General features: G+C 38.9%; 3 protein-coding genes across 4 annotated transcripts; 2 read left to right on the plus strand and 1 right to left on the minus strand.

The window, feature by feature from the left end:
- Window positions 1-4,581: 4,581 nt before the first annotated feature.
- LOC114049065 (zinc finger protein 260-like) lies at window positions 4,582-16,062 on the plus strand. Of its 2 annotated transcripts, none has more exons than XM_027870254.1 (4): window positions 4,582-4,977; window positions 9,029-9,190; window positions 12,788-12,883; window positions 13,368-16,062. In XM_027870254.1, the coding sequence occupies exons 2-4, from the start codon at window positions 9,049-9,051 to the stop codon at window positions 15,272-15,274; spliced, it is 2,145 nt and encodes a 714-aa protein (XP_027726055.1). In that variant the 5' UTR covers window positions 4,582-4,977; window positions 9,029-9,048; the 3' UTR covers window positions 15,275-16,062. The 2 variants fall into 2 exon arrangements, with proteins under 2 accessions (XP_027726055.1, XP_027726054.1); XM_027870253.1 differs by having other exon boundaries at window positions 4,584-4,977; window positions 9,064-9,190; window positions 13,368-16,061.
- Window positions 16,063-23,716: 7,654 nt separating this feature from the next.
- NLRP1 (NLR family pyrin domain containing 1) lies at window positions 23,717-58,825 on the minus strand. The gene is made up of 13 exons (XM_027870252.1): window positions 58,581-58,825; window positions 52,999-53,530; window positions 48,470-50,102; window positions 45,226-45,396; window positions 39,581-39,652; window positions 38,770-38,855; window positions 34,389-34,551; window positions 33,697-33,917; window positions 28,748-29,010; window positions 28,409-28,534; window positions 27,935-28,073; window positions 26,075-26,119; window positions 23,717-25,039 (listed from the first exon to the last, which is right to left on the minus strand). The coding sequence occupies exons 2-13, from the start codon at window positions 53,279-53,281 to the stop codon at window positions 24,717-24,719; spliced, it is 3,525 nt and encodes a 1,174-aa protein (XP_027726053.1). The 5' UTR covers window positions 53,282-53,530; window positions 58,581-58,825; the 3' UTR covers window positions 23,717-24,716.
- An 8,635-nt stretch (window positions 58,826-67,460) lies between these two features.
- On the plus strand, window positions 67,461-68,918 carry LOC114049062 (olfactory receptor 52D1-like). The gene is made up of 2 exons (XM_027870250.1): window positions 67,461-67,516; window positions 67,920-68,918. The coding sequence occupies exon 2, from the start codon at window positions 67,953-67,955 to the stop codon at window positions 68,916-68,918; it is 966 nt and encodes a 321-aa protein (XP_027726051.1). The 5' UTR covers window positions 67,461-67,516; window positions 67,920-67,952.
- Window positions 68,919-72,089: the final 3,171 nt, after the last annotated feature.

The raw sequence follows: 72,089 nt of genomic DNA on the forward strand, positions 1-72,089 counted from the left end.
CAGTGTTCTTTCTATTCATTCATTCATTCATTTTTCAATTAAAAAGCATTTACTTTTTCTTCCTCTCACATCCTCTATTGCAAAATCAAACCAAACCAAACATAACTTGTAAGAAATGCATAGTCATACAAAACAAATTCCCAAATTGGCCACATCCAAAAATGGATGTCTCATTCTTCATATTTAGCCCATCACTTGTCTGTCAGGATGTTGGTTAGCTTTCATTATTATAGGTCCTCTGAAATCAAGGCTGATCATAGCATTGAACAAAGTTCTGAAGACTGAATTTTTTTTCATTTTACAGTGTTGATATAAATTATTTTCCTTATTCTGCTCACTTCACTTCAAATCAGTTCATACAAATCTTCCCAGGTTTTCCTGTAATCATTCCCTTGACCATTTCTTACTGCATGTTAGTATTGTATCACATTAACACAACATAATTTTTTCTGTCATTCCCCAACTGAGGGGACACAACTTAGTTTTCAGTTCATTGCCACCACAAAAAGAACTGGTATAATTTTTTGTGCAAGTAAATGTATGACTTCATCAGTGGAAATGACATTAAAGAGGAAGCATTGCCCTTCTCTTTGCCAGTGTATCCTAAAAACCGTGAGACCTTTCCATCTGACTTGCAGCTTAAACCTTCCATAAGTGTTGTCTCTCCTATTAGAATGGGGGCTCCTTGAGAGCAAGGATTTACTTTTCTTTTTTTATCTCCAGTGCTTTGTAGATAGTAAGTGCCTGATAAATATTTTCTTCATTCATTCATCCATTCATTCACATAGGACCAGAATTCTTTCCCCTGAACTACTCTGCCTGCCATATGGACCAGGTGGCCTCAGAGATGGTTCTTGCCCAACTTTATTGTGATAGTATAGATTAGCATTCTACTGGAATCACCTTATCTCCTAAAACTACTCCATTCTTGCCTTAACAACTCCCCTTAAAAACTGCCCCTTTAAGATGATCAACAGCCTAATTCCTTTTGAATGAGAAATGAGATACTGCTCTTATGTGGACATCCCTTTAAAGAATAGAGAAGACAATTATTTTCATTAGACATGAGTTATCTTTTTCCCCAAATTTGATAACCACTCAGTCTGTCTTCTGAACTTTAGCTTTTGTTTTTGACTTTTATGTACTTTTCTAAAGGGAAAAGTCTAGGGGGAAAAAACTTTAGGTAAATATTTCTCAATGTTTTCTCTTGCTACACACATACACACATACCTTATAATTCTAGTATAGTAAAATGGGATATGATTAAAAATCATTTAGAGGGAATTTGGCATAATAGTAGCTTTTCTGCTGATTTATCTCTTTTGACTAATGTCACTCAGGCAATTTCTGACAATCATTTCCCAGGGATTTGTCCTCAGAGTTTAGCACAAGAGATCTTAGAAAAATTGGGCTCGATAAATATATTCAAAAATATCTCTTCTTTATTACTTCATCTTTTTACTTGGGGAATTTTATTAAGTCTAGCTTGCCTTGTTCTCCCGTGTGCAACTGCATTGATAAAGTCATGGTTCAAATCGATAGGTACAGATGTTCATTGCCTCAAGTTACAACAAAAACAAAAAGGGGGAAATGTAGAGGGCCAGCTATGATAAGTCCAGATAGGGTTAAAAGAATTCAGGTTGGAGTTTAACTCCTGCCTCTTCTTGCCCTCGGGGGCTCACGTGATCAGGATGTTGGTTTAGCATTCTCCCATGAATTAAGGGGCTCCTGGAATACACTATCCAACCGTGGCACAATAGATGTTATGCAGAAGGGATAACACATGGCAAACACTTTAAGATAAGAGTCTGGGACAGCCTTGGGAGAATGACTTTTCAGGCCTGTTAATCTCTGTCTTGTAACCATTTGTTTAAGATGTATGTAATCTTTTCTTCTTGATACTTTTATTGTATGCTCGTTTGATGTATGTCCTGAAAGCATTTTTTACTGAGCTCTGAACCTTGAAAGTAATCAGTAAACAGTCACAGGATATGCTTAGTTTTCCACACAAAGGATCCTTTGAAGTTCAAAACTTTTTCCAGCAGGATGCTTTCAAATTAACCTGGGAAGACTTATATGAACTAATGGAAAGTCAGGAAAACAAGGAGAACATTGTAGACAGCAAAAGAGATAATCAACTATGAATGGCTTAGCTATTCTCAGCAATGCAATGATACAAGACAATTCCAAAAGACTCACAATGAAAAATGCTATCCAAGGCAGGTAGGTGGCGCAGTGGATAGAGTACTGGCCCTGGATTCAGGAGGACCTAAATTCAAATCCGTCCTCAGGCACATAACACTTACCAGCTGTGTGACCTTGGGTAAGTCACTTAACCCCATTGCCTAACCAAATAAAAAAACAAACAAACAAAAAAAGAAATGCTATTCACCTCCAGAGGAAAAAAAATGATGGAGTCTGAATGCAGATTATTTTCTATTTTTTTTTTTCAGGATGGGTAGTTGTGGTGGTGGTAGTGGTGATTTGTGTTTTCTTTTGCAGCGTGGCTAACGTGGAAATGTTCTGCATGACTGCACATGTATAATCTATATCAAATTGTTTACCTTCTCAGTGAGGGGGCAGGGGAAGGAGGAATGGAGGGAGATAATTTGAAGCTCAAAATAAAAAAAAATGTTAAAAAATTTTACATGTAATTGGAAAAAATATAGAAATTTTTAAAAATAAAGAAAAATTAAAATTTATAAGGGGTACCTAGTATACAGTGTCACAGATGTACAATTTGAAGGGTGACCCTAAGGTCATCTTGTCCAACCTCCACAATCAACAGATGAAGAAACTGAGGCCCAAGATGTAAAAATGGCTTGGTCAAAGTCACAGTAGTATCAACAGGATTTGACCCCAAAAGTGGATTCTGGGAATGAAGGAGGGAGACAGAGGGGGTGTGTGTGTGTGTGTGTGTGTGTGTGTGTGTGTGTGTGTGTGTGTGTGTGTGTGTGTGTGAAGAGTAAGTTTTTATTTGGCCTACCACCCCCTTTAAAAAAAAAATTACTCTGTCCCTCTTCCTCCCCCCAATCCACTTTCTTTAACCCTTTAATGTTTTTTGTGAAATTTGCATCATTTCAAAAAATACTTTTTTTAAAATGACTCATCTTAAACTTAATAATTTATTGTAAATGTTTTTTTCCTAGATTGAAATGTTGATGATACAATATTGCATCATGTAACCTACGGTATTGTAACATAAACAAATCATTACACGCACATATTCCTACTCATGCATGCTGGACTTCCCCACAATGCACTTTACCTTGGTCAGTGAACTTGACCACTGCTCCATCATAACTTGCATTTTGTGTGTTTATTTGGAAAATAATATAATCACTATGACTTTGTTACACAACAGATGAAACATGTACAAATGACTTTTCAAAATTGTGTTCTCTTCTTTCCTTATGCTTCCACGCCCCCCCCACCTTTCTTATTTTTATTCAATGCCTTCCACCCCCGTGGATCAGTCCAGGTGGTATCCTATGCAGGATAGGAAGGGGCCACGTTGTGAAACGTTTCAAAAGCCAAACAAGATTTTATAAAGTTTTATTTGATCCTTCAGGTAATAGGGAGCAACCCCTGGAGTTTATTAAATGTGTGTGAGGGGTGGTGGTGATATGGTCTGATTTGTGCTTTGGAAAAATCCTTTTGGCAACTGAGTGGTTGATAGAATGAAGTAGGGGGAGATCTCAGGCAAAGAGACCAAGTTGCCAACTGCAATATTCCAGGTATGTGGTGATAGAGGCCGATACCAGATGGCTGTTGTGTGATTGGAGCAAGGGTGACATATAGATCTTCTGAAGGTAAAAATAACTAGATAACAAGACAACAAAAAACTGAACATATAGTGTAAACAGCAGGGAGCTGAGGATGACACATTTCAATTTTGGGTGAGTGGGAGAATGGTGTCTTCAACAGTTACAGGTAAGTCAGAAAGAGGTAAAAATTTAGGAATAAAAATCTGTTCTGGCCATGTTGAGTTTGACATGTCCAAAGGATATCCAGTTCAAAACATCCAAGAAACAACTGGTTATTGGAGACTGGAGTTCAGGAGAAAGTTAAGCCTTACTGTAACAAATTAAACAAGCATTCACCCTTAACTTGAAAGACTTCAATGAAAGGAAACCAGCTGCCCATTCCAACTCAGTACAAATCTAAACTGTTAGGGAGTTTTCCCTAAGATCAAACTGAAATCTGCTTCCCTAAAAGTTCCATGCATTACTCCTAGATCTGCCTTTAGAAAGTTCTCCTCTTTCTCATAACAATCCATTGATTTTATGGAGACAGCTATTATGTCCCCCTACGTCAGCTCTTCTCCAGGCTAAATAGCTCTAGTTTCTTCAGCTGATCCTTGTATTGCATTGTGTCCAATCCTTTCCTCTTCTTGATGGCTCTCCTCTGGATGCCCTCCAACTTGGTAGTGTCCATCCCCAAACAGAAAGCCCAGGCCAGAACGAGACATTCCAGATGCTTGACTGGGTGGCCTCGGCCTACAGAGTGGTGCTCCCCGCCTTCTTCCCAGGGATACACCGGAACCAGGGAGGTGTGGCCTTGCGCAGCCTCGGTGAAGGCCCGGATGTTCCCCATCCCGACCGTGTCCCTCACCTTGCCATCTTCTATTGCAGGTCCTCCGCCTTTCATCACGCGTGCCTGGGTTTCCGGAAGTTAGGAGCTGAGGGGGTGACGACATTTCCGGTCCCTAAGGAGGGTGGGGTAGTTTGGAGTACTAGATTCCGCCTTTTCCGCCTGTTTCTTCCGTGTGGAGCGGCCCCTCTGGTCCCTGCTGCGCCTGCGCCATCTTGCCAGCACAACTACTTAGGACCTGGTCTCCATGCGGGGCGGGGCGGAGCGAGGAGGTCACGACGTGGGCGGGCAGTCTGACCCTGAGGCGATGAGAAGACGTCATCTAACGTGGACGAGATCCTTGAGGTCTGGACTGGGCAATTCTTGGAGATGAAGGCGGGAAAGGTGAGGCACGGGGCGGTACGGGGTTTGGGGGTGTGGGGGACAGGGCGGCTCGGGGGTGGTGGCCTAGGGTCCTTCACTCTTCCTCCCCGTCCCCTTCCGCCAAGCACATTCCCCCCCCCCCCCGCCTCCCCTTCTCCATTCTACCCTCCACTGGAGGAGAGTTTCGCAGAAGCGCTGCTGCTGCGGGGCGGGGGGATGGGAGGGGCGGGGCATGTTGTTGCCTGCGCTGGCGTCGCTGACTGATGGAAGCTAAGTATGTGAATGTGGGCCAGGCCCGGACTTGAGAAACGGGCTCCTCCTACGTATAAGATAGTTTAAATATTCTATTCCTCAAAAATTCGATTCGCAAATTCATTTCATTAAGCGTATTAAATATCTGGTATGTGCAAGGGGCGGTGGCTCAGTGGATAGAGTTTGGGACCTGGAATCAGGAAAATTCACCTTCCTGAATTCAAATCCAGCCTCAGGCACTTACTAGCAGTGTGATCCTGGGCAAGTGACTTAACCCTCTTTACTGGAGTTTCCTCGTCTGTAAAATACGCTGGTGAAGGAAATAGCGAAGCATTCTGGTATCTTTGCCAAGAAAACTCCAAATGGGGTCACCAAAAATTGGAACAGCAACACGTGCAAGATAACTGGGAATACAAAGATAGGAATGAAACTTCCATTCTCAAGTTGTATTACATTGTATCTGGGCACAAAAGCTGTGCCCAGATGAAAGAAGAGAATGTGTAAGACAGAGGGGCAGAGAACACACACAAAGTAGGAGAAAGGGAAGGAAGGTATGAAGGAGGAAAATTTAGTTTGCTGGAGATTAGTTTTCATTCTTTAGTGACCAGAAAGAGCAAAACCGCTTGAAGTATTGAGTTCATTTGTGACCTCACAGTTTAGGAAGACTATTGATAAAGCAGGAATGTCCAGAGGCCATTCAGGATGGTAAAGAGATCTGGGTTTAAGTCATAATTTGTACCAGATGAAAGTCACTTCCAATACTGATTTTGTGTTGATGAACAATATCAATTTAGGAAACAGCAGTGAATAGTAGAGGGAGAAGGAGATTTGTGGAAAGCTTGGCATGAGATCCAGTGAAGCCAGATCATAGAGAGAATATTTATGGATAAAACTGGAGGGAGAACAAGGAACAAGAAAGGGAATGTTTATCAAGATTTCTGTCACAGTTTCTTTTGTCTTTCGGTGCCATCGTAGCCATAATATTTGCCCACTTAACATTATACCTTTCATGCAGAAATAGAAATTATATTAAAGCAAAGACAAAAAAAAGATCAATTTTTTAGTAAATTTTCTTTGTGACCTTAATTATTAAAAAATAGAAATTTGAGTATAAAAAGAGACCCCTATTTGAGATAAACTGCTGGAAAAACAAAAACAATCTGTCAAAAGTTAGTTTTAGACCAGTACCTTATACCGTATTCCACAATAAACTACAAATGAAGCAATGGCTTAAGTATAAAAGTTCTTGTAATTTAAAAAAAAAATTAGAGAAAGGATGATGATACCTTTCAAGGCTTTGGGTAGGAGGAGAATTCTTACCTGAACAGAGGATAGAGATGATCAGTAAAGATAAAATTGACATTTTGAAATAGTCAAATTGAAAACCTTCCTATCAACAAAATAAATGCATTTAGAATGAGAAAGAATTTTGGGAAGAAATTTTACCAGACCATCATCATTATCATTATTAATAATAACAATTAGCATTTTTATGACGTTTTAAGGTTTGTAAAACACTTTATCCCATTTTATCCTAGTTACAACCTTGGAAGAAAAATGCTATTATTACTCCCATTGTTTTTCAGTTGAGGAAATTAAGTCAGACAAGTTAAGTAACTTGCCCGTGGTCACATGGCTAGTGAGTGCTTAAGGTTGGATTTGAACTCAGATTTTCCTGACTCCCAGTCCACATTATCCACCTACCTGCATGCTGGAGGCTCTACAATATTGAGAATATTAGAAGATTGATTTCCCAGATATCAATGGGAGCATTTTATAGCTGTTTGGGAAAAGTTATTACTACTTCAGAAAAAGTCCTTAGAAGACATCTCAGTACTGAACCATGAAACCAGTTCTCTACACCTATAAAATCTTTAATAGAAAAATGAACACATGTATACATGTTTTCTTGAAGAAAATATGAGAGGGAAACATGGAGTCTTTACAAATAGTATTGTATAATGTACCACAGCTTTACAATCAGACAGTTGGTTGAAAAGTCCAGAGAATGGAAGATCCCACTGAGTTAATTTATTGACTGTGTGAAAAAACATATGATTTGGTAGAGAAAAATGTGACCTTGAGGCAGATATGTGGCTTAATGTTTACTTTGAATGGACTTGGAGTCAAGAAGATTTAAATTCAAATCCTACCTAGACTCTTACTATCTGTGTCACCCAGGGCAAGTTACTTAACCTCTTTTAGCCCTTGTTTCTTTATCTGTAAAAGAGGTATAATAATAGTATTACTTTATGGAGTTGTTGTTAGGATCAAATGATACAACCTAAAAATACTAGCTATTATTATTCAGGCATTTAAGGGTCTCCATCAGTGTGTTTTCCATGTCTTTGTAAAGGACACACAAAATTTCCTGATGGGTGCAATACCAGATATATTTTTTTCCTCTGATTATGTCAGTTATGTCAAGCAAGTTATATTTAAAAGTTATGTTTAAAACAGGGAGATAATGTTTGCCACCATGATGGAAGATGGCCTACTCTTTAGCAGGTTTTCCAAATATCCCTGTTTAAGGATATTACTGTATTGGTTCCATGTTATCTAGCCATAGAAGTGTGCATGTACTATGTACATTAATTTTAGAAAGACTGTATAGATGGGAAATGAACTGTTCTCAGAATTGAATAGTATCAGGCTGCATAGATATGGGAAATGGTACATTGCTGTTAGTGGCCCCAAGCTTTTATGTGAAGCAAAAGCCAATCTTTTAAACAGTCATTTTTTTAGTTGTCCTTTATTGTTATGAATCACAGAGTACCATCATCTCTGAAGAATTGAAATTATAAGCCAACCAAGTAACAATGGTGGAAGGGAGGCATATGGTAGGTATAGATAGACTATAGCATATTACCTGTGAAGACTTGTGCACAAGAACAAGCATAAAAGAGATAACCAAAAAAGGTGTGACCATAAAATAAAGTCATTGGTCATGTAAGGAGGGAGAGGAATAACTAATGGGATTCCGCCTAGACTGTACTTATATCCTTGTCTGATAAGAAATCTAGAAGGCCCCTAGCGTTTTTCTTAAAACTTCTCTGGGAAATTTTATGGAAGGATATGGACAGGTGGAGAAGGCCTGAATAAGTTATGGTTTTCACTATTGCAGAGAAACTTAATGCAGTGCTGTGCACATAGTAAGTAGGTAGTAAATATTTACTATAATTTGGGGGAAGATTTTTATTCCAGATTTCCACAGTTCCAAAAAAGAACCAGTGCCCTTAGAGAGACAGAGGGAATACTGTCTCTGATACTTAACTCCCTGTGTGACCTTAGTCAAATCATCTAATTTCCCTGAGCCTCAGTTTCCTCATCTATAAAATCAGCAAGGTAACTCCATTTGGCCTCTGATGTATCTTTTAGTTCTAGCTCTGATCCTGTGATGATTTTTTGTTTGGAAATCATGAGAATTCTTAGTGTAATTAACCACTTATGATTTACAATCTCCTGTTTAAGTGTAGTCAGACAATGTTTATCAGTAATGGAAAATGATTGCTGTAACATAGTTATTTAGAAATTAATACGTTTAATGTGCTTGCTAATGGTAGTATATCTAATTGTAAGATGTATGCTGATTATATTGTATAATTTGGAGTGTTAGCACTCAAGTACTTGAATTTTAGGGGTTTAGTTGATAGGATTTGTTGGGGTGAATTTGAGCAGTAAAACTATCCACATGCTACCGTGTGTAGTACACAGTGAGGAACATAATCTGTAAATATTTGACAAGAAACACTCAAAATTCTGAATCCTGTGAGAACCTTTCCCTTTATTATCCTGCCATCTCCCTGACTCATGAGAGTAGTGGAGCTTGAGTAAGCAGGAATGTGCTTGATTCAGGAATCCATGACATTCAAAGATGTGACTGTGGAATTCACTTGGGAGGAGTGGAGACAGCTGGACCATGCACAGAGGGACTTGTACAGGAATGTGATGATGGAGAACTATGAGAACCTCATCTCAGTGGGTAAGCATAGTACTCTGTGATTTGCCATTTGTCCATTGTGGGGTGCATTTTCACTTCTTCACTTTACCACTCTCCAGCTATTGTGTATTTGAAGTACTTCCTTAAGTTTTGGCTTATTGTGCAGTAATATTTAAGACTTCCCAACATAAGAGGGATTCAAATATTGTTAATAGCCAATAGGCAGAATATTTGTTGTCTTTTCGCTGATAAAGTTCTTTGTTTAGTAGAAAGAGAAATCCCATAGCTTTCTTGAGCTAATCCTGAGAGTATATTTTCCTTACTTCTGTACCTTCAAGCCAAAGATTCTTGCCTAAGCTCCAAGGAAATTATAAAACTACTTCCTTCTGAAAGCTTTTTCTGTCTTCCCCAATGTATTTCTCCCTCCCAGAATTTCTCTTGACGTTCTGCCTGAATTTCATCCTGGAAGTTCTATGAGGACAAGAAGGGACTATATCTTAGCTAAACCTGTATCTTCCCCAGTGTAATTTTCTGCATACAGTGAGCACTTAAATGCTAAATGAATTGGAGCAAAATTAGTAAAGGCCCAGGGAAGGTCAAAGGTCATAGTTCTGATCATGTCACTCCCTTATTCTAAAATCCACAGGGACTTCCTATTTTCTGTATATCAGAAGTTCAGCCCTTGGCTTACTGTATTCTTCCCCTTCCCTAACTTTATTCCCAATAACTTCAGCATCTATATTGGTACTCCCTCAGATTTGCCTAACTTTTGAATTTCTCAGTCTTTTTAAATCCTAGGACTTCTTTTTTCTGTCTCATTCACATATAGGGGTGACATTATTCTAAATTTCTCCATTACCCACAAATATACTAACTGAACCACTCCTCTAATCCAATTATTATTCCATCTTTCCCTAAGCCTCACCCTTTCTAAATCAATTTTCTTCCTCATTGAGTGTTCTTCAGTCTTTTCTTCAGACTATTATTTTTCTTACTTCATTTGCCTTCCTTCTTAGTTCTGACCTTGTCTTTAGCCAATTCAACTCTACACTGATTTCTGCTCTAGAATTTTCCCATTTACCATTTTAAAGCCCTAAATTAGTCCTTTTATCCATCTCCTCTACTTATATTCATTTGCTAATGAGCATCTCTAGAAGTCACTCACTTTTGCTGACTGAGTACATTGTAAGTTCATATTATCCAACTCAACTTAACTCACTACTATGAGGCAATCTTTTGATTTCTTCCTAAGTGATTCCGTATCACACTCCCCACAGAAACTGACATTTTTGAGGGCATTTGACATGGGATCCTCTTCATCTTAAAACCCCTTGATGACATCTCCCAGTCTCTTGTGAAGTGGCCCTTCTTGCCAAAGCCAAACCCCTCTGTAATTAGCCCTGATCTGAGCTCTCCAGATGAATGCAACCTCAATTACTCCCTCTCTCATCTTTAGATTCCCACTCTACTGATTCTTTCCCACCAGCCTTCAAACATGCCTATCTCCCTCATCCTTTAAAAACCTTCATTGGATCATGACACCCACTCAGACTTTCATCCTATCTCTCTTTCTTAGTCAAACTTCTGGAAAAAGCTATCTGTATTCATTGCTTCCACTTCTCTCATTGATTAGTCCTTTATGGTGTGGCTTGTAATTTTATCATTCAACTCAGTCTAATCTTAAAAATTACCAATGAGCAGTTGCCAAATCTGATGGTCTTTTTTTTTTTTAAAGTTCTCATTTTCTTGACCTATCAGCTGTATCTGACACTGTTGACCACTCTCGCCTCCTGGATACTTTCTTCTTTTGGGTTTTTGTGACACTACTCTCCTAATTCTCATCCTATTTATCTGATTACTCCTTTTCAGAGTTCTTTGCTGGCACATCATTCATAGCACACTCACTGATTTGGTATTCCCTAAACCTCTGTATTGTATTCTCTCTCTCTCTCTCTCCCTACTTTCTGTCTTTATAATCTCCTCTCCCATGGTTTTCATTATCCCCTTTTTGCAGGTGACTTACAGATCTATATATACACAGCCTAGTCTCCCTTGAGCTTTCAGTTGTGCATCACCAGGTACCTGTTGGATATTTCAAGTTGGATGTTTTGGAGACATCTTGAACTGAACATATTAAAAACTGAACTTGTTATCTTCCCTCGCCCTACCAACTCACTCCGCTCTTAAACTTCTCTATTTCTATTAAAGGTTTCTCCATTCTTTCAGTTTCTCAGGTTTGTAATCTCAGCATCATTCTTGACTCTTTACTCTCCCTCACCCCACTTATTCAGTCAGCTGTCAAATCTTTTTGTTTTCTACCTCCACAACATCTCTGGAATCTGACCTCTTCTTTCCTTTCTACTGACTGCTGCAACCTTAGTTTAGGTCATCATCACCTTTAGCTTAGGTTATTGCAGTTGTCTCCTAAATTGATCTTCCTGTATGCAGTCTCTTCTCACTATGGTTCATTATCCACATTGCTGCCAAAGTGATGTGCCTTAATGTAAATCTGATCATATCACTCCCTTACTTAGCCAACTCCAGTAGCTACCTGTTGCTTCTAAGATAAAAAAAAATAATAAATTCCTGTTTAGGTTTTAAAACCTTTCCAATCTAGCACCAACCAGTTTTTCTAGCATCACTCGACATAACATTGTACATGATCTGATGGCTAATGAGGTTTTCTCTCTCAAAAAAGACTTTTCCATGTTTATTATATCATAAAGGGCTTATGTCCAGTGTGAATTAACTTACATTTTACTCAGACTTTGATTTTGTCTGAAGGTACCCCTTTCTCTCTTCTGCCCCCCTGGTGCCCTTCCCCCTACCGTCACAAACACTTTGTGATCTTGTCCAAGTGGCTATCTCTTTGCTCCTCATTCAACACTCTACTTCCTGTCTCCGTGCTTCTTGTATGGCTGGATGTTCTTCCTCTTTATCTCCACCTTATAGAATCCCTCTCTTCATTTAGGATACAACTTAAGCTACCACCTTCTGCATGAAGAGTCTCCTGATCCCTCTGACTGCTAGTGCCTCTCAAACTAGTTTGTATTTAATTATATTCTCTGTATATTTATTGTGCATACACTTATACATGCACCTGTTTTCTTCCCCATTAAAGTGTAAGCTCCTTGACAGTCAAGATTATTTCATTCTTTGTATTTGTATTTCTTATGTGTAGTGTGGTGCTTGTATAGTATGTCTTTAAAGAGCTTACCAACTGATTTGGATACCAGAGCTGTAACCCTACCATGAATTAGGGTCAAATTAGCTAATTTTCTTTATTATTCTAAGTTGTATTTGTGACCAATTCTCCCTTGAAATACAGTAGAGCAGAGGTATCAAACATGTGACTCACATCATGAGGTAGCACAGATTAAAGTATAATTCAGAAGTATATAACAAAATAAATTAAAATACAATAGGACATGGATAATGTTAACATGTGGTTTTCTAAGTCAGTAAATGGCCCATAATCCTTATGTATGATTTAGTGGCCCCATTTCTATTTAATTTAAGTTTGATACCACTGCAGTACAGTATGCTTCAGCTGTCTTTCATACTGTCTTCTATATGCTTTCTTAACTGTGCTTTTTTTCATGTAGAGAATTTAGTTCTTAGATGCATTTTTATCCCCAGGGATTTTTGTTTCCAAACTGGATGTGATTTCCCTATTGGAAAGAGGAGAAGCCTCATGGGTATCAGAGGGAGAAGTCCCAAGAAGCACTTATTCAGGTGAGTAAGGAAAAAGCAAACAAATGAGAGTCATTGCAAGCAGTAGCTAGATGAAATATATTTGTCAGATCCTTCATTCCTTCATAACCTGGGAGAAGTACAAAAATTCTTCAACTTTCTCTTATAGCTTAATTTTCCAGGTCTATCATTTTAGTTTGCATAAATCCAAAGTTATTTGCTACTTAAGTAATTTTGTAGGTTTTTCTCTTCCTCTGATATTGTACTGTTCTGTCCTCCAGAAGGAAATCCTGTTTGTTATTGTGTGTATTGCTTTAATGACTGTTTCATGACCTGAGACATACTTTGTTTTGCTTGGGCAATTACATTCTCTTGTTTCTATCTCTTCTCCTATCTTTGACTTTAATTCTGATGAAACTGTTCTCTACATACAAATTAAATAAAAGATAGAACTTGTTATAAAGCAGTTTCTTTTGTCCTGGAACAGGGTACAGATATTAGTGACATTTTATAAAATTTTTTTCAGATTCTCTTAATCTGGACAGTTGGAGTGAAACCAAAAACTGGAGTTTAATACAGAGTATTTGCCACATACCATCACTTAAGAAAAGACTACCAGTGGATATTCTGCAAAATGCCAAGATGGGAGAATCTGTGGCACATGATGTCGTTTTACAGAAACAACTGGGCAACCAGGAGACACACTCTAGAAATGTAACCATCATTCACAGAACAATTCTTAATAAAGTGAGTGTACCTCAACACAATTCATTTGGGAGTAGTTTTAGTCCAGGGTCAGTCTTTGTTCCAGTGAAATCTTTCAGATACTACTCAGGAAACAAACTTCATAGCATATATTCTGGAAGAAAGTTACATGAACACAATGAATGTGGCAAAGTTTCTGAGAGAAAATCCAGTCTTACTCTGTATGAGAGAATTTGTACTGGAGAGAAACCCCTTACATGTAATGAATGTGGCAAAATCTTGGGTTCCAGGGGAAGCCTTATTAGACACCAGAGAACTCATGCTGGAGTGAAATCCTTTGCATGTGATGAATGTGGGAAGGCCTTTAGTAGCAGGGGGAATCTTAATCGCCATGAGAGAACTCATGCTGGAGTGAAACCCTTTGAATGTAACAGATGTGGGAAAGCCTTTGCTGAAAGGGGAAAGTTGAATAAACATGAGAGGATTCATACTGGAGAAAAACCCTTTGAGTGTAATAAATGTGGAAAAACTTTTAGCCACAGAGAAAGTTTAACTAAACATGAGAGAATTCATACTGGAGAGAGATCTTTTGAATGTGATAGATGTGGGAAAGCATTCTTTGAGAGAGGAAACCTTATTAGACATCAGATAATTCATACTGGAATGAAACCTTTTGAATGTGATGAATGTGGGAAAGCCTTTCGCAATAAGGGAAGCCTAACTGATCACCTGAGAGTTCATACTGGAATGAAACCCTTTGAATGTGATGAATGTGGGAAAGCCTTTAGTCACCGTGGAAGCTTGACAACACATAAGATAATTCATACTGGAGAAAAACCCTTTCAGTGTAATGAATGTGGGAAAGCTTTTAGTAATAGGGGAACCCTTATTAGACATCAGAGAACTCATACTGGAGTGAAGCCCTTTGAATGTAATGAGTGTGGGAGAAGCTTCAGCCGAAAGGTGCTTCTTGATAATCACCAGAGTATTCATACTGGTGTGAAACCTTTTGAATGCAGTGAATGTGGGAAATCCTTCTTTGAGAGGGGAAACCTTTTTATGCACTGGAGAAGTCATACTGGAGTGAAGCCTTTTGAATGTAGTCAATGCGGGAAAACCTTTGGTAATAAGGGAAACCTCACTGATCATCAAAGAATTCATACTGGAGTGAAACCCTTTGAATGTAGTGAATGTGGGAAAGCCTTCCGTCACAGGGGAAATTTGGCAACACACAAGAGAACTCATACTGGAGAGAAACCCTTCATATGTAATCAGTGTGGAAAAGCTTTTAGTGGGAGTGGAGCTTTGATTATACATTGGAGAACTCATACTGGAGAGAAACCTTTTGAATGTAAAGAATGTGGAAAAGCCTTCAGTGAAAGGGGATCCCTTATTAGACATCAGAGAATTCATACTGGAATGAAACCCTTTGAATGTAATAGATGTGGGAAAAGCTTCAGCCGAAAGGTACTTCTTACTGATCACCAGAGTGTTCATACTGGAGTGAAACCTTTTGAATGTAATAAATGTGGAAAAGCCTTTGGTGAGAGAGGAACTTTAAAGAAACATGAGAAAATTCATAGTGGAGAGAAGCCCTTTGAATGTAATAAATGTGGAAGAGCCTTCTTTGAGAAGGGAAATCTTAATCGACATGAGAGAATTCATATGAAAAAGTTACCTTTAATTGTAATGAATGCAGAGAAGCCTTTGACCTCTGTAAAAGTTTGATGAAACATAACAAAATTCATAGCAGAGAGAAAACATGCATAATGAATGTGGAAAGGCCTTTAGCAATTTATTATTCTTGATTTATCATCAGAGACTTCATAATGGAAGGAAATTATATAAAAGCAATGAACAGAAATGTTTTAGCCACTTCAGTCCCACCCACCATAAAGTATATGCCCCTTCAAGACAGGGATGCTTTTCTTTTCTTTCTATCCTCATCACTCATTATGATACTTAGCATGTAGAATGCCCTTAATAAATGTTAAGTATAGTTAAGCTGTCAGAGGACCCCCTGCTATAAATCAGATAATTTATACTGGTAAGTAAGGCTATACATTTTATGTGAGAAACATCAGCAAATGAATGGGAAGAAAAAGAATCTGAATTATATTGACTATGGAAACAATTTTGCTATAAATGTTATACATAAGGCTAATTTCGTGTGATAACATGGGAAAAGCTTCACAAAAAAATAATCTTTTGTTAAAATACCAGAGTGTCAAGATTACAGAGTACGTTACTAGTTACTATTTTCTTCTTTTATTATACTCTTAATTGTAGAATACCTTAGACACCATTAAGAAGAGTTAGTCTGCAGCAAGTGTGCCTGATAGATTTTCTTTTTTAAATTGACCATTTTATCAAAACCACAGAATTTTTAAGTCACCAAGCAAATTCACATTTCATTTTCTTTTTCTTTCTTAATAACTGATTAAAAATGAACATTCTAATTCCAAAACAGATAAAATTAAGCACATTTTAAAAAATAATCTCCTTTATTTACAATACCCTAAAGTGTGTGTACATTTACTTCCACAAGATGGCAACAAAGAAAGTTTGCTCCTTTTTCAACTCTTTTCTGTGCATTTTTTTCTGGATGATAAAATATTAATGTGTATATTCTAACTTCATTTCATATAAATCTTCCAATTAGAAAAATTCGCATATCCCTAGTTGTACATCCACATTCCATCACCTTGATAAATCAGTTTGTTTATTCTCCCATCACAGAACATATGAAATGTGTTTAGGTTTTTTGAGTTTTTAGTTTTCTATTTTGAATAGAATCTCAGGGTACAATAGCAAGAAAAAAAAGACAGGTAGTAATTAGTATAAAAATAGTGAGAACCTGGGATAACTGATGCATAGGTATGAGTTATCTTGGCATACGTATAATATCAAGAAATGACCATTTGGTTATGATGTAGAGGGAATTCTCTTCTGGTGTGGGTTGGAGTATGTAGCCTAAAAAGGCGTTTTCCAACTCAGAAAACTTGTCATTCTGTAATTTATGAATTCTTTATCAAAATAGCCAAAGTCTTCTACAGAAGACTTGAATAACTCAGGTCCCAAATGGACTTGGGTGAGCCAAGACCATTAGAGAAATACAGTGGTGTTTCAGTAGAGTTAGCATTATCTCACTGGGAACCTGTATGTTACTAGCCCAGAAATCATCCCTTTCCTGAGAATGTCCCTTTCCTGGGAAAGGGCAGAGTATTTAGAAGATGAAGCTGTGAAAGGAGAAAGAATTCATTAATTTTAAAAATATTTTATTAGACTTTCCTCTTTTTATTGCCTAGATTCCCCCTGAGTTTCCCCCATCCCTACATAAGAGCCATCCCTTATAACATTTTTTAAAGGAAGAGAAAAAGATTAATCAATCAGTAAACACAGAAAAAAAAAATTACATGCAGTACTCCCCATCTGTTCATCTCAACCTCTGTAAAGTAGGGAGGTGGAGGAGATGTCCTCATCTTATTTGGATCAAGCTGGTGTTTTATAATTTCACAACATTCAGCTTCAGTTATTTTGTGATAGAGGGTCTTTCCATTTACATTGTTGTGGACATGATTTATATTACTTTCCTGGCTCTGCTGACTTCACTTTGTATCAGCAATTCATGTACATCTTTTAGAGCTTGTTTCTCTTCATGTTTATAATTTTTTTTAAAGCCTAATAACCTTCTGTTACGTACATGTGCTACTATTTGTTTATCCATTCTCCAAATTGGTGGACATCGGTTCTTTTCTGCTTTGAAAAATGCTGCTATATTTTGGTGTCTATGGATCCTTTTTTGTTTTTTGTTTTTTAAACTCTTCAGGATATATGCTTCCCAATCAATCACTGGGTCAAAGGGTATGAATATTTTATATAATTACATATTGGTTTCCAGAATAATTGTACCAATTCACACCTCCACCAACAATACATTAGTGTATCTATATTTGCACAACCCACCCAACATATACTAATTATTCCTGTCTTTTGTATATTTGTAGATTTGCTGAATATGAGGTAAAAGGTTGTTTTCATTTGAATCTCTCTTATTGTTTGCAGTTTGGAGCATTCTTTCATGTAGTTGTTAATAGTTTGGAAATTGTTTAAGAACTGTTTGAAACCTGTCTAAGCCCTAAGCCCTTCTGTCATATTCTCCATGAGCTCCCTTTTCTCCCTTCTTCATCTCATAGCACTCACATAGCTTCTGCCATTATCTCCTCCTTTACCCTTGTCTTACATGAAAAGTGGCCTTACTCCCTCTACCCTCACAAGTGATCCTCCTCTGTCATCTTCCTTCTCTTACTTATTTTCAGTCTTTCTCTGTCCATTGGTTCCTTCTCTACCACCTACAAATATGCCTATGTCACTTCTGTCCTGAAGCAACCCTCACTTGATCCTTCCATGTCCACCAACTGTCATCCTATGTTACCTCTTCTGTCCTTTGTGGCTAAAGTCCTCGAAAAAACTATCTACAATAGATGTCTCCACTTTCTCTCCTCTTACTCTGTTCTTAACCCCTTACAATCTGACTTCCAACCTTATTGCACCCAAACTGCTGTCTTCAAAGTTAATAGTTATCTCTTAATTGCCAGATTCAGTGGCCTTTCTGAATCCTTATTCTCCTTGACCTCTCTGCAGCCTTTGACACTGTTGATCATCTTCTTCTTAATGATCTTTCTCTCAGTTTTCACAGTAACACACTCTTCTGGTTCTCCTATCTCTCAGAGTGCTCCTTTTCAATGTCATTTGCTGGATCCTCATCCATATCATGCCTTTTTACTATAGGTTTCCCACAGGGTTCTGTCCTGGGAACTCTCCTCCTTCTACCTCTCTACTACTTCACTTGGTGATCTCATCAACTCCCGTGGATTTAATTACCACCTCCATGCTGATAATTCTCTGATGTACCTTTACTGCCCTAACCTTTCTGCTGACCTCCAGTCTTGCATCTGTAACTGCCTTTCAAACATCTCGAACTGGATTCCAGGAGACATCTTAAATGAATCATGTCCAAAAGGGAGCTATATTTTCTCCCCAATCCTCCCGCCTCTTAAATTCTCAGGTATTTGTAAAGGGCGACACCATCCTCAGTCTCTCAGTTTTGCAACCTAAGTGTCATCTTCAACTCCTCACTATTTCTTATCCTCCATATCCAGTCTGTTACCAAGGCCTATTGATTTTACCTTAGCAACATCTCTCAAATCCTCTCTCTTCTCTCCTCTGATACTCCCACCTCTGTAGTGCAGACCCTTACTACCTCACACCTTGATTTCTGCCATAGCCTGCTGTTGGGTCTGCCTGCCTCTAGTCTCTCTCCACTGCAATCCATCCTTCATTCAACCACCAAAGTGCTTTCCTGAAGCACAGGTCCAACCATCACACACACACCCACCCACAAACTGCATTGGCTCCCTCTGTCTTCCAGTTTCAAATACAAAAGCCTCTGGCATTCAAAGCCCTTGATAACCTGGCTTTCTCCTACCTTCCAAGTCATCTTATACCTTATTCTCTGCCGTATATTCTTTGATCCAGAGTTTGGCCTCCTTGTTGTTCCATAAATAAAATACTCTGTCTCTCCACTCTGGGTATTTTCTCTGGCTGTGACCTTTGCCTGGAGTAATCTCCCTTCTCATCTCTTATTCTCCTGACTTCCTTTAAGTCCTAACTAAATTCCTATCTCCTTTAAGAAAACTTTCTCAGCTCTTTTTAATTGTAGTGCCTTCTCTCTTATAATTATTATCATTGAACCTATGCTTGTCTATGTTTGTTGGCTTGTCATCCCCTATTAGATTGTGAGCTCCTTGAGGGCAGGGACTGTACTTTGCTTCTTTACATATCCCTAGAGTTCAACATAGTGCCTTGCACATAGTAGGTGCTTAATATTTACTGACTGACTGATATGTGTGTATGTATATATAGCAAGTTCAAGAAGTGCAAAGGATGGTACTTCAAGAACAATAGCTCCCTACACCTGACCCTTTGCATTTTGTAATTTGCATAGAGTAGTGGCCTCTTGGATAATTTAATTGATTAATTAGGCAAATGGTGGTAGTGGTTTGTGGATAATTTGGTTACCATTTAGAGGTATTAACTGCATAGGGGTACCCTGCTCCTTTCCATTAACCTGTTCTTTTTTTAGTGGGGCCCTCAGGTTCTGTATGATTAGGGATATAACCCTAAACTGAAATTTGCTAAAATTTGCTAAAAATTACCAAAATAGGAAACCCACTTTATTTCAGCACTGAGCTTCCTTTCCCATTCATTCCTGCTCTTAAGATTTACCATTTTTTTTCTTAACATCCATGTGATTTATTGAAACATTATTAGGTAACCAAAAAATGTTATAATAGCAAGATGACAAAAAAACTTTTAAAAAATATTTTAATAGTAAGCTGTATGATTTGTTGAAGCTTCACTCCCTCTTCCATATCTCTAGTTGTTAGAAAGGGGGAAGGAAAAGTAATGAATTTGGCAGGTTTTAAAACTTGCTAAAGTTTTCTCAGTAAGTACTCAGAGGGAACAAGCAGGAGGGAGAAGTCACCAGAATTAGCTCCACTTGATCTCATTGTGACTGTGGTTTACACTTTAGGCATACTTATATGGTCCTGTCAGTCACAGACTGGATGCAGTTTGTTTCTCTTCTCTCTGCTCTTAGTTTGCAGTGCCCTAAGTATACATGGGGAAACTTCCAAGTATTCACTCTTATAAGAGTGTATGGCTGATCTGTTATTAGATACAAATGCTTTTCACAAAATACAACAGTAAAACCACTAAAAAGCATACAGATAAATACCTTTTTTTCTTTAATATGATTGACACCAATCGAAAAATAAGAGTTAACTTCTATAATGGAGAAACAATAGAAACCTTTTAAATAAGGTCCCTACGTCCTTTCTATTAATGTAGTTCTAGAAATGTTAGCAATATCAATAAGAAAAAACTAATTTGAGAGAATAAACAGGCAAAATTGTCTCTGTTTACAAATGATAACAAATGTTTATAAACCTAGAGATTTAATGATAAAATAATTGAAACAATAACTAATAAAGCAGCAAGGTATAAAATAAACCTGTGAAAATCTCGAGCCCTCATTTCATGACTTAATGTATGTTACTCTTCTTCATATACCCTTTGTTTCAGCCAGAGCATCCTGCTTGCTGTTTCTTTCACATGGTAGCCATGTGAATAGAGAGAAAGTGCAGATATAAGAGATGTGGATATAAAAATGGCAAGATTTGGCAACTGATATGTGGGGTAAGAAAGAGTGGCAGTGAGGATTACACCAAAGTGAAGAACCTGGGAGACTAGAAGAATAGTGATACTTTTGATATAAATAGGGATGTTGGGAGAGGAATGGATTTGGGGAAAAACATGAGTTCAGTTTTCAGTATTAAGTTTTCAGATTTCAGTATGAGATGCTTATGTAACATCTGGTGTGAAATGTCCAAATGACAATTGATGACACAAGGGTGAAGCTCAGAGACACTGGAGCTTTATGTATAGAACTATGAATCATTAGTGTACGGATAATTTAAATGAATATCACGTTGGTTATGTCACCAGAAGAAAATACAGTTTTCAGCCTACTTGCCAGGGAGAGGTTCTAGTCACTGTACCTGTAAGAATGGAGAAAACATAGCCTGAAGTTGGTAGCAGAGAGCAGCACCTAGAATTTACTAGAAGCCTTGGGACTATCAAGACAGTTAGAACAATGCTGAGAAGAGACTACCCTACCTAACATACCAGGAAAGTGGAATTCTTAGTGGAAACATCGGACCATAGTCATATGTATGGGCAGTTAGACTAGTGTGGTGACATTACCAGAAGAAGTAGATGGTACTGGATTGGATAAATGACTTATCCTTCCATATTCTTTAATTTTTCTTCCCTACATGTAAGTCCCTAATGTATGATCCTTACGAATTCCCAATTTCTTCACTGATGGTGTGTTGGAGAGTGTGCCTTATATTTTTAAGTGAGAATGTTCCATAATGAATTTTGTTATTTTACTGTTTCATTACGTCTTTGCTTTAAACCAGTTGTGACTTCTGACAAGAAAAAAGTAAAAGCATTATTTGGGAGTTTATGAGCTATAGGGTTTATTTTTGTTTTTTTTATTGTGTGTTTGTGTGTTTAACGAATATCAACCCACAGTGAAAATGTTCTAAAACAAATATTTCTGGGTTCCCACTTATGATAAGAGGGTGCCCCAAATGCTAAAAGTAGATTCATCACTGCATAGAAGTTTGAACTAAGTGACCTTGAAGTCCTTTACCACTCTCAAAGTCTGTGAATTTCCATAATTTTGATGGTCTTTTATAAGCCATACCCTAAATCCACCAGAAGGGGAGAAACTTTAAACCTTAACTGAGGTTTACATGCATATGGGTGTGCATTTTCACAGTATGTTAGACTTCATAGTCAAGTCTCATTTTCTTTTTAAGAGTGTTTCAAGCACCTCTTTATTATTAAACATCTATCTTTTTTTTTCATTTGTGGTCAAGCTTAGATTTGCAAATTGCTTTTCAGAATATACTGTTCCATTGTGCATTTTCTAGTGGGTTTGAATAGTCTTGTGTATTTGAATTTCTTTTCCTTTGAATTTGAAGGTTTTTCTCCTGGTTACTTGCAGAACTTGTTTCTGAATTGAATTATTAAATTTAACCACTATATATCTTGGAATCAGCAGCCATGAGTTTTTTTGTTTTATTTTGGTAGGAAATCTATGAATTCTTTCAATTGGTATTTTGTTTTCTGTGCTAAGACCTGAGCAGTTTTCTTGTATTTCTTGCATTATGATGTTTAGGTTTTTGCCTGATCTTCTAGTAGACTCAATCTTAAGTTGTCTCTGTATATCCTGTCTTTGAGATCATTATGTTTTGTTTGGATAGGGAACATATTTTCTTTCTATATTATCATTTTTTGTTTCTCTCCTTCTAGATTGTGCTTAACTTCTGTGCATTGTAATTCCCAATCTATTATTCTCTCTTTTGTTTCTTTGTGACTTGCCCTTACAGATTCTAGTGTTTCTATTCTGCCAGTTATTTTTGCTGTACAAAATTCTGCTGTCATAATTCTCAATTTTTTTTAAACCATTCAGGAGCAATGTTTTGTAGTTCCATGTTCCCCCAAATTTCACAGGGTCTTCTGCCTCATTAAATGTTATCTTAGTTTGCTTTGTTTTGAATATTTATTCATAGATACTTAAACTAGTTTGCTAGATCTGGAAGCCATATTTCCTTCTGCTAAGGTTTTCCTTGTTGATTTATCTGCTTATAGTCAAGGCTTTTGTTTCCTCTTGATTCTTTGTTAATATCACTACCATCTCCCTGTTAGTTACTTTCTGACCCCCTCCCTCTGATGGTGGTTTCCCTGAGGGATATATTTCAAAGCATCTCAGCCTCCTTCCACATTGGGCAGTCACAGTTCACCAGCCTAGGTCTTTGCCCATACTAACTTTTGAGTGGAAGGCTTAGTGGAGTGCCTTAATCTCCCCCACCCCAATACTATGCACCTCTTCTTCCTTTTCCTTTTTCTCTGCTCTCATTTCTCTAGCCTGGCAGCTCTAAGTACTGCCAGACTGACATCACTATAGCCAGAATTGTTTCTGTCATTTGGAGTTTGGGTCCTTAAGGCTCTAGGAGGAAAGAAGGAAAGAATGTGGAGTTGAATAGTTTTTCAAGTCTAGAGATGTGTCCTGTCCCTTACCCTCTGTTTCTCTACTCTTTGGCAAAAATCATTTTCAGCACAGAATGCTATCATGGCACTGGTCATCAAGCAAACTTCTGCAACGTGGAGCTCTTTTCTCCATGGCACGTGAAAGATGGAGGGAAGTAAGGGTGTGGGGTAGGGTTTTGTTGCAGGTTTGTGGGTCAGACCTTTGGATTCACTGGTGCATTCTCACTACCAGTAGTGTGGTGGGTAATGGGGGAAAGTGTGCTTCCTGAGTTCAGCGTAGATGTCAGTTCATTGCTTTGTTTTGTTTTTTTATCCTTTTGGGTGTGGGTATCATAGACCATGCAGACTGCTGAAGTTGTTTTACCTTTGGCATATACTTTCTCTTTTGGAGAGGTTTAAGAGCTCATGGGAATCAGAAAATGTCTAGTCTGCCATCTTGTTGCTCACATGACCAAGGATTCTATTAGACATCATTTGCAATAGAGATGAATTTCTACATCAGTTGCTTTTTATTTTGCATTTTGAATTAGCTCTCCTGTAGACATTTCAAATTCAGCATGTACAAAAAGTACTCATTATGTCTGCCCTCCCCACCTCAAATTCAAGCTTTTAATAAACTTATTACTGTTGATGGGATGACCATCTTTCCAGTTACCCAATTTCTTAACTTTAGTTTCATTCTTGGCTCCTCTTTCTTCCTGCACATGTGCAATAGATTGCTGAATCTCATTTTTGTCCCTATAAAACTCTTATATATGTCCCCTTCACTCCACTCACCTATCACCCTAGTTAAAACCCTTGTCACCTCTCACCTGGCCTATTGAAATATTTTCCTACTAGTCTTTCTGCTTCACATTTCTCCCCAATCCAATTCGTTCTTCATGCAGCAGCCAAAATGATTTTCATAAACTGTAGATTTGACCACACAGCTGCTGTACTTAAACTCCAGTAGATCCCTGCTACCTTTAGGATCAAATATAAAATCCTCATTTTGGCATTTAAAGGTCTTCACAACCTGACCACATCCTACCTTTCCAACCTACTTATGTATTGCTCCTCTTCACATTAAAGTTCAGCTATGTGACCTATTTGCTGTTCCCCCACACATTGTGTCACCCTCCTTGTCTTTGTACTGACTGTCCCCCACCCTATGCCTGAATTGCTATATCTTCTCACCTTTAAGATTCAGCTCATTAGGATTTTCATGCTTCCCCAACTGCTAGTGTATTCCTTTCCAAAGTTGTCTTGTATCTGCTTTATATACAGAATGTCCCAAAAGTTTTAGCACAGTTTTAAACTTTAAAACCTTTAGTATAAATGCTACAAACTTACTGAAAAATTTGAAAGATTATTTAAAATGTGAAAATATTGATATTTCTAATTAAATTTCAACATAAACCACAGTCTTGTGCTCTACATTACTCTAGTCAATTTTTGAACTTTGTAAAAATTTTCATCAGCTGCTGCTCAGTAACTGGACATTAGCCTAATTTAGCTTATAAGGAGAGGTGGCAATGTTATTAGCCCCCAGTGGCCTTTTCACTGATGCCTTGTCAGTATTGTGTATTTCATTTATTAGGTGAGGATGTGTCTCTTTTAGGACCTTATACAAGTGGTCTCTGTAATTCCTGTCCCAAGATGTGCTAAAACTAAACAGTCTTCTCATTTTATCAGGGTTAGTTTTCTCTGCCCGGATGTGTTCATACTCCTCATTACTGAGGAACTGGCTGTAAAGTTTGTCGAGGATCATGTCCACCGCTGTTACCCGTGAAATTATCTGATCCCTGTGTTGGTCAACAAAGTGAAGTCCTGGAGGAAGAGAATAAGGGAGAGACTGATGGAGCTTCTGGTGCTGGCAGAAAGGTAGAAATAATGTAGTAATGAATAGTTCCAGTCACGACCATGGCCTCCTACCTCTTATTTCCATTAACTTTAGAACCACTCCTCCCTATCTCCTGTTTCTTCATCCATCCTACTCACTATGTGGAGCAACCACTATCTATCCTTAAGGCTTATGCTCATTCAGGCCCTAGAGCAGTTTTTGTAGTAAGTAGGGTCAACTTAGAATGTGAACATCTACACAATCTCTGAAGACCACCAGGCCTTTTCACTGTGATGTGCCTGAATCTGAATTCTCCCTCAACCCCAGTCAACCTAGCTAATGATACATGGCCTGTCAGTACATTCCCTTTTTCATCACTCTGGACCCAGGAACTTGACATTACTAAACCACTTTGTTTTTTTTCTGAATGCTTGCGATATCAGAGTATCACAAAAGTCTAATTGCAATTTTAAGCTACAGAAGCTTAATTCTGCCCCAAGACTTTTTTTGACACTCTATGCCCTCTCTGGATAAATGATCTTTCCCCCAACTCCTCTGTGGTCAAATTGTTGCACAAGAAGATCCACATCTGGGTGTCTATAAGAATGTTGTTTGTCCTTCATTTTCAAAGAGGACCATGACATCAGGAAGGTGATGCCATGACTTGCAGTGAATCGAATTTAAGTGAGGAAGGGCTGTACAAAGTCACCAGCCTCACTTTCTCCTCCAGAGCCATCAGGGCCCAGGGGCAGGATATAGATCAGGACAACTGGAGGTGGCCTCAGATGCAGTGGGAGACCTTGGCCTTTTTAAGCTAAGGTCTTCGCAGGTCTCAATTTGACAAAGCAACACTCTTTCAGTGATTAAAGTTAGGTAAGAAACCAGGCAGAGAATGGCCTCTTTTACCTAGTCAAAAGTGGGGCAAATTATTTAATATAAAGAAGCATGAAAGACCTATTACAGTGGAGGGATGATGGGAGGGTGTGTGATGGGCATTGCTTGAACCTTACTCTATTACTGACCTGTGGGACCTGAAGAGACTGGGGCACAAGCAAGTCCAAGATCTCCTGGGAAAGAGAAAAGTGCAATGAGTTATAAATCAAATTTTTGACTGATGTCTGATGCTCCCAGGGCCCCTTGTCTTGCCATGGTAAGGTGATATTGACTCTGCAATGGGTCTGGAGGAATGGGAAAAGGAGAAAAGGCCCAAATGAAATCAGTCAGAGGTCACTGTAGGGTGGCAATGGAACCTTCTATCATTCTTAACTTACAGTGAATAAAAGTAAAAAGTAAAGGCCATGGTAGCTAGGACCCCAAGTTCCATAAATGGTGCTCTTTATCACGGGCCTCATAAATCAGGAAAACATTTCTAGAGTGAAAGACTTTTATCTCTTGGTTGGTGGTCTCAATAGCACTCAGAGAATCACCATGTTATGTATGCATTAGTCGTATTAAAATTAATCTGATGCTCTCTGTGTATTACTGTAAGAGGTAAGGTGAAGTTATTTTTGTGCTTGATGCTTCTGCTGACCTTAAAAGCATTAGAATGGGCTGAATGAGAAACACAAGAACTATTCTTAGATAGTAAAATTCATTCCCAAGTTAATGATCAGTAAGGGTGACTTCAGTAACTTCACACCTCACCTTCTTTCCTTGTAGCCAGTCAATAAACATTTATTAAATACCTACTATGTGCCAAGCACTGTGCTAAGAACTGGGGATACAAAAAAAAAGAAGCAAAAGATAGTCCTTGCCCTTCAAGTATCTCATAATCTAATGGAGGAAACAATAAGCAAACAACTGTGTACAAACAAGCTATGTATAGGATAAATAAGAAATAACCCACAGAGGAAACTAGAATTAAGGGGGATTGGGAAAGCCTTCCTATAGAAAGTGGGATTCTAGTCAGGACTTGAAGGAGCCAAGGAAGCCAGGAGGTAGAAATGAGGAGGGAGAAGATTCCAGGAATGGATCACAGTCAAAGAAAATGCCCAGAGCTAAGAAATGGAGTATCTCATTCAAGGAACCACAAGGATGCCAGTGTCACTAGATTAAGGAGTACATGGAAAATAAGGTGTAAGGAGACTGGAAATATGTGGTAAGGGGCAGGGGAAGAGGGGTGGCATTGGTTAGATTATGAAGGGCTTTGAGTACCAGAGGATTTTGTATGTTATCCTGGATGCAATAAGGAGCCCATAAAGTTTATAGAGTTAGGAAGGTGACATGATCAGACGTCGGCTTTAGGAAAATCACTTTAGTGGCTGAATAGAGGTTGGATTGGAATGGGGAGAGATGAGGCAGGCAGACCCACCAGTAGGCTTTTGGGGTAGTCTGAGTGTGAGGTGGGGATGACTTGCACCATAGTGGTGGCAGTATCAGAGAGAAGAGGGTATATTTGAGAGAAGTTACAAAGGTGAAATCAATAGGCCTTGGCAGCAGATTGGATGTGGGGTGAGGGATATTGAGGATTACATCTAGGTCATGAACCTGAAGGACTGGAGGACGATGTTGCCTCTGCAATAATAGGAAAGTTTGGAAGTGGGGAGTGTTTAGGGGAAAGATAATCAGTTCAGTTTTGGGCGTGCTGAGTTTAAAATGTCTATCAGACACGCAGTCTGAGGTTTCTGAAAGGCAGTTGGACATGTGAGATTGGAAGTCAACAGAGGGGTTAGGATAGGAAAAACATTGTAAAATGATAAACAAAGAAATAATAATTAAGTCTGTGGGAGCTGATTGAGATTCCAAAGTAAAGTAATAATGCACAGATACCTATGCTTATGCATACATCTACACACACACACACACACACACACACACACACACACACATTCTTGCCTGACAGCTTCAGCAGTGTCTTACCCATTCATAATTGAGTGTCTTACCTGATCTCACCAGTGTCTCCCACACCAGTGTCCCATTTGGGTGTCTCAGATCCAAACTGATTTTCTCCTTCACATTGCTGGAGTAAATCTCAGAGAAAAACTGACACTCCCCAGCACTCTGGTAGCAGAGTTCCAGTTCCTGGAGGGAAAAAACACCAATGGTAGGTATACTTTATAGGCTCTCAGAAAAGAACCAAGTTAAACCAATTATGGGAGGGCAAGGTCATGCCCTTAAAATAAGGGATTGCATTAAAAAAAAAATCAAGTTAGATATTTACTTCAAAGTTATTTTAAAGTAACTCAAATCCTCATTTGAAGTTACTTAACAAAAATAAGATATATATCACTAAGAAGCTTGGGAACCATGACAGGGATGCATACTGAGCCAGAGGATTTTGCTGAGATTTGCTGAATTTGGTGAGAATGAAAAAGAGGTGCTTTTACCATAGGATGTGATCAACCAGTATCACTTACTGCAGGCATTATTTCCAAGTGTTTTGATCCAGATACTAAGAAACGAGAGCCAATGTAGAGTGGGGTTACTGGAGATGGCTTATGCAAGCGTGAAAAACGGAACTTTGCCTCTTCTTCATCTATAGCCTGAAAAAAGAGAAAGAAAAATTTTCAACATGAGAAGTCCCTATTTTCCCAGGAGAGCACACAGGAAAGCCACAATCATTTGCTATATATATCAATGGCCTTCACCATAGAACTGATGTCAAACTGAGAGTTGTAAGGGGAGGATGGGGTTGTCAGCTTCTTTAAGCTCTAAGAATTTTTTGCTGATTCATACTTAGGAACATCTAAGCTTACCTTCCTTATCGTACAGTCACTGGGGATCAGATACAGGTGGAGTGTAATGTCTTCATCCCTGAGATGGCAGTATACCAGAGTAGTGGAATAAATGGGAATGAATTTAAAGGTAGAATGCATAATTCTCAGCAGAACTCCCATGGAAGAGAAGCTTGGGTTTTCCAGGATAGCATGGGATGACTCCACTCTTGTTGGATTCTCCAGGACCATACCCTCCTCTTTAAAGTGAGCAATTTTGAACAAGGAGACATCAAATTTTCCTCCTGTCAGAGAATTTCAATAAAAATTACTTCCCATTTCTTCTTTTTTATTTCTTCTTATATTTCTTCTAGTAGTCAAGGGCCACTTTCTTTGTGTGACCTCGGTTGGAGCTGAGGGTCTGTACTATGGATACAGATAGATCTCTTAGGTCAGGTCTCTCATTTGAAAAGAGGAAATTAACTAAAACTATGAGTTAAAAGAAAATTCCTTGGACAATTTTTGAGATCAAATTAAAGAAAATGAGTAGAAAGAGAAATTAAGACTGAAAGCCACAAACTGGCTAAGAAAGAAAAGTGTATGTATTAATAAATACTTGATTAATGATTGCTAAGTGCTGAGAACTCTACATATTTTATAAAATTACTAAGTTAATGTGTTTGAATTTAATGTTTCCTTAGGTTTTGATTTTGTGTTCTGTGGAGTTGACTCTGGGTCCTTAAAGGTTATGCCAGAAGAATGTAAGCTCTGTCAATTTCTATGATACTGATCAAGTGTGGTCTCAGCAATAGACTGTACCTTCTTTTTGACAATTACCGTAGTTAAGTGGGGAGAGGCTAATTACCGGTTAGCTGGCTAATTGATGATGAGTTCTTTGGCCATGGTAATTTATCAAATAAAAATACAAAATGCCTTTCATTCTATGCAATTTCCTTTACTTCTTCAATGGTGGTGATAGATTAGTGGAAAAGCAGATGGTGCTAAGAATCTGCAGTGCTACTAGAGGAGGCTCGGGTTAATGAATCATTTGAGTTTGAGAGTTCTGAGATGCAGGATGTCAGCACTAAGTCTGACACCAATATGGTGAGCCCCCAGGAATGGAAGGCAAAGGAGATGAACTGGCCCAAATTGGAAAAACCAAGTAGGTTGAAAGTTTTGTGCCAATCAGCATTGGGAGTGGACCTATCTTTCTCTGCTGTACTTCCAGCTTGGATAAGATAGGGAGATCCAATCTCAAAAACAAGACAAAATGAAACTAAAAAATTATGATTCCTTGAAATATATAACAATGGGTATAATGTTGTTATTCTGACTAATATTACTGAATGAGGCACAAACAGGGAATGAACATTTGCTGCAATCATGGAGGCAATCTGGCATAGAATTCATGCCAAATAGGGATTTCGTATAGATTATGAGGTCCTCTAGATACTCCTATTGGCAAATGACACTGTTTTGATTTCACTAATGCAGACTCCTAAATGAAATCCATGATTGCTTAAAAGAGTTTCACCTAACTGTATACTCAAGAAAAATCAAGTAAAGAATACCTATTGCCAAGACAATTATAGTCCTCCCTTCTTCCTTCTTTCCTAAATTTGCTCAATTGGGCTTAGGGGTGGGGCAGGTAGTGAGAATGAAAGATTAAAAAAAGTTACTTGAAGAATAAAAATAAATTTTAAAAAAGAGTTTACTACCTAGTTATTGTTGTGAAAAATGCCTGATTTTATTCTCATCTAATTGTTTTTTGCTATGACCTTTTATATTCAATTTGCATATCCATTTTGAGCTTAGTATAGTATATGGGGGTAGGATGTTGTTCTAAATCTCATTTCTACCAAGTCAATTTTTAGTTTTCCCAGTATTTCTCTCAAGTAGGAATTTATTACCAAAATAATTTATATTCTCAGAATTACGGAACAATTGGATTTATGGAACAAATGAGTTCAATAGTTTATTTTTCTGCCTTATCTTTTCTTCCTTATCTTCTTCCCAGTCTGTTTTTTTTTCTTTTAAATTAGCACAAAATAGATTAGCTGATTACTCCTTACAAAGGAGTACTATAAATATGATATGAGATTAGGAATTGCTGTTCCCTGGTCCTTCATATTTCTTAAAAATTACTGTTTCCTTTAACTTTTTGTTCTTTCAAATATAATTTGTTTTCTAACTCTATAAAGAATCCACTTGGTGGTTTTATTGGCGTAACACTAAATCTGTATATTAACTTAGGTAACCATGATTTTTATTGTTAGCTTGGCTCAGCCATGAGCATGCACATATCTCCTATATTTTTTAATTATATCTATACAATTGTATCTTATATCTGTACAAGTTTTGAATATGCCTTGGTAGATTGATTGGAAGATAATTTTTATATTTTCTAGGTATTTTGAATAGAACTTCCCTTACTCATGCTGCCTCCTGGGTTTCATTATTACTATATAGAAATACTATTGATTTTAGGGATTTATTTTGTATCATGGTACTTTATGGAAGCTATTGTCTCAGATAGTTTCTTTTTTGATTCTTCTGGAGTTTTTTAAATCATCATTCCATCAGGTAGGAACAGTTTTGTTTCCTATTTGCAGGACATGCTACTTTGGAATGAAACGAGTTCTTTTGCCTCTAGGGATATACTATTCCATCCTCTTCTCCAGTTCTCAGAATTATAAAATAACTATGTCTTATTCAAATTGATTTTTGTGCATATTTGAAGGTCTGTTCTCTGGCTTCTTACAAAAATTTTTGTTTCTCCTTGAAATTATTAAATTTGGCTACCAGATGTTTTGGAGTTTGAAGTACATGCAAGTTCCATGCTTATCCACTTCCTGTCCTATACCCCTTAAAATGATCTGTGGATTCTCTAAATCATTGTTTTGTTGTTTGTGTTCAAAATTTCTTTACAATTCTAGTGAGTTATTTCCTGCAGGTGACTGAAGGTTTTTTGATTTGTCAGGCTCTTTGGGGAAACCCAAAGGTTACTTCTGATTATCCTGTCACTTTGGATTTGCAGAAAATCAGTCACTTTGGATTTGTAGAAAACTCATGTGTTCTTTTAACATTATTGCTTTTTATATCTCTTCTGCTGTTTTCCTTTAGTTTTGTATTTTTAAGTTCTAAATCTCTTATTCTTTCTCATAGCTTCTACTTCAGTTTTTCCTTCCTTGCTAATTCTTTTTAAATTTAGCACTCATAACTAATAGCTGACCTATATTCATTTCTAATTACTTATTTTTTTAATTTTGTTTTTCTTTTTTACCATATTGGAATTTTTTGGCTTTGTTCCTCAGTCTCTGGGAAGTTCATAACATTTTATCTTTCATGAGGCAATACTGGTTTATTTTCCTTTTCTATATTTCTTTAATATCCTTTGTTTTCTCTGCGGTTTTATTCATTTTTCTGTTTACAGGGCCTTCTCTACTGGCTTACCTGCTTATGTGCTAGGTTTATATTCAACCTTTATCTTTTAATGATTTTGTATTTTAATGGTTCTCTAATAAAAGAGAAGATCTTTTTTATTGTCTTTTTTGTTACTCATTTTGGCTTCTCTTCTTCCAGTTGTACAGACCCTTGAAACTATGTTGTTTGAATCTCTTAGCTTTATCACACTGTGAACATGTGGGAGTTATTATTATTATTATTTGTTATCGGTCCACAGAAATATCAAAGAATTCTGCTTTAATCTTGATGATTGCTTTCCAAAAGGGAACTACTCTTCTATATCACAGGAACTGCACTTCTTAATGTCTTAGTGAAAAAGGCCTTTATCTCATCTATGAGGATAAATCATAAAAGCTAATTTACATTGAAAAAGAATAGGTGTCTTGGTCACAGTTTGCCACATTAGAGGAATGTCTACTATGATATTAAGAGTGAGCTATAACTCTAGTTGTATCCTTTACTAAACTTGCTCTGTAAGCCTGTGGAACTGTTGCTACCATGAGCTCCACTTGCATCTGGGAAAGCAGAGGCAGTATCCCTGTTTTGACAATAGAACGTTTATATCTGACCTTTCAAAATAGGCCCTTTGTTTGATGGGACGGACACCTTGGTAATATAGGCCTGCCACCCTGCATGCTATAGTAACAAAATATCACTCATATGCTAATAGTTCATTGCCACACACTGCCAAAGTATTGCGTTAACTAGGTAACCACTCTTAGCTTCACTGTAATCTCTAGCCATGTTGCTGACAAATGGTCTTAGAGATGAGTCTTGAAAATACCATGTAACAGAAGCTAAGCAAGGAGATATTATCCAGAAACAGTGTCAAATGATATTGATCTTGAAGTCCATTAATACTGAGCTTTCAGTCTACTAAGGCCCAACATCTTTTTCACAGGAAATCACGTGTCCACATTTTCTTCATTCTGTACTTGAGCAGTTAATTTTTTTTAACCTGAGTTGAGGACTTTATACTTATTCCTATTATCATTTTCTTAGATTCAGTCTAGGGGAAGATGATAGAACAATGATGATGATGATGATGTTGATAAAGATGATGACAACAATAACTCATTTAAGCAGGTCAAGAAAATAAATCTCATAAAAGAATCTTGTCTATGCTCACTGAAATAAGTTTCAATTATCATCCATTTGGATACACATATTATCTATGAAACCACAACAATGATTATTGTCATTATCATGACCACCACCGCATCTTCCATCATTACTATCTTCATCATTTTCATCATCATCATCACTTCAGTCATTACCACTGCCATCTCCATCATGATTAGCACCAAATATTTAGAACAAAATGTGGAGTAAGATAATAAGGCTTTATATTCTGCAATCTGGATGGTTCTCTCAGTTTTTGTTTTTCTTAAAATCTAGTGATGTTCTCAACTAGATATAATTCTAAAGACTAGTCATATATTCCTTTACCAGCCCATTAAAACTGTAGCTGCACGTATTATTGTGCCTTGCTATCACAATAAGATTTTCACCTCGTGTCTCTTTACCTTGGAGATATACAAAATGAGGGAGATGCACGGAAGTCACAACCTCAGGATCAACTCTGATATGAAATAGAGGACCAGCAATCATCCAGCTTTGCTTCTGAGTCCAATCCAGGTGCCGATTCCAGGTACCAAATTCAATGTCAACAGTCACCTCACTTTTCACAGAAAAACCAAGTCCAGCATCAGGCCAGTGGTAGAAGCCAGCCATGGGTAAATGAACTCTGGGAAGCACAAAGAGAGACAGTCACAGTAGAAGAGAAGAAGCTTCAAAGGATTCTCAGTTTGCACAGTAGGCCATGTGTCATACAATTTCTACACACATCAATTACCTCTTTTATCTCTTATCAAAAAGGAATGACTGGGGAGAGACTGATTCTCATGTTTGCATAACAGTAAGACAGTACAAAAGCCTAAGACAAGTCGGATGATGAAACATCATTAAATATTTGTGGTAAGCAGGAACATTGCTAAGATGAAACATCACTAAATATTTATTTAGAAGAGGATAGAGGGGACAAAGGAAAGGAAGGAGAAAGGAACTAAAGAAAATGGAGGGGAGTAGAGGGAAGAAAATAAAAAGGGAGCTCCATCTAGATTGAGAGAGGACCATTATATCCTCTTTCTGGGAGTCACATACACCATGCATGACTCCCCTTAGGACAGAAGTAAGTGAAGAGACCACTGGCTCTCACCTGTATATGTTTCTGTTCTTATCTATCAGTTCAAGATTTACTGGTCCATTTGGTCCCAGGAACTTATTGTGGCACCTCTCCAGATCTAACTGTTTATCTTTTGAAGAGTCAAAAGGGGATAGTGAGGGAGTCACTTCTGGCTTTGTTTGTGGGGTTCCTTCTCCTGGAAATAAATGTTAAATATGTAAAAAATTCAGGAAAAGAAAAAAAAACTGATTCAGATTCACATCAAGGCATAATAGCTTGCTACATTGCTACAGTCTCTAGTCACTATGTCAATCTCAAAAGAGGCATAAAGTGTTCAGTGCTCTCTCAAGTAGTATGAGCAAATGGTGTGATCATGACTACATAAGTTTTATGTCTTCATCCTAATTAAGGAACTGTATTCCGGGATCATGAAGCATAAAAAAGAAGTCTTGCCTCCTATGCATTCACTTTGGACCAGGACTTCTATTCCTCTCCATGATATACTGATGACCACAGCCAGTGGCCATCATGGCACCTTATTCCTGAAAGCTTGAAGACAGTACCAAAAAAAGATGCAGGGAAGGAGAAACAATGTGAAGGTAAGGGAGAAGTTTTTGGGGGAGATCTTAGCCATCTCCACTCTTTTATAACACAGTTCCCAAGCCAGGCTGTAAAGCAGCCATCAACAACACTGATCTATTTACAACAATAACATTTTTTAAGTTCATCACAGAGGGATTATCTTAAATATTTGTACGATTCTTTCCTCTAAGCTTTCCTTGAATTTGGAGAACCAGGCTTAGAGAGGAGTGATTTGGCCACATTGACTGTATTTCATCTAGTCATTTAGATCACCACAGATTCCTAAGGAATTTGGGTCACTGTGAGTGACTTAAGACAATGGCTCACATATCATTACACCCAAATCCATATTGTCGTGTTGTCTTTGATGTTTAGGATAGTTCTCAAGTAGCCCTGAAAGTGAAGAGACAAGAAGCATTATCCAGATGAACACATTTGGACTACTCTATCCATTCAAAGAGATAAATACAAAAAACAAGTAACAAAATAATCAAAAAACAAGAAACAAAGAATTTTTTTCAGTCCTGTCTAACTCTTGGTGACCCTATTTGGAGTTTTCTTGGCAAAGATACTGGAGTGACTTGCCATTTCCTTCTCCAGCTCATTTCACAGTTGAGGAAACTGAAGCAAACAGGGTTAAGTGCCTTGCCCAGGATCACACAGCTACTAAGTGTCTGAGGCCAGATTTGAACTCAGGAAGATGAGTCTTCTTGATTCCAGGCCCAGCACACTCTCCACTATGCCACCTAGCTACCCCTAAACAAAGAACAAACTTTGGTGAATATTTCCCTTTTGAATATACTGCTTCAGAGACAAAGGGTATTTGTTTATAAAGATTATTTGAAATTGGATAAAATACAAGTCATCTGTCCTAAACAGTTTAATCTAAATCCTATTTACAATGAAACAGAGTAGGGGCCATGATCTTTGAAAGGCTTGTCCATGTATAGGATTCCAAGACTGGAATCTTTCCCTGTTTTGTATTTTTCCTAGAATTGTGAAGATTCCCAAGAGATCCTAGAGAATGAAACGGATGAGTTGAGACTATGGAAAAACAGGACTAAGGGGAAGATTACTTAGGAAGATTACTTATTATTGCTGAGGCCACTGGGAAGAGTTGTATATTGAAATAGACAGGAAAAGAAAGAATAGTGAGATGTGTGGTAGGAGAAAGGGGAGATCAAAGGATCCTATGTTGCCCTTTCTTGCAAAAACCAGGAGATGCAGAATCCTCCTATAATCATGAAACAAGGCTTTGCTATAGTCTCTACCTTCTCCCTATAATATGCTACCGCAAAGAAATCATGGGACAGCTTTTTACTTAATATCCTCATGGATTTCCCAGGGCTTTATAGAGAAATGATGATTCTGATGTTGATCGATTTCCTTATCAAAATAGCTCCTTTTATCTTGGTATGTACTTTCCCTGAGTCCTTCCATATGCAAAATCCCTGTTGGTTTCTGCCTTTCAGTTTCATGGGCCCCCCTAAGTCTTTTTGATGGAGGACTTCAGTTCACTCCCAGCTTTGTTTCTCCACAGTCAACCATATTCGTTCATGCAAGTAGCTGTTGCTAACTGCCTACTATATGCAGTGTATTAAGTACTGAGGTAGGTGCGAGAAAGGAAACAAATATAAATAAGAAATTATACCTGCTCTTGAGGAGCTTATTAACTAGTAGGGATCATTATACACATAATGATAAATACAACATAAATTCTAATATAGTGAGTACATAAGAGAAGTACAAAATGTTAGGAGACGTCTGAAGTAGGCCTTGGAGGATGGGTAAAATGATGGCAGTAAGAGAAATAAGAAGGGCCTGTCCAGCATAGGTGAGTAGACTTGGGAGAGTACAAGCTAGGTTAAGAGGACATCAAACAGTTCACTTTTTCTAAAGCGTGCAAGATATGATACAGAGTAGTGTAAGATAAGACGGGAGAGGTAAGACAGACATGGGCCTTGAATACCAAGCTAAAGAGTTTGGAGCCATTAAAGATACTGAAGAATGGAGCAATTTGGTCATACCTGTACATTAGGAAGATTAATCTAGTAGCAGGATATGGAATAGATTGAAATGAGGAGAGACTGGAGATCAGTAACCTATTGTAGGAGTCCAGATATTCAATGTAATGAGGACCTGGACTAAAGTCACATCAGAGGAAATGGTAACAGTAGAATAAATATAACAGGTACTGTGGAGAAAGAATTAAGATGTTGGATCTTTTTCATCTTATTCTACATGAAGGGCCATGGAGAGGGAAAAATCAAAGATAATTCTGCATTTATGAACATGAGCGACTGAGAAAAATGAAAGACAAAGGACATCAGGAAAAAGAGTAAGTTTGTGGAGAAAGATGATATGTAGGTGTGTCATCACCATCCTTTTCACTAACATTCGTATATCCCTTTAAGGCTTACAAAGTACTTTACTTGCATTATTTCATCTGATCTTTGCAACAACCCTGTGAGGTAGGTAATAATAATAATAAATAATTGAAATTATATAGGGCATTAAGGTTTGCAAAGTGCTTTACAAATATCTCATTTTATCCTCACAACAACACTGGGAGATAGGTGCTACTATTATCCCCATTTTCAGATGAGGAAACTTACGCAGACAGAAGTTTTAGTGACTTGCCCAGAGTCACATAGCTAGCAAGTATCTGAGACAGGATTTGAACTAAGGTTCAACCCTCCATCCACTTTACCACCTATTGGTGCAAGACATCCTGATCTTGAGAAGCTGGTAGGTTATCAAGGTAGAGATACCTATGCAAAGTTAGAAATGGAAATCTGAAGCTTAGGAGATAGTTCAGGAGGAGAATTGTAAATGAGCATTTTCTGTAAAAAGATGACAATCAGTCAATCAACTAGCATTTATTAAGGTGATTCATTAAGCTCAGATGATGGGACCTTGAACTAGGATAACATCCATGTGAGTGGAAAGAAGGAAATACATAAGAGATGTTGTAGAGGTAAATCAACAAGACTTTGCAATTGTAAATAAACTAGCTTTTATTAAGCACCAGCTATGTGTCAGGCACTGTGCTTAAGTGCAGGGGATACAGAGAAAGGCAAAAACAGTTCCTGCTTTCAGGGAGGAAGGAAGGAAGGAAACAAGTATTTATTAAACACCTATTAAGTGGGGCAGCTAGGTGGCACAGTGGATAGAGCTTGGAGTCAGGAGGACCCGAGTTCAAATGTGATCTCAGACACTTGACACTAGCCGTGTGACCCTGGACAAGTCACTTAACCCCATTGCCTAGCAAGAAAAAAAAAAAAACCAAACCAGAAACAAACAAAAAAACGCCTATTATGTGCTGCGCACTGTGCTAAGATCTTTACATAAATTATCTCATTTGATCCTCACAAAACCTTGGGAAGAAGGTGCTATTATTATTCCCATTTTACAGATGAGGAAACTGAGAGAAACAGAGGTTAAGTGATTTGCCCAGGGTCACATAGCTAGTAAATATCTTAGGCAGGATTGAACTCAGGCATAGTGTTCTACCACTGTGCCAACAGAACTATCACCCTATAGACAGTGAATAGAGAAATTTTCTGAACCAGAAAGTTTATATAGCAAAGCATTAAGAAATAATGCTAAAAAGATAGGATAGGAACCGATTGCTGAAGAGCCTTTGTGTAAGGCTAAGGATTTGAGTTTTATTCATCAGTGATACTGGCAAGATAGTGACAATATCAGAGTTGGGAATGAGAAAGATTAATCTGGAAGTGTGAGTATGGTAAGAAGAGAGAGTAGAAAAAAGTGTTAGGAGGCTGTTGCAATAGCTTAGGCTAAGCTTCATAATACTTAGGTTTTTCATTACCTGGTCTGGACTTCTGATGCTCCTGTGGAGAATTATGACATTTCTCTTTTTTCATGTCAACATCAGGAATTGTCTCTATATTTTTTCTATAAAGATAATAGGTAATCAGAGTTGAAATTTTGTTGATAGAGGTAAGAAAAGAGAATATCCTAGTGTCTGGACATAGACACTGACCCTGGAGTTCTCATGTGCTTTCTCATGTCAAGAACCCTAACCCTAACTGCTCATGATGTCATTAGGAATATCTTTTGAGACAAGTTTCCCTTGAAACACTTGTACTTTAGTCACAGCTCAGGGAGAGAGCATGCTTAAAGAATCAAAGGACCATAGATTTAGAGCTGAAAGGATCTTTGAAGTCATTGATTTACAGACAAGAAAATGAAGACATTGAGAGGCTAAATGATTTGCCCAGTAGCACAGAGATAATAAGTTTTGAGGCAGGATTTGAATTCAGGTCTTCCTAAAGTCCAACACTCTACACTATTTCACCTGACTTTCATAGACAGTGAAGCAAAGCATAGGAGTGTGTGTGTGTGTGTGTGTGTGTGTGTGTGTGTACTCACTGCTTATCTTTGCACTCCCAAGTCATCAGTGAACATTTATTAAGCATCTACTCTGTGCTAGGCACTGTGCCAGCAATTTAGAGCAGTGCTTAGGCTAAAAAAAATTTGTTGAATTGAATTGTGATCACATGCATGTGTATGATGTATGTCAATACATTTAAATATGCTTGTGTAACCCTAAAAGACTATGTATTAGTATTTTCTAAGAGATAAGCATCTGACACAAATATCACACATGAGGAACTTACATGGAAGGCTTTGTCTTCAGCAGGGCTTCAAGATCTTTTTTCATGTCTTTGCTTAATTCAGTGAGAGGGAGCCTGTAGAAATAGGAAAGAAATCATATTCTCCCTGTTCTGATTCTAGTGAGATTCTCTCACTCATTAATTTTGGAGGCTGCTACACTACCTAGTCCCTGGGGGTGGGGGGGCAGGGAAGAAGAAGAGAAAATCTCAGACATAAATGAACCAATGCTCACATTTATCTCCCCCACTACTCCTCTCTTGGGTTTTTAACTCTTTCACAACCCCAGCTCCATCTTCTCTATTTAGGAAACTGACAAAATGCCTATCAGGGCAGGAACTATGATACCCCTCTCTTGTGTAGTCCAAGTATAAAAATCTCTTTCTTACTGGGAGAGCATTGTACACAGTAACAGCCACATTGACTGATGACTGACTTTGATGGACTTAACCTCTCTCAACAATGCAGGGATCTGGGACATCTAGGGGCCTCATGATGGAAAGTGCTGCCCACATCCAAGGAAGGAACTATGGAGTTTGAATGCAGATCAAAGCATACTATTTGCTATTTTTTTCTTCTGTTGTGCTTAGTTTCCTCTTTCTGGTGGTTCCTCCTATTAGTTCTAATTCTTACTTACAACACCATTAATGTGAAAATATGTTTAATAAGAATGTATATGTATAGCCTATATTAGATTGTGTGCCGTCTTGGGGAGGGAAGTGTGGAGGGAGGGGGAGAGAAATTTAAAACTCAATGGCTTATGGAAGTGATTGTTGATAAATCAAGATAAATTAATAAAAAAATGCACAAAGAAAAAAAATCTCTCTCTTGTTTTAGCCAAGAGAAGGTTGAAATTTTTCAAGTAAAGTCTAGTCAACAAGTACTTATTGTGCCAGGAGCTATGCTAAACCTGGTGGTAGAAAGAAAGGCAAAAATAGTCCCTGCCTTCAAGTTTTTTAAATTCTAACGGGGAGACAATATGCAAACAACTATGTACATACAAATGTGTATATATACAGGGTAAATTATAGGTAATCTTGGAGGAAAGGTACTAGTATTGTTGGGGACCAAGGAAATCTTCTTGTGCGAGGTAGGATATTAGCTGAGACTTAAGGGAAGCCAGGAGACAGGTAAGCAGGGAGAGAATTCTAGGCAAGGGGGGACAGCCAGTGAAGATGTAGAATGAAGAGATGGAGTGTCTTCCATGAGAAGCAGCAAGGGGATCAGCGTTGCTAGATCATAGAGTACGTGGAAAAGAGTAAAATGTAATAAGATTGGAAAGGTAAGAAGGAACCAGGTTTTAATAGGTTTAAAAAGCCATATAGAGGGTTTTATATTTGATTCTTGAGATCATATGGAGTCATTGAAGTCTAATGAGCAGGTGTATGTGGAGGGAGTGACATGGACAGACATGCATTTTAGGAAGATCACTTTGCCAGCTAAGTGGAGGATGGACTAGAATAAGGAGAAATTTAAGATAGATAGAGAACAATCAAAAGGCTATTGTAAAAGTTCAGTAGTGAGGTGATAAAGACCTACACTAAGAGACCAACTGTATCAGAGGAAAGAAGGGGCATATATGAGAGATGTTTCAAAGGTAGAATGGGTAGGATTTAGCAGAAGATTGAATACAGGGAGTTGGGGAGACACTGAGTGTGGAGATCTAGCTAGAAATGGCCATGTGGAACTTTCTAGTGCAGGGAGACGCTGTGCACCAGGGCAATAAGAGGTTCTAAATCTGAGGGACCCAATGCTGTGCAGTGTGCAAGAATAGATGTCAACTGGCAGCTTTGTTGTTTAATACCCAATTCAGTGTTATAAGTCTGGGGCTGACTGAGGAAGGAACTTACACATAACAGTGTCATAAGAATGAGGGGGTTTCATGGGCCCTAGGTTGTGTACTGAACAAAGAGGGAGTTCTGAAGCAAACAGCAACTGTGTGGTTCTGACCCCAGGAGTGGAGCAGGGTCTCAGTTCTACCTTCAGCCTATTCTGAAGCCTGCAGTAGAATAATGAGACAGGAATTCCAGACAAAAGGGGAGTCCATGGTAATGTCACTGTGAACTAACAAAGTTTTCCAGCTGGCTGACTGTAGCTGAATGCAGCAGAAGTTTATTGGAATTCCAACTACGGCAAACCCAAAAGTGTGTTGCTTTTAACCAGTTCCAGATTATGAACTTGCAGAACTCAGACCATGGGAGTAATGATTAGATTTTGCCTTGGGTCAGACAACTCTGGGATCACTGAAAGTTTGGAGGTCCACAACCTTAGCTATCCCTGAGGTCCTAAAATAACTCAACATTCAGTGACATCCCAAGAAAGCAGAGCATTACCCACCCAGATAATTACTCCAGAAGTACCCAGAGCATAGCCTTAATATTAGTTCTGAAGTCAGGGTGGAAGAATAAACAAACAAAAACAATCATATCATAAATAGCTATTATAATAACAGGGACATTAAGACACAAACCCAGAAGAGAATGATTCCAGACATTTGTACGCAAAGCCTCAAAGAGAAACACAGTTTGGGCATGAGTTCAACTAGAATTCCAGGAAGGAATAAAGCAAGAATGTTTTTTAAGAATTACTTTTTTAATGAAATTAAAATGCTAGAGGAAAATATTGGAAAAGTCAGAGCTAAGGAAAAAAGAATTAGAAAGGTAATTGACAACTTAGCAGAAGAGTCACAGAACTTTACCCAAGCAACAAACTCACTGAAAACTAGAATAGTCCATAGAGAAGGTAATAACCCCTGAGACAACAAGAAATATTAAAACAAAGTTTAAAAAATTGAAGAATAGAAGAAAATGTATCTCATAGCAAAAACAATGACCTGGAAAACATACTGAGGAGAGATAATATAATATAAGAAAGCCATGACCAAAAAAAATGGATATTATATTTCAAGAAATCACGAAAGAAAACTGCCCAGATATCTTTGAATTAGAGGACGGAAGTAGAAATAGAAATAATCCACCTGTCACCTCCTGACAGAAACCCCAAAATTAAAGCTGTCTGAAAATCATAGCCAAAATTTAGAGCATCCAGATCAAAGGGAAAAAAAATAACAGAGCAGCCAGCAAGAAAGAATTCAAGTACTGAGAAGCCAGTCAAAATCATATACAATTTAGTATCAAGTAATATAAAAGAGCAGAGAGTTTGGGATGTGATAATCCAGAAGACAAAAAATATAGGCCTATGACCAAGAGTGACATATCTAGTAAAACCTAGTATAATCCTACAGGGAAAAAAAGAATAATGAAATAGAAGATTTGATCTGAGTAGAAACTTTGAAATACAAACAGGAGTCAAGAAAAACTCAAAAAAGTTGATGTGATCAAGCAATCATAAGGAACAAATCAGGGATCTACTCTCCACATTTTATTATGGGGACATGAGACGTGTATCACCTCAGAACCTTCTAACAATCAGGGACTCAAAGAGGAATTCTGATTAGGCAGAGGGCTTGGGAATGGTTCTGTTATGTTTTGATAATCTTAAAAGAAGAATGGAAATGGGAAAGAAAAATGCACTAGAGGGGAAAGGAGAGAGGAAGGATGGGGAAAATGATCTCATATAATCAAGGTGTATAAGTGCATCTGTACAAATAAGGAGAATGGGGTTAGGGGTAAACAGTTGATTTCTTCAACCTCTCTCTTACTCTTATCTGAACTGATAAAATGATGAAAAAATACAGACACATATGTACAGACATATGGCGTTGGATATAAAAATGTGTCTCCTTCAACAGGGAGATGGAAAGAACCGGAAGAAGGGAAAGGAGGTAAATAATAGGGAGAGTAGGCTAAGGATGGGAGTAGTCCTAAGCAAAACAAACTCTAAGGATGTATAAAAATATTTATAGCGGCCCTTTTTGAGGTGGCAAATAATTGGAAATTTCGGGAGTGCCCATCAATTGGGGAATGGCTAAACAAGTTATAGTATAGAAATGTGAGGGAATACTAATTTTCCGTCAGAAATGATGAAGGGATGTGAATGGGATGTACTCACTCGTAAAATGGAAACCTTAGAATGGATCAAAACCCAGAACCCAAAAATATGTTGTTTACAAGAAACACATTTAAAAATGAGAGACATACATAAAGTAAAAATAAAAGGTTGGAGTAGAATTTATGCTCCAGCTGAAGCAAAAACAAAACCAAACCAAAAAAAATGGGTAGCAATCATGATCTCAGACAAATTTAAAGCTAAAACAGATTTAATTAAAAGAGATAAACAGGGAAACTATATTATGTTAAAAGATACAGATAATTAAGTTATTTATATCAGTACTAAACATACACACGAAATGCTATAGCATCCATATTTTTAAAGGGAAAGGTAAATGAATTACAGGTGAAAATGAATAGCAATACCCCTCTCAAAATTAAATAAATCTAACCAAAAGATAAATAAGAAAGAAGTCAAGACAAGCTAGATATGATAGACATCTGGAGACAATTGAATGGAAATAGAAAGACATATGTCTTTTTCTCAGTGGTACATGTCACCTTTACAAAAACTGACCATATATTAGCACATAAAAACTTTATAGTTAAATGCAAAAAAAAGCAGAAATATCAACTGTATCCTTTTTAGATCATAATGCAATAAAAATTACATTTAATAAAGGACCGTGGAAACAGATAAAAAATCAAGTGGATCAAAGAATAAGTCATAGAAACAATAAATATTTTTTGTTAAAGATAATTATAATAATGAGACAACATACCAAAATTTATGAGATGCAGCAAAAACAGTAATCAGAGGAAGATTTATATCTCTAAATGCTTATATCAATAAAATAGAGAAAGAACAGGTTAATGAATTGAGAGCAGGGACTATCATTTGCCTTTGTTTGTATCCCCAGCACTGCCTGGCACATAGTAGCCACTTAATAAATATTTGATCACTGCTGAGATTATATATATCTATATCTATATCTACATATATATCTGTATCTATATATATCTATATATATGTGTGTATGTGTGTACACACATATAAAATATGCATACATGCATCTACATGCATATACATGTATATAAATATATACATACCTATATAGACATACACATATACATACAAATGTATATACATGCACACATATATGCATATACATAAATACATACACACACTATACTTTTAATGAGGGGAGAGAGAGGGAGAGAGAGATTGAAGCTAATTGGAGCTCAGAAATGCAAAATGGGTCAGATGATTTTTGAAGGAGTTAAGGGCTCATACTAGGGAAGTATAGGAGATGAGCCCAGAAAGGGAGAATCGAGCCAGAATCTGGGATGTTTTAATGCCAGACTAAGGAGATCTTTAGGCCATGGGAAACCATGAACTGTTTTTTAATCAGAGTAGGACATGAAAATGATATCTCGGGAACATTAGTCTACTAGCTAAACTTGGAGAATATAGAGGCAAGAAGCCCGAAAGAAATCCTTACATATGAATATATGACCCAGCTCACCTTATTGGGATGGTTCTTGGGAGAAATTGATGATATCACACTACCAGAGGCACTCAGTTTTTGGCCTTATATTGTTTCTCCTCCCCCTTTACCCTCTCCGTTAAATGCTTCTATTGTAATACCATATGAGTTTTTGTTTTTTTGTTTTTTTTCCTGAGCAAAAGGGAGACTTACCTCAAGGTCTGCAGTTTACAGTTAGGGTGTCTTAGCTCTTTATAAAATATCTTCATTGATCTGTCATCCAGGAAACTGCCATTTAGTTCCAATTCTTTCAGGCTTTGCTTATGGCTGAGTATGGAGATAAGCTCCTGCCATTGACTGAGGATGAGAGGAGAACTGTACATCCTGAAAGAGGACACACAAAAGAAATGTTCATTGCTCTTCTCAGATAAGTCCATAGTGTCCTGTGGGAATGACCTGAACCCATAGAAAACTTTGTTGCCTTTTTCACTGGGCACAGACATATTTGGACTGCACTTCTTTCCACAAGTCTCATCAAGAAAGGATTTGGCCCTAGATTGACGCAAATTGCATAGGTGGCCAGAGGGAGAATTTGGGACTAAGCAAGTGGAATATTATAAATTACTTCAAAGATAGATTCACATGGGACTCTACTCTTACAAAAGGAAAGATTAACACTGAAAAGATTAGTTAGTCAGAGGACATTTCCTCCATTTATGCATACTATAACCATTCTATCCATACCTTCTCTTCTCTGTCTTCCCAAAAATCCTCCAAAGAGTATATGCCCAATATTCAGGAGCAAAAAGTATTATTTCCAGGTTGGGAAACATGAATGAGGAGCAAATGTTAAAAGAATTAAAAATATCTTGTCTAGAGTAGACTAATGGGGAAGGTTTTGAGTCAACCAATCAACCATTATGTGCTTATTATGTACCAGGCATTGCACAGAGCATTGGAAAAACAAAGGTAAAAGGGAAACATTCCCTGCCTTTAAAGAGTGTACGTTCCAATGGGAGGTGAGAGACAATATGAATATATTCAAATCAAATACAAAATGAAAACCACTAGTAACTTGGAAGGAGGGGGTGTTAGGGCAAGAATCAGAAAAGGCCCCATGTGGAAGGTGGCTTTTGACTTGAATCTTAAGGAAAGTACCTCTTGTATATTCTATCCAAGGTGAGAGCAAGTGTTCTTGTCTTATTTTGGTTATGAACAACAAACAGGCCGCTAACATATTAATAAAATTAGTAAAAGAAGCCATCACACTTAGCTGCCTAGACACTGAAAAATAAATAAAACACAGCATTGTCCCATTTCATCATAACTTTCTTGGCCCTAGGGCAAGTCAGAGCTGTCTTTCCTCCATAAAAGGAAAGGCAGAAGGTAATTCAGTAATTAGCTACCTCCAGGGAAGGGAAGATGGACCAAAGGCTAAGTAAATAACTCTGACTTGGAGGCTGCTAACTGAAGTGTGAAACATAGGTGAATAAAATCTGAATATGAAAGTAAGAGTGGGGATTAGTGAGAAATGGAGACTGGCATCATAGTTTGAAGCTGACTTCTTATCCTACTATTTGGGGGAAAAAAGGAAGGTGAGTCCTCTCCAGCATCTTTGCCAAGAAAACTCCATACATAGTTGTGCATAGTTGTTTACATATTGTCTTCTCTGTTAGCTGTGGCATTCTAGTAAGGAACAGAATTATGATAAAAGATTAGGCATGACATAGCTAGAAATGTGAATTTCTTCATATAATCTCTCAAAAAATTGCTCTAAGGTAGCCCTTTTTGCATTAGGGTATGGATAGAAATCTTCAAAAAGTGATGGATGTATATTGTATTTATAATGTATAACACTATTATATAAATATAATAAATTATTCTATATATACACATACACATATGTATATATTTATTACATTTTATATATTAGAAACATAATATTTATATATTTTATATGTCTGTATACATACACATGGGAGTACCCAAGTAATAGAGTAGATAAAGTGCTGGCCCTAGATTCAGGAGGACCTGAGTTCAAATCTGACCTCAGACACTTACTAGCTGTGACCCTGGGCAAGTCAGTTAACCCTGTTTACCTCAGTTTCTTTATCTGTAAAAACAGCTGGAGAAGTAAATGGCAAACTCCTAGGTATTGCTGAAAAAAACTGAAACAATCCTAGCCCACTCCAGTACCTTTGCCAAGAAAACTCCAAATGGGGTCACGAAGTCAGGCACAACTGAAATGACTGAACAACAGCATACACACATATGAGGCAGCTGGTGGTTCAGTGGATAGAGCACTAGACTTGGAATAAGGAAGATCTGAGTTCAAATCTAGCCTTAAACACTTCCTAGCTATTGGACCCTGTGCAAGTCATTTAACATTTATTTGCCTGACAAAAGGTGATCTACTGGAGAAGGAAATGGCAAACCACTCCAGCATCTTTACCAAAAAAATGTCCATGAGGTCACAAAGAGTTGGACATAACAGAACAACAAAAACAATACATACACACATATATGTATGTGTATGTACATATACAAAAATACACACATATGTGTGTATATATGTGTGCGTGCATACACACACACACACACACACACACACTGAGAAATCCCTGCTGGGGAAAAGGAAGTATTTCTTGGAAAGATAGAGGAAAATTTTTCAAGAAGAAAATGGAGAGACTCTGAGAAGGCCCAGGTAGAGGGGAGGAAGGATTACTGAGCCTTTGGAGCTACATAATAGATTTGAAATTCTTGCTAAAGAAAGTGCACCTTGACCCCCGAAGAGGAAGCAGTTTTTTTCCTCCAAGGAACAAGGATGAAGATCCAATGGTGATACCATGAGAGAAGATCTTCGTTATTAACTATAGGAAAAATGGACATAAAATGGAGGTGACTTCCTGCTAAGGTACAGAGATAGCTACACATGGGCCTTGTGTCATTAGTAGAAGGTGTACTGTTCTCCATGCCAGAAAATGTACTTTCTCCTCACCTCCACATCCAAAAAGCCTTAATTTCCTTTGAAGTTCAGCTAAAGTTCCATCTTCTACAAAACAATGAGGTTTTCCCTCAATATCCAATTACTAGTAACTCTCCCATCCAATTATCTCTTCTAGATTTTCCTTATACTTTTATATGCTCCTCTGATTGGAGTATAACCTTCTTGAGGGCTGGGATTGTTTCATTTTTTTCAGCAGTGCCTAGGACAATGCCTGGAATGAATCAGGCACTTAATAAATGCTTATTCATCAACTTAGGAGAGTATTTGGCTACAATGAAGCTTTCTGAAACTTAATTAAAACTAGTGACCAATACCTGCTTTTGAGGGTAGGGATCAAGGTAGACACCTAAGCACTTTCAAAACACATGCCTTAGAGTCTCAGGGAACACGAACTAACTAGCCAAATTATATTCTTAGAATTGAAAAGGGCAAATAAATGTAGACACTTACAGAGCCAAAGTTTGACTGACATGCAGCCACATTCCCTCTACACTACAGCATAACTTAATGCAGAATATAGAGACAAGGACATCCTTTTGCGTGTGAAGAGATAATCTTATTCTTGGGAAATATTCCATTGCCTGCTTCACCAGTGCCTCCTTCTGAATCTCATATAAACAGTGAAACATTTCCAAAGGGTCTGGGTACAGTAGAGGATTCATAGTCCTATGTACATTGCTTTCTGCAATTATCCATTGTAGTAATTCTGCTTTCACTCTTTCTGATATTGGGCAGGTGAAATTTCTTTCCAGCTCTCTCACAGTCTCTTCATTCAATAGGCCAAAAAGGAAACGCACTATGAAAACCTCTGTGCCATATTCTCTGTACTGTTCCAGTAGCTCTTTTATACCCCTCCCAAAGATAGGATCATCTGTTCTTTCCTTCTCTTCCTCTAGCACATAGAACATGGCAGCAAAAAATTCCAGGAATCTCCTGTGAATGAAACTGTAGCAGTTGTTATAGCCATTCTTTTTCTCAAGAATGTACATGCCCAGGAAAGCAGAGTCATCAGACACATCTAACCCATGTCTCTCAAGGTCATCTCTATCAAATGTGGACTTCCCTCCCCAGAATTCCTCTGCAGCCAAAGAACACAGGCCTCTCAGTTGGGTGTCATGGTGCTGACTTGGATAGCTCCCATCATTAGATAATCCGAAAGAAAGATAAGACACATAGAGAGCTGTGGTGGTTTGGGGAATCAACATGGGCTCTTCTCCTCTTTCCATGTGCTGTTTCAGGCAAGTGCAGACAATCCAGCACTCCAGGGGGACAGAACACATATTCCACAGAGTGTCATTGGCTTTTATCACACTGAGGGCTTTTAGCACCTTAGCTTCAGTTTTGAAAAACTTAGAGATATATGTCTCAATATTAGCTTCAGTGAATCCCAGAATCTCTACACAATGTGGCTTGTCTGGTAAGAACTTCAGCATCCGCATAGCCGAGGGCCGTGTAGTGATCAGTAAGGATGACTTGGGAAATATTGTTTTCCTTAGTAAACTGCCCAGGAGGATAGGCATTGGATGCTTTTCCTTCCAGTGGTGACATAGTTCAGATTCAGGTTCCTCAAACGGCCACTTCAGTTCTTCAAAACCATCAATAATGAAAAGGAGTGCTTTTGGCTTGGACTTAATTGCCTCTATGGGTACTTGGAGGTCTGGCCAATCTTTGGAAATCAGATCAGCTAAACTCATCTCTGACATAAGGTTTAGTGTTCTGCAGTTCAGGTAAAAAACATTTCGAAACCTGTCCTGAAAGAGGTCTCCGTTTGCCCAGTCTAGCATTATCTTTCTTGTCAGTATTGTTTTCCCAATTCCAGGAGCACCATGTAGCACAACAGTCTGTGGAACATGTTTCTTATCAGGCCCAAATAATGCTGTTATGTCAATTATGTGTGCTTGTTTTGTCATGACTGAGTTATGTCTATTTTCCATGGATATATTCTCAGGTTCTCTGGATTTACTTAGAAGCAGAAGAGGTATGAATTCCTTGTGTAAGTATCCAAGGTTTTTGAGACAAGAGCTACCATCCCAAGCAAGACTGAATTTTTCTCTCATTCTGTTTATATATTTTCTTCTGTTACCTATGACAGTGAAAAAAAAACATGAAAAATACAAGTTAATAGACATGTCCAATTCCAGAGAGCTATCTCTAATTGGGCCAACTCTAGAGTCCTTAGAGTAAAAGTATATGCCTGGACTTAAGTCCTCAGTGGCCTTAAATACTCAGTGGCCTTAAATATATATATATAGGGCCTTAAATATATATATATATATATATATATATATATATATATATTTCATTATCAACCTCAGATCTCCATGTCTGAGCCCCAGAAAGTTTTCCAGATAACTTTTAGAGAAACCATTAATTGTCCCTGAGGCCACGGGGATACTGACAAATCTTGGCTAATGCTAATGAGACAAAGGCATCTTCTATCTGCTCAAATACTGTAGACACACTATTTCTTTTCCCAATACAAGGAATCTTAAAAAGTTCCCAATAGTTTGGTGGAGAAAGGTGCTCATAGAGCTATCCTGGTTGCCTTCAGGTTTTCCTGTTTGAATCGTGAAAAGCTATATGGGAATGTAGGGGTACCTAAAATCTAAGGCTCAGTTGTATCCACTTGAAAAAATATAATTGGGCATGCAGACCCTAGAGTTCTCACTGTTTTGGGTCATGTGAACAACAAAAGTACAGACCATACACTTTCTCTAATTTGCATAACCTTTTAGACCTCTACAAAACAAACAAACAAAAAGTGCCAAAGATAAAGCAAGTTCAGCTTTGTCTGTTGTTTAGTATGCCCAGAATCCAAAAGAAAGTTATAGAAACAGGACCTGACATTCATTATCTGTAAGCTCACTGAGTGCTTCTCCCCTGCCTCCTGTGCTACTGGCAGAAAGACTGTACTAGCTGACCCAAGAATATGATACAGTCTTTCATGAGAACCCACCACTATACTCTAGTCCCCCCCTTCCTACTTCCAGTGGCATGGAGACCCTTGATCCTGGGTTTGCTTAGGCCTTGACAGCCAATTTGGCCATAGCCATTCAGGAACAAAAGCCTGCCAAGGGGCTGCAACCTGGAAGCACCAGTGCTGCAATGTTCTGAACTCCAACAACAGGCCAGAGAATGGAAGAAATAGAGGTGACAGGTCACCAGGAAAGAATACCTATATATGTGAGTCTGTGCAGTCTACTAGAGTCAGTGTTATTAGAGTTGAATCATAGAGTTGAAAGAGACCTCAGAGATACTTTAGTTCAACTTGAACCTAAAGCATGAATTCCATTCCAAGTAGTCAGCTAATCTATACTTGAATGAAGGCTTAATGAAGGTCAAGGTGACCATTGCTCCAGTTTCTCATTGGAAATGTTGAATACATATATTAGAGTGAACCTATTCCTCCCCAAGGAATAGGACCTTTAGGAAAAGGTGAATACTCAAAGTCCACATGATGCTCAGAATCTCCTTATATGGCTCTAGAGCCCCTCCCAGTATCCCCAATCTTTATTTCTCTCCTACTATGAGAGTTCCGTTGGCCATTCCCAAGGATAGGAAGCCTCCTGTTCCAATAACTACACCTCCCCCAGTCACTATGGGGTTCACATGTATACTAGATAGTGCAGGTAACTGGTCTGGGAAGAAAGAAGCTCTTTCTAAAGAAAGCTTGACAGGAATTCCAGGAAATCCACTTAATCTGGGGTAACACATAGTGGAAAGAACTAAGATAACCAAGGCAAGGAATGTGGAAAAGCATCTGACTTTAGAAAAAGGAAGTGTAATCAGAAGGCCAGTCCACACTTCAGTATAGGTACTATATGATTCTGAAACAAAGATCTCAAATGTAGCAATTTTATCTGCTTTATAAGTATGATATTATTTATGGCGAGTCACACTAATCATTATTTGAATTTCTCCATAAAGATATGGGCAATTATAAGAGAGCAAGCAATAATCTGATAGTGAGAAGCATCCCTGCAATATGAGAGTGCCAAAGTTAATGGACATGTAAAGACCTACCTTCAAGGAATCTAATAGGCCGATAGAGGATATAGATATACTAATTTCAATTCAAATTAATTCAATAAAGATTTACTAGTCACTCACTATGTGCAAGGCAGTAGTCATGGGGATATAAAAAGAAAAAAAACAGATATATTTTAGCTATCTTTGAACTTCCTGGGAACACATATATACAAGTTCAAAGTGTAACAAAGTCATTTCAAGAGGAAATGCACTAGCTGAGTACATCAGGAAAAGCCTCGGTAGGAATTGCCACTAGAACTATTACTTTTGAGAAAGCTAGGAATTCTAAGAGGCAAACATAGAGGATCACCTATGCAAAAGCATGGATGCAGAAGATGAAATACCATGCACAAAAAATGGCTAATAGGTCAGAATGGAATAGAGCGTTCATGAAGGGGAATAATATAGAATAAGATTGTAAAGGTAAATGGGATCCGTGTTGTAGAATTTGCTAAATGTCTTACCTTTATATTTTATACTAAAAACAATAAGAAGCCATTGAAAATTTTTGCATAGGAAAGTGACATGGTAAGATCTGTGTTTTAGGAATATCAATTTGGCAGCTATATGAGGGCATGGATAGGAGAAGAGTAGAAACTGAAAGTCAAACAAGAGGTTGTTGTAATAGTCTAGGGAAGAGATAATGAACGAGGTTAAAGATTGTGTCTGAGTAGAGAGAAGGGGATAGATGCTAGAGATATTGTGGAATTAAGTTTAATGGTGCTTGAAAGCTGATTGGATGTGAATAGTGAGGGAAAAGAAAAAGTAAAAGATGGTTCCAAGGTTCTGATCCTGGATAGCTAGAAGGATGGTAGTACTCAATAAAAATTGACGTGTTTGAAAGGAAAACACACGACCTAGAGTGTGAACAATTAGGGAGGACATGAGCATGAGGAGCAGTAGTTATAAGGTAACTCTCCCAAGGTTGAAGTTTCTACATCTTTACTCACCCATCAGAGGATCTTCAGCCTTTGCTCTTTCACACATCTCCTTCAGTTCCATCTTCTCCCAGATTCTGATAACAACATCCCATACTCTCTGCTCATCAAAGATATTGACTATAATGGAGGCCATTTTAATATGACCAGCTTTCTCTAACTGGTTCTGATAGTTTTTTTTTAAAAATTCTTTCCCTGGAAGATAATTTTTCAGCAGCAGCTTGAATGTCTTTAGCTCCTCTTCCTTCAATTCCCCTAAGTACCGGACTAGTCTGTGTCTAGTGTTCGCTGCCATCTCTTCCCCAATACTGGATCTTCAGGGTCAGTAGAGAGGAAAGTGGCTAAATTGATAGACTTAGGATACTGAGGATACCTTTTCCTGGACATATAGATATTCTTTATCCATGACTGAATAGTTTCTTGTCAGAAAAGAATGATGAGAAATGGCAGAGGTGATAGAAGTCCAGAGATGAGTAAACAGCCACATTTTCAAAAAGAAAAATGGTAAATGATAGTATCAGACTGCTGATCACAATGATGGTCCCTGGGAAAAAAACAATTAGAGTGAATTGTTAAATTGATAGTTTCTGAGTATTTAAAAGGAAACCAATAATCATTAGGAAACAGCAGAAAAAATCAGTAAAAACCAGACATGTAAGTCAGTCAAGAAGAATTTAATAAGTGCCTCCTGTATGTCAGGCTGAGTACTTAGTGTCAGAGATACAAAGAAAAGCAGAAGACAGTCCTTGATCTCAAGGAACTCACAATCTAGTGGTGAAGACAACATGCAAACAACTATGTACAAACAAGATATATACAGAATAAATTGGAGATATTCTCAGAGGGAAGGTACTAGCATTAATGGAGATCTGAAAAGGCTTCATGTAGAAGGTGGTATTCTATCTGTGTCTTGAAAAAGCCAGGAGGAGAGAGGGGGAGAGAATTCTAGTCATCTAGTACTGAAGTTGGTATGACACCTAGGTTTTGAGTTTGACTGACTAGAGGATGATTGGTAATATTGACAGTAATAAGGTAGTCTGGAGTGGCAAAGGTTTTGGGGGGAAACAATGAGCTCAGTTTGGGACATGTTGAATTTAAGATGTCTATGGGACATCCAGTTTAAGATGATAATTGAATCCCTGAGAGCTGATGAGATCATCAAGCAAAATACTATAGAGAGAAAAGAGAAGAGAGTATAAGACAAAGCCCCGGGGATACCCACCATTAGCCAATCTGACCAGTATGAAGATCCAGCAAAGGAAACTGATAAAGGAACAGAAAGGTAGTAGTACCAGGGTAGAACAGTGTGATGAAAACCTAGAGAGAAGACAGTATCAAGAAGAGGGTGATTGATAGTGTCAAAGGCTACAGAGAGATAAAAAAGGATGAGGCTTGAGAATAAGCCATTAAATTTGGCTATTAAGAGATCACTGGTGACTTTAAGAGAGAGAGAAATTTTAATTGGATGATAAAGTTGGTAGCCAGATTGTAGTGAGCTAAGTAGAGAATGAGAGTATAAGAAGAGGACACAGTGACTACAGATGGCATTCTCAGTGAGTGAGTTTAATCATAAAAGAGAAGAGAGATAAGGGATAAAGGCTGGTGGGGATGGATGGATCAAGCAAGGGTTTTTTGAGGATGAAGGAGAAATGGTGTAGGTATCAGGGAAGCAGGCAGATGGGGAGAAGATTGAAGATTGAAGATAAATAAGAAAGCAAGATGGTTGAGAGGGCATTGTGCTGGAGAATGTGGGATAGAAAGGATTCATTTCTACATGTAGAGGGGTTTGCTTTGGCAAGGAGAAGGGGCTACATTTTCATATGAGATGAATGAAGGTAGAGATAGTGGCAGAAGTACTATGAATGATGTAAGATGAGGGGAGGGAAGAGGGAACTCTCAGTGAATGGTCTCAATTTTTTCAGTGAAATGTGAGGCAAGGTCCTTAGCTGAGAGCATGGCAAGGGATGAGGAGGGAGCCATGGGTTGTTTGAGGAGGGATAAAAAGTTTAGAAAAGCTGTTGTGGTAAATTGGTTAGTGAATCAATTAGTGGGTCATAAAAGTATTACCTTGCATCAGTGAGGACCCAGTTCAGATTATGTATCATAAATTCTTAGTACTCCCAGCCAGGAGAGTTTTGTCATTTTATCCAGCTTAGTTCAGCTGCATGTAAATAGGGACAAAGGTAGTAGATGGGGCTTAGTAGGACAAGACTGGAAATAGTAAAAGGGGCCAGGTATTTAAGAGAAGAGGATAGTATAGAGTGAACTGGTTCTCCAGTGGGTCATGATGGAGAAGGGAGGAGAATGCAACCAATGCAGAAATGATAGCTGGAGAAAGAACTGAGGAGCAATTAGAAGTCTTAGTGAGGATGAAGAATGGGATTTAGGTTTACAAAGAAGAGAAGTGGATTGACAAATCCATTTTGATTTGAACACATAAGGGAATTTCAGAGTTTATGAATATGGAAGTATGGGGCATTTGTGGGTGATGGTAAGATCAAAAGTATGACCATCTCTCTGTGTAGCTGAGGTGGGGTAGAGAAGTAAATCATAGGAAATAGCAAGTTGAGTTACTGGGAATGACAAGGGTGTTTGAAGTCAGCTAGGTGGAACAGTGGATAGAGTGCTGGGCCTAAAGTCAGGGACTCATCTTCATCAGTTCAAATCTGGCTTCATACTTACTAGCTGTGTGACCCTGGGCAAATCCCTTAACCCTGTTTGCCTCAGTTCCTCATCTGTCAAATGAGCTGGAGAAGGAAATGGCAAACCACTCCAACGTTTTTGCCAAGAAAACTTCAAATGGGGTCATGAAGTCAGACACGACTGAAACAATTGAACAACAAGGGTGTTTTAGGGAGTATTAATCTGTATGTTAACATTCCCTGGTATGAGGGCAGGAGTTGGGAATGAAAGACTGCCAGGCAGGCACTGAACTTATTGAGGATAGAAGGAAGTGTCCTGGACGTTGGTAGTCAACAGCTAGCAGAATTTTGATTAGTTGGTAGATGTGGATTGAGTGAGCCTTGAAGGAGAAGTTACCAAGTGGTGGTAGTAAGGAGAGAATTAGAAGTGGCAACTGGAAGCAAGGAATATTTCAACTCCTCCACTCAGCCACTGTGGGGAAGGAGAGAAATGCGTGGAGAGGGTCACCAAGGAGGCTATGTCCTCAAGAGAATGATGGATCAGGAAAACCCCGGAAGGACAGAGTGAGGATCCAAGTGGAGAGGGTGATCAAAAGTGTTAGATGCTTCATAGAGGTCAAGAAGAATGGAGATTGAGACAAGTCCATGAGATTTCACAATTAAGAGATCAAGGTAACTTTGGAGAGAGCAGTTTCAATTTAGTGATTAGGTTAGAAGTCAGATTGCATAAGGTTTATAAGAGAGTGAGAGGAGAGGAAGTTAAGTGGAGGCACTGGGTGTAGATAACTTTTTAAAACACTGACTGGAAAATGGAAAAGTATAGGAAGAGGGTTATTGGGAGTGGTGATTATAAATACTTAGAATTCTAATGATTCCTGAAGAAGACAGGAGAAAACTCCAATCTTTTCTTTGAAGAAGTAGGGAAATGTTTTTCAGAATATTGCATGTGCCATCAGACTCAGTTATTGTGTTGGTTAGTTTTGCCCAGTTACTTCCCCTACTACCCTCTTCTTTGTTACAAGGTATATCTTTCTTGGGATAGAAGAATGAAGGGAGATATTTGGAAATAAAGATGATGTAAATACAAAAAAAAATAAATGTTTTAAAGAATTCTAATGACTGGTGCATTACTTCCATATCTATGCATTCTCTTTTCTTTTGTAAATAAACTTAAAAAAAACACACACTCCTGTGGTCTGTATTGTGTAATGGCAGGGAGCAGAAGTGGGAAAACAGAAGTAGGTACTCAAAGAGAGCACAACGATTTTTAGGCAGCAGCAAAGAAAGGGAAGGAACTTGTAAAGAAGGATCAAATGCAGAAGGTTTCTGAATGGGGGGCAAAGGGGAAGTAGGGGTTGGTGCCCCACACTGGAAATAAAAATTCATGAAAGATGAAAAATGTAAAGTCAAATACAAAGGTCATAGATTTTGATTTGGAAGGGACCTTAAAGTTCATCCAGTCCATTCCACCTCCATTTTATAGGTGAAGAAACTCAGACCTGAAAAGCTAAATGACTTGCAGGAGGTCACATAATAAGTAAGCGAGCCAGGATACAAACTCAAGTCCTGAATAAAATGTAGGCTTCTTTAGCAGTACTTGACTGGTTTAGTTGAGAGAAGTTGTTGCTCAATTGTGACTCAATTCAGCAAAGTCTAAATCTTCACAGAGCAACTGATTTGTACGGGTGTCAAATTAGGGAGGGTCCTAAATAAAGAGTTTGGAACTGATGATATAGTAGGCATCTGGTAGCCAATGAAGTTTCTTGAGTGAGGTCCAGTGTATTACTTTTGTTGTTCAGTCGTTTCAGTTGTGCCCAATTCTCTGTGACCCCCACATGTTCTCATATATACACACATACATGCACATATGTACATGCACATACATATGTGCATTTGAGTAAAAGGTTATCTCAGAGAGAAAGCACTGGAAGTGGGGCTGGGGATGGGCTCAAGAATGGGGATCAGGTTGGGAAAAGCCTCCTGCAGTAGGTGGGATTTGAGCCAAATCTTGAAGGAAGCCAGGGAAACAAGAATCAGATGCTCTGTATTTGTGTAAGTAATAGTCATGACATTGCCTTCCTGATGTCATGGTCCTCTTCAAGAACGAAGGACAAACAGCAACAAGAGTTGTAAGCAAATAGGCTTTCAGGCAGAGGTGTTTTTGAACCAGCTTGAACTGGCTCTATCAAGTTGATTATTAAATGCTCAGTATGAGCATTTCCACCTCAAAATCAGAGCTACAGATCAAGGCTTGATTTATTGTTTTGTTGTTTGTCTAGACTTAGGAAAGTGTTGGAGGAAATGTTAATAATGCAGATTAGATTTTAAAATGTGCCCTAAACATTTACCAGGCCCACCCCTGTTTTTAGTCCATAATCAGAGGTACAGCTACATTCGCAACACTGCATTAAAGACCTTCTCCCTCTTCCTCTCCTATGATTCTGAGAATGTCTTTCATTAAGGCTCAGTGCTGGGATACAAGTACATGAAATTCTTCCCTGAGAGGGGACAGAATCACAGCTAAGGCTGTGATTGAACACACTGAGAATTCTGTGACGCTGAAATAGCAGCACCATTGGTTGCCTCAGCTCAAGTTCTCAAGAACTTCCACCTCCCACACCAAGCCAGGATGCTGTAGCCAGGTTCCTGCCCAGAAAGCATTCACCTCAGGGTGCCCCATTGTTTGGGGTTTTATTTTAATTCAAAGTGGGTGAATGGAGGAAAGGGGATGATGGCAAGAGATAGGAAAGGGTTTAATCTAAGAGTAACAGAGGCTGGGTCAGAGCTTCTGGCGGGGACCAGAAGAAGTGGGGGAGGAAGGAAGGGAGAAACTTGGAAAAGGAAGATAATAAGTTAAAGGAGGGAGAGATTGGAGGGGAAGAGAAAAAGAAATAAAGGAAAAAAACCATGGAATACTAAAGATGAGGACAGGGGGAAAAAAGCAGCACTTACCTTCTCATGATTCAAAATGACTTGGGTCCTTCAGGCCCTCAGTAGGTCTTTCAGTGTATCTGGTGGTATCTAAACCAGAGGGGCAAAACTTGGGGTGCCAAGAAAGAGCCCAAGACACCACACCCAAAAATCATTAGGGGGAACTGAAAGTAAGTCTGAGCAGGAAGACAATGAAAGGGTGGAGAAGCCAGCTGGGAAAGCTAGAGTAGTAAACACATCCCCACTCCCAGATGCTTTAATCCTGACCTTCCCTATGATTTTGTTAATTTAAAGGTCCACCTTCCTTAACCCAGAGCTAGAACTCATAGCACTCTGACCAAACTGTTCTCAGGTATGAGGCCTGAAGTACAGCCCTTCTCTCCCCAGGGCCGAGAGGAAGTAAGAGTAAGAGGTCTGTGAAGGCCACAAGAGGGAAAAAAAGATCAGACTTTGTTTTTTGTCTTTACATTCCCAGCTCATAGCATAGAATTTGACATTTTTAAAAGAATTAATGAATGAGTGAATGAATGAATCTGAGGCAGAGCCCTGGATAAAGAAAAGGGTCCTGGGAAAGCAATTAGGAGGTAGGGTGCTGTTGAGATGAAGGGAGGGGGAAACTGCTAACAAGGCAAAGAGATCCCAGTCCTCCCCCCAGGCCCCTTTTATAGACAAAACACGCTATTTTTGTCCAAACATCGTCCTCACATCTCATTACAGGGTCCCCTCCACCTCACAACCTGTGAAGGTGAGAAATATCAGTGTAAGTAAGGTGGATCTTGTTAATTCTTTTTTAGATAATAGTTCCCAGGATCTATGGCCAAAACAATCTCTAGTTCTCAGGTTTTCACATTATAAACAGTTTCTACTGTGACAGCACAGTGAGATATAGGGATGAGATAATTTAAACGTTTGAGTTTAATTGTAAATAATCTACTGCACTTACACTGTGCTTAGTCAGCATGGTATTACTGGATTTAAGGTAAAGTTGTGAGGCTATTGCTGGCAAATTGCCTTCTTTGTTTGCTCCCTTATAAATCAGGTGAGCACTGGTCAGTAAGTAGGGATTTGGGGAATGCACATGGAAATGCATGTGTTTCTGCCTTGATTGGCCCCCATCAAGGCTTGGGGGGATTTGTGAATGTGTGTGCTTATCTCGAATGGCCCCCATCAAGATTTAAGGGAACATGAAGGAGTTGTGCTCCTATGATTCCCACCGGACCTTGCAAGAAGAGTAATTGTGGGATGCTGTAGGAGTTGGTGCTCCCATCATCAGCAACGCCATTGAGATAGAGAAACACAAGAATAAAGTATATTATTTAGCCCCTCTGAAGCTGTCTTCCTGTCCTTCTGGCTGCCCAGATCAAGAATGAACCTGCTAGGGGAAGCTAGATAGTGCAGTGGATAGAGCTCTGGCCTTGGAGTGAGAAGGACCTGAGTTCAAATCCAGTCTCAGACACATGACACTAGCTGTGTGACCCTGGACAAGTCACTTAACCCTGATTGCCTCACCAAAAAGCAAAAGAAAAGTGAACCTGCTAGAGACTGGAGCCCAAAACCTCCAGTGGTTCCTCCTGTGCCTGTGGTGCCCCCGTATTGTTTTCTGTGTCCCTACACTTGGCATAGTCGGTGTCACCTGCCCTACAATCAGTCAACAAACATTTATTAAGTACCTAATATGGGCCACTGTGGAAAGCTATAGGAATATAATGAAAAGCAGAAGACAGTTCCTCTTCTACAGGAGCTCCCAATCCAGTGGGGGAGACAACATGGGGACAACTATATATAATCAATATATAGGAAAAATTGGAGATAATCCACAGAAGAAAGACATTTGAATTAAGGGTATCAGGAAAAGTTGTAAAAAGTGGGACATTAGCTGGAACTTGAAGGAAGCCAGGGAAACCAGGATTTGGAAATGGGAAGAGAATTTCAGGCATGAGGTACAGTCTGTAAAAATGCCCTAAGGCAAGAGGTGGAGTTTTGTGTTTGAGGAATTGCAATGAAGCTGGCTTAACTGGATCGCAAAGTGTATGTGGGTGAGTAGCTTGTAGGAAGACTGGAAAATTGGGATGGGTCATATTATGAAGGCTTTTAAGTGCCAAACAGGAAATATTCTATTTGATCATAGGGTTGTTATGGGGCTTCTGGAGTTTATTGAGTAGGGGAGTGACATGATCAGATCTATGCTTTAGGGAAGATCAATTTACTAACTGAGTGAAGGATTGACTGAGTTGGAGAGAGACTAGTGACAGAGAGCCATAGCCAGAAGGCTATTGCAATAATCCAGGTATTTGGTGATGAGGGCCTACACCAGGATGGTGGTAGTATCAAGGGAAAGGGAATATATATGGAAATAGTACAAAGGTGAAATCAACAGACCTTGGCAACATATTGGATATGGTGGAGAGTGAGAGAGAATGAGGAGTTGAAGATGACACTTAAGTTACCAGCCTGATTGATTGGGAGGATGGTGGTACCCCCAACAATGAATAGTGCAGTTAGGAAGCTGGGAGAGTTGTGGGGGGGAGGAAGTAGGAAACAGCAGGTTTATTTTGGACATGTGATTATTATGTCTTTTGGAAATCTGGTTTGAGATGTCCAATAGGGAGTTAGAGATATAAAACTGGAGACAGCAGAGAGATGAGGGCTAGATAAATGGATCTAAGAATCATCAATATTGAGATGATAATTGAATCCGTGGAAACTGATGGAATCACTAAGTAAAATAATATAGAGGGAGAAGACAGCTTAGCACAAAGCCCTAGGGGTCACCTACTGTTAGTAGGCATTACCTGGATGGAAATCCAGCAAAGGATAGCTCAGATGGATAGAAGGAGAACCAGTAGAGAGCAGTGTCTTGAAAATGTCATATGCAAAACAAAAATGTTTATAGCAGTAAAGAAGTAGAAACTGGGGGGTTGCCCATCGTTTGACTAATGGCTAACCAAATTATTGTTTATGAAATTAATAGAATACTATTGTGTTGTAAGAAATTATGAAAGGGGTCGTTTCAGAACAAAGTGGGAAGATTTGTATGAACTAATGTTAAGTGAAGTGAAGTGAAGTGAGAATTAGGAGGAGAATGTATACAGTAAAAACAGTATTTTAAAGACAATCCTGAAAGACTTAAGAATTCTGATCAACACAATGATCGACCACAATTCCAGAGGACTCATGATGAAGCCTCTTGCCACCTCCAGATAGAGAAGTGATAAATTCAGAGTGTGGATTGAAGTGTATTTTTTTTCCTTTCTCTTCCTTCTTACCATCCTAGAAATATGAGACTGGATAGTCTGACCCCTAGAGACTCCTGCTCCCTGGGGAAGTCCTTGATGATGAGAATGGAGTGAGAGAAGGGAATCTTCCAAAACTAGCACTCAGTCTCCCAGCACAAAGCAAGGCTCCTGATCCTGGCCCCTGGCTAATAATACCCTTGATATTTTTTTAAAGTAATGCTTGGTCCTGGAGTCCAGGCCTTCCAAATGAAAAAATTCTAAGAGTTCAGTCGGGTGTGACTTGGGTGAAAGGGGGCAGCTCTCCAAATCCCAGTTTTGCTTTTAGCAGCTGGGAGGACGAACATTGCCACTGTCCCCTAGGCCCTAGTGTCTGTGTTCAATTTATTCCCTACTCCCTAGCTGTCCCCAGAGATCTAGGATAAAGCTGACTGAATCTTAACCCCTAGAACTGCATTTGCCCTGGTCTTTGCTCTGGCCTCAAGCTAGGGTGAGTGAGTGGCCAGTAGTGTGGGCTGAGAGGTATGTCACAGGGAAGAAAAGGGGCCAGAACTATCCTCTGAAGAAGGCCCAAGTGGTGGGGTCTGGGGAGAGAAGTCCAGTAGAGGCATTACTGTGAGCAGTGATCTTGGCTTCCTCTCCCCAGGCAAAGACCTCTCTGGAGGTTGTCTTAACTATCTCTTCATCCCCAAGACAGACAGGAGTCTTTTGAATTTCTCAAGTCATTGGGAAAAGGAAATGGTGTCCTGATCCATATTTCAGTGTCTTACGACTTTCAACAACAGTAAGTCATTTTTTGCTTCTTACCTGAATCTTTCTTGCTGCACCAGAAATCCCTGGATCTTGCTATGTCAAATGTACAGGTGGAAAATGAGGGTCAGGAAGCCCTACCCTCACCCCCTTCAGAGAAACCTTTATTATAATAACAATAATCAGATTAGTGCTCCTCTAAATTCTTCCTCTGATGCTTCATTGTGGCGTAAGTATGCCTGGGTTCTTGAAGTTTATGCCAAAAGATCACCATAAATCAACATTTATCTAGTGCTTACTATGTACATTGTGATGTTCTAGGGGTTAGGAAAGCAACAATTTTTAGATAATACATGCTTCCTGCCCTCTCAGATTTTAAAGACTCTAGCAGGTGCTATTAAGCAAGATAGGGCTCAGGTATGGACCTGGGAACACGCCGGGCATCTGTTGTCTAATATCCAGCCTAGTTAAATAAAGAAGGCTCATGAGCAGAAGGCTGGCCACCAGATAATGAATTCCTTTGGTCACAGTAGCTCATGAAAAACCCTATCTACTAAGATGTAAAGAGATTTTAATAGGCTACAGTGACCACTGTATTGAAATGAATGAAATTGCAGCTCTTTTGATGAACTGAATTGATCCAAGATAATACTTCTTTCCATTTATACCACAGATTATACTTTCTAAGCCTTTTACAATCATGATCTGGTGATGGTTGAAACAGCCTTTTGAGGAAGGTAGAGACCAGATTATTGTCCCCTTTCAAAAGAGGAGGAAATTGAGTGGGTCAGAGAAGGGAGGTGGCTTTTCTGATGTCACATAGCTCATTAGTGATAGAGCTGGGACTAAAAACTCAGGTGTGGTTTTGCAGTCCAGCACTCATTTGACTGAATCAGCCAGAGAGGAGTCCTAAGTCCCTGCAGCCTTTTCTTCTTTATGTTTTATGGCACCTGAGCTTCTATTTTAATTCTTAATTGAAGCCCTCCCTTCCTTCCCAGGACCCCATCTCCCAACCCACACAAAGGCTACAGCTGTACATCCCTAGCTGCTGTGCCCAAGATACTGTCTGTCTTACAATGGTACAGTCTGGATCATGGAGAGTGTGGACAACATCTGCTTCCTCCCCTATACCCTTTCAGATACTCTGCATGTCCATCCAGTGACACTCCCAGTATCTCTCTAACCTCTAAGAGGATCTCTGTCAAGGAGTGGGTGAGTTACACTGTTATGTAATGTGACATGATTTTGAGTTGTGCTCTGCCCATCTTCCCCTAAAAAGAGAGGAAACAGTCTCCATGTAATGTGTGAAAAATTTAGATTAACTCCCTGGAACAGCTTCATGACTGAGATGGAATGAATGAAATAAGCAGCAGGAAAATTTTCTTTTCATAGAGTCCTTGACATTTGGGAAGATTAAGGGATGTTCTCATTCAAAGGCAGGCATTTTGCATTCATTTTAATGAAATAAGTGCAAGAAAGAAAATGAGATTTATTTTAATGCAATAAACATTTATTTGTGCTTAGATATTTATGATACTTATACCAACTATATTCAAGACACTTGGACTGATACAAAGATAAATAAGACGAAGTGTCTTCATTCATGGAGTTTACAAACTAGCAAAGAGAATTAACACATACATCAATAACCATCATGCAATGGAATAATAAGTGTACAAGAGACACAAAATACTGTATTATAAAGTCTAAGGGGAGAAGGAGCAGCTCTAACTGTATGAACAAGGGAGTCTTTAAAATTAGGTTGGATTTCAGTAGGCAGAGGTAGTAGTGAGAAAGTAGTTCAGATACATAGACCAAAGGCTTAGAGATAGGAAAATGCAGGAAGTATTATTTAGGGGCAGTTTGCATAGTATTTAGAGTTTTGAACTTGAAGTCAAGAAGACTGGAGTTTGAATTCTACTGCCTACACCTAATATCTACACAATAGTGGACAAATCACTGTTTTTCTCTGAACTTGTTTTGTCATATTTAAAATGGGGTTAATAAAGGCACTTTACAAAGGATCAAAAGGAGATAATGTATTCAAAGTGCTTTGCAAACCTTAAAATGCTATATTCTGTAGATGTTTGGCCATTTTTCAGTCGTCTGACTTTTTGTGATGCCATTTGGGGTTTTCTTGGCGAAAATACTAGAGTGGTTTGCCATTTCCTTCTTCAGCTCATTTTACAGATGAGGAAACTGAGGCAAACAGGGTCAATTGACTTGCCCAGAGTCATACAGTTAGTAAGTATCTGAGGCCAGATTTGAACTCAAGAAGATGTCTTCCTGACTCCAGACCCAGCACTTTATTACACTTTAGGAAGTAGAGCACAGAAAGGGGAGTAGTGTGACCTAAGGATGGAAAGGTAAGCTAGCATCAGAACATCTGTTAAAGGAAATTTAATAGGAAGATTAATCTGTCAGTGAAGGATGAATGGGGATGGTAGAAGAGATGGAGGTAGGAAAAAACTGTTAGGAAACCATTACAGTACTCTACTTATGTTTGTATTAGGATAGTAGGAATGGAAATGGGAATAGATAAGAGATTTATCTCCAAGAGCCAGACGTGGTAATTCAAAAGACTCATTGGATATGAGAGGATGGGGGAAGGGGAAGAAGGATCACAGCTAACACCAGTGTTTCAAAAACAGGAGCTGGGTTTTGAACAGTAGTATCCCTGGTATAAAAAAGGGATGATATCAGAAAGAGAAACCTGCTGAGGAAGCAAAATTATGATCTTTGTTTTGGAGATACTGAGTCTGAGCTGATGCAATTATAGATGTATGCAGTTGGGGACAGATATGAACTTTAGGAAACAGTTCGTGGTTACAGTAAGCGATATAGAAATTATCTGCTTCGGGTTATAGTTGAAACCGTGGGAAAGAATTAAATTGTCAGGAGACAGAAACAAGGAGGGTCAGGGACACAAGTCTGGAAGAAGAAGTGGCAAAGGAGAAAGAGGTACAGTTAGAATAATAGGAACACCATGAGAGTGAGAGCATAGGAACCGAGCGAGCTGAGGTTGTCTAGAAAGAAGGGTTAGTCTATAATGCCCAATGCTTCAAAAGCCAAGAAGGATGAATATGGGAAAAAGTCTTTGGTTTGAATGACTAGGGTATCAATGGTGACCCTGGAGAGTGCAGAAATCCTCTGGATAGCATTCAGAGGTGAGTTTCTAGTCTCTGCTTGAACATCTTAAGTGACAGGGAACTCACCACTTACCAAAGCAGTCAGTCCATTTCATGACTGGACAGCTCTAATTATTAGAAAGCTGCTTCTTATATTGAGAGGCAGTGTGATGTAGGTGAATGAACACTACATCCAGAGTCAAAGGACCTTGGTTCAAATCCCAGCTCTCAATTGTCTAACCTAAGTGACCTTGGGAAAGTCTGTCTTTCTGAGCTTCTTTTTCCTAAAATGAAGGGACTAAATGAGACAATCTGTAAGGTTCTTTCCAGATCTGTCTGTTTATCCTACAGACTGCCTTTTACTAATCTTAGTGCTGCTTTCCAGGGGCACATCAAATAATTATGTAATCCCTCTGTGTTAATGGTTTAATTTGGCATTGTCCTTGACCCAACATCTCTGCCATTAAAGAAGGGCTTTCGGTGCTTTAATGAAAAGGATCATAGGATCAGAAATTTAAATTTGGAAGTGACTATTGGGAGAATTGGAGACCCTGTGGCAATGTAGAAGAAAGGAAGGAAGGAAGGAAGGAAGGAAGGAAGGAAGGAAGTGAAGGAGGGAGGGAAGAAAGAAACAGTAATTTATTAAGTATCCACTATGTGCCAGGCACTATGCCAAATACTTTACCAATATTATCTCATCTGAGCTTCACAATAACCTTAGGAATTATTGTGTAGTTGAGGAAAATGAGGCAGAGCTTCAGTGACTCACCTAGAGTCACAGAGCTAGTAAGAGTCTGAGGCAAGATTTGAATTCAGGTCTTCCTGACTCTAGCCCCAGTGCTTTATCAACTGTACCGTTTAGCTCAGGAAGATAGTGGGGGCCAGAGAATCTTCTTCTTGTTCCTTACCAGGTAGTCAGCTTCCTAATCTCTGTACTCCTTCAGTCATTTCTGGGTGTTTAGTACAGGATAGGAAGGAAGGAAATAAGCATTTATTAAGCACCTAATATGTTCTAGGCACTGGGCTAAGCATTTTACAAATATCTCATTTGATCTTTACGACAACCCTGGGAGGCAGGTGCTATTATTCTGCGTGTTTTATAGTTGAGAAAACTGAGACAAACAGAGGTTAAATAATCTGCCTGAGATCATACAACTAGTAAATGTCTAAGGCCAGATTTGAACTCAAGTCTTTCTGACTCCATGCCTAGCACTCTAACCATTGTACCACCTAGCTGCCTACAAGGGCATCTTCCTGGCTTTACAGAACTGACACATAAATTAATGACTATTAACATGGGTTTGCTGGCCCCATCAAGGATCACACACAAGGTTTGCCACATGAGATGGCAATGTATCCGGGTAATTAATGCACAAGTAGAGTCACAGAACTTTAGAAACCACAAAATCCTAGAAATGTAGAGGTAGTACGGATGACCATCCTTGTACCCAGTATTGGAATCACATGGTAGGAACATTAACTCCTAAGGAAAGACTGTTTCTTTTCCCTCCCCCTGGAAGTACCACAAATAAGGGCTCTTTTATTGTCTCTGAAGATAAATCCCAAACTTCCTCCTCCAACTCCTTGTATCCCCTATTGTCACTGTTTGGACACACACCTCTATCTGCTACCCCTCTTTACTTGACTCATTTCCTGGCAAGTAATGGGCCCCACTCCCAAGTTCTGTTTTAATGAACATCTTTGGTGGGGGGGAGGGGGCCACTGGAATGAAGTCTCTTTGGAGACAGTTCCACAAATCTGGTTTCTATCTGCCCTCACAGATGAATAAAGAAACCAGAGTGAAATACTATTGTCAGATACATGCTGGGAGGAGGGCAGAACAGGGGTAAGGATCACAAATTATAACAATTTAGAATGGAAAGACCAATGAAGATTTAGACTCTTGTCTGATCAATCTAAATAGGTTTTCTGGAGGAAATCAGATTTTTCTTTTTGAGGGTAGGTGTTTTTCATTATCTGCTAGTAGAGACATTATTGTAGGTAGGATGGAGATGAGGGTCATGGGTGGTCCTTTTGTTTTTCTTTTATTCTTCCTCAGTTGAGTAGGGAAGGGGAAAGAGAGAAGACATATATGTGTTGATTAAAAAATAAACTTAAAAAAATAAAAAAAATAAAATTAATTTAAAAAGAGTAGAGGGAGAGTGATTTCTTTAGTCTGCTGCAAGATTCTCCTCTCTTCCCCTTTATTTCTCTTTGCCAACCATCTTCTTTTGTTTTATCTGGATCAGGAAGAAGAGAAGTATTCTGTATACCATCCCATAATGCTCACTGCGTCTGTCTCCAATGGCACTGCCTTTCACCCATCCACCTTCATCCTGTTGGGCATCCCAGGCATGCAGGACCAACACATCTGGATCTCCATTCCCTTTTGCTCCATGTATATCTTTGCCCTTGCAGGTAATGGCACCATCCTTTTTATCATTATGACAGACAAGGCTCTACATGAGCCCATGTACCTCTTCCTCTGCCTGCTCTCTGTCACAGATCTGGTTCTGTGCTCCACCACACTGCCCAAGATGCTGGCCATCTTCTGGCTCGATGCCCACACTATCTCCTTTCATGGCTGCCTTACCCAGATGTTCTTTGTCCATGCTGTCTTTGCCACTGAATCAGCAATCCTGTTAGCCATGGCTTTTGACCGCTATATAGCTATCTGTCACCCACTGTATTACACATCCATTCTCAATGCCACTGTCATTGGGAAGATTGGGGCAGCATGTGTTGCCCGGGGCCTTCTCTTTGTCTTCCTTTTTATTATACTCATTAAGCGCCTCCCTTTCTGTGGGCGCCACATCCTTGCCCATACTTACTGTGAGCACATGGGCATTGCTAAGTTAGCCTGCACCAGCATTAAGCCTAATACCATCTATGGACTCACTGTGGCACTCTCAGTCACAGGAATGGATGTGGTGCTCATCGCAGCCTCCTATGTTCTCATTCTCCATGCTGTGCTGTGCCTGCCTTCCCAGGATGCCCAGCTTCGAGCATTCAGCACCTGTGGAGCCCATGTCTGTGTCATTCTTGTCTTCTATATACCTGCCTTCTTCTCCTTTTTCACCCACCGCTTTGGCCGTCATGTGCCCCCACATGCACACATCATTCTTGCCAACCTCTACCTCCTTGTGCCCCCTGTTCTTAACCCACTAGTGTATGGCATTAACACCAAGCAGATACGTACTCGGATCCTAGGACTGGGCCTATGGAGGAGGCAGCAGTACCCTTCATGACCCTCACATTCTGAGGAAAGAACAGGAGAAAGTTCCCCATTAACAAGCTCCTGAAAGCCTATGGAGACTAAAGGAACCCCAAGGGACCCACCTGGAAATCATAATTTTTGCTATTTCAGGAAGTAACTTACCAAGTGTTATCTAGGACCTTTGAGGATTCATGAGACCCTGAATCTGGGTACCACAGCAACTCTTCTAAATCAGATAAAGTGACAGTGGGAGCCAGTCCCACAGAAGATATGTATTAATGAGTTGATTCTTGCACTGAGATCTGAATGGGAAAAAGACGTAAGATAATGGAGAGCCAGTGAGCATCATGGCCAGAGAGTGAACCCTGCTGGTTACTTGTGGGTTGTGGAATGTGGTGAAGAGCAGGCATTAGAGATGAATATTTTTCATTCTATAAATGGAAATAGGAGACTTTGTGTAATGTCTGACGCGGCCGCTGCAGTGATGAGCATGAGACCAGCTCAATGCTCTGTAACCCCGAGACGCATGGATGAGGCGGGAGACAGCAAGGTGGCAGAAGCTCTGTTTATTGAGTGCAGTTACCTGACTTTTATGGCCCTAGTGATGCATGTTCAAAGCGTGATCCCCCTGTGATAGCCAAACATCAGGTCTGCTGGAGCTCGTGTCAGGACTCATCTCCCAGTGAGAGGAGAGCCAAACCAACTGTGGGAGCTGCATGTCAGCAAAGGAGAGGTCCTGAGAGACTTCCTTATTTTTGCCACGCAACTATGTTGTGACCCTCAGCTTCTACTGATAGAAGCTAGAACTCCCATGGGAAAGTTCCCTAAACAGAGTTCTCATGAGACCGTGAGACATTCACCCTAACAATGTCTCTTCAGGGTAAGGTACCAGGATGTCACACTCCCTCCACCCCAGGGGCATCTCTAGCTTCTGAGAGGACAGGAATCTCTTGAGTCATTGTGGAGTTGCTGAGGAACTTGAACTAGAGATAGCCTTACCTAACTCCAAAGTGATAGAAATAATATGACCTTTAGACAATTTTCCTTCTGAACTGTACCATTCAGACATTTGACCCATTTCCTGATTTCTTTCCGATGAAGAATCCTGTGGGCAAATGACCTCCAAAGGCTAGGTCTAGGAGCCTGACCCTACTTCCCCTATGTCTCCCACTTGAGTGCCTCAGAATGGCTGCCTGTATAAAACCCATCCACTACTTAAAGTTCTTTGGAGAATTTGTGGTTCATGAACCCTTCCCTAATTATGCTATTGTGTCCCAGCTTCTTACTTAGCAAAGGATTGTCTTTTGCCAGATAGGGAATTACAGATGTTCTGAGTTGGAAGAAACTTTATTTTCTTTAAAAAAAAAAACCAAAAAACAAGTATGTCTTTTGTTTTATATCACTTTCATTTCCTGAAATATACCTCCCACAGCCAAAGACTCATCCATTAGAACAAACAATAAAAAAAGAGAAAAGCAGTTCAGCAAAACTAACCAACACATTAACCAAGTCTGACAATCCATATGGAATAGAAGAAATTTTAAAGGTTATCTAGCTTAGTTTCTCACCTAGTTTAGGTCTTTCCTCTATAGTTTCTCTGAAAAGAGGGTCACACAGGACTGCTATAATTTGTAAAGATACTTGTAAATGATAAAATACTATGTAAATACAATCCATTATTATTTTTAATAATGGGGAGTTCACTTACTCTTAAGGAGATCCATTACATTATTAGCTTTAGTTATTAGGAAATTCTTTCTTATATAGAAGAGAAATCTAATTTACTGAAACACCTATGCGTTGGTCTTTATTTGGCCCTCTAAAGCCAGATTTTAGGATTATAGGTTGAGAAGTGTGAGATTTTTAAGAGCTAATCCAGTGCACCTCTCTCGCTTGATTGATAGAGAAGTTGTGCCACAGAGAAGGGAAATGATTCGATCAACAACACACAACTAGTATGTAGCAGAGCTGTTATTCAAATGCAGGTACCCTGATTCCAAGACCATGGTTCCTTCTGCTATGTGGTCTCCTACTGTGATTGTGTTTCTCCTTCGTCCTGAAGAGGACGAAGGGAGATGATATCAGGGAGATGATGACATGACTTGCAATTGACTTTGATTTGAGTGAAGGAGGGCTGTGCAAGGTCACCAGCCTCAGTTTCTCCTCCAGAGCCACCTGGGTGCAGTGGCCAGATATTCATCAGGATGATTGGAGATGGCCCAGGATGCAATGGAAGACCTTGGCCCTTTTAAGCTAAGGTCTTTTCATGTTCTCTCTGTGAGTGAGGTAACACCCATTCAGAGACTTGGCCTCTGTAAGAAGTGAGTCAAGGGATGGCCTCTTTAATTAAAAAAAAAAAAACTGGGAGGGGAAGACCCTCAGGGATGCTGACCAAAAGAGAAACAGTTACTATTTGTGTTTGCCATTGGTCCTCCAACAGGACCATGACGTCAGGGAGATGATGACTATCCTATGTTCTTTTGATGTATGGAAGAGGAGCATGAAAAGAGAGAGCATAAAAACTTCAACATACAAACTGACTCCAAAGCTGGCTGAGGGTGGGAGACTGTTTCAGTGAGATATTATGGGCCTTTACTTGGTTACTGTAGCAACAATGAAGTATCCGATGGAAATATTCTGGGACCTTCTGTAGTTACCATGGTAACACACTTGCGTGGGATCACTGACATTTTAGGTTTTTCATTGTAATATTCTGTGATTCTCAAATAAGACATTCTGGTATTTTCTCTGTGGTTTATGTGGAAGAGGGTCACCAAAGCACTTCCTAATCCTGGAGGAGTAGGTTTGCTGCTGGGCACATTCACAGTTCATTCATATATGGATTATGTATGTATGTATGTATGTATAGATGTGTATACATGTATGTATATACACATATATATGTGTATGTATATATGTATGTTGTGATTCCTGTTGATAGTATACATATATACATGTATATAACAGATCTATAGTTATCATTTAAGGGGAGAGAGGGAGGAAGGGAGAGAAAGAGACAGAGAGAAACCTAAAAACAGTTTCTCCAGGATCAACACTATGAGATCTCCTTGTTGACTAGCCTTAGTCTATAAATCCCATAAATCTGAAAGAACTGGAAATGTTTAATCTAGAGAAGGTAAGACTGAGGGCAGGGAGATGGGAGCACTGACACTGTCTACAAGTCCTAATTGGGTGTCAGCTT

Source organism: Vombatus ursinus, unplaced genomic scaffold (genome assembly GCF_900497805.2).
Source record: "Vombatus ursinus unplaced genomic scaffold, bare-nosed wombat genome assembly UNPS02014796.1, whole genome shotgun sequence".
NCBI lineage: Eukaryota > Metazoa > Chordata > Mammalia > Diprotodontia > Vombatidae > Vombatus > Vombatus ursinus.

Bases quoted from the DNA above. Each gene is read 5' to 3' on its own strand.
- LOC114049065 (XM_027870254.1), top strand. From the start codon at position 9,049: ATGTGCTTGATTCAGGAATCCATGACATTCAAAGATGTGACTGTGGAA. The intron at 9,191-12,787 runs GTAAGCATAGTA...TTTTATCCCCAG, and splicing joins TGAGAACCTCATCTCAGTGG to GGATTTTTGTTTCCAAACTG. The intron at 12,884-13,367 runs GTGAGTAAGGAA...AATTTTTTTCAG, and splicing joins CCCAAGAAGCACTTATTCAG to ATTCTCTTAATCTGGACAGT.
- NLRP1 (XM_027870252.1), bottom strand. From the start codon at position 53,281: ATGGCAGCGAACACTAGACACAGACTAGTCCGGTACTTAGGGGAATTG. The intron at 39,653-45,225 runs GTAAGTCTCCCT...CTATTTCTACAG, and splicing joins TGTAAACTGCAGACCTTGAG to GCTCCCTCTCACTGAATTAA. The intron at 26,120-27,934 runs GTAAGACACTCA...TCTCTTTCCCAG, and splicing joins GGAGACACTGGTGAGATCAG to GAGATCTTGGACTTGCTTGT.
- LOC114049062 (XM_027870250.1), top strand. From the start codon at position 67,953: ATGCTCACTGCGTCTGTCTCCAATGGCACTGCCTTTCACCCATCCACC.